Source organism: Saccostrea cucullata, unplaced genomic scaffold, assembly GCF_032062105.1.
Source record: "Saccostrea cucullata isolate Sc308-1 unplaced genomic scaffold, CSIRO_AGI_Scuc_v1 ctg1195, whole genome shotgun sequence".
In the NCBI taxonomy this organism is placed as follows: domain Eukaryota; kingdom Metazoa; phylum Mollusca; class Bivalvia; order Ostreida; family Ostreidae; genus Saccostrea; species Saccostrea cuccullata.
The window spans coordinates 13181-85269 of NW_026921563.1; the positions used below are offsets into that span (position 1 = coordinate 13181).

Sequence of the window (72089 nt, forward strand, 5' to 3'; positions counted from 1 at the left end):
AAGTTGAAAACCCTCTTTCTTTCACCACATGCTTCCAACTGATGTGTGGACACATATTTCATTGAATTAATTGATAAAATTTTAAGATTTGTATTATTCTTTTTACATACTATAGGGCGGACTAGTGGAATAGGTTGCGGACTAGTGGAAGCTAGAAGTCACTAGTCCGTGCGGACTAGTGCTAAAAAAAGTTAATTTCGAACCCTGCATTGGAATAGGGTCTGTGACCAATTTAATATAAAAAAAATCATGTCGGAATGGAAAGAAAAGGAATTATCTGTCACATCAACAAGCAAAATTTTATTTTCAATTTATTCTATCTTGATTTATTTTTTAACCAGTATCCAACAAGTATTCATTGTTTTACATAGTTGTACCTTGTTCTTAGGTTTCCATGAGTGAAATATATTAATAATGAAGGACATTAGGCTGTCTATAATATGCGTCCTGACATATTATGACTGATCTATGTAAATAGATTATTTTATTCTTTTCAATGTGAGTTAGATATAACGTTAAAGGTTGTTTTATTATTAAATATTTTATTTAGGGAACTGGTTGTCAGTTACCAAAGAATGGTGAGGAATGGCATGCCATTAGGAGAGGAGAACTTAAGCACATTCCACAGTACTCCCAGGAAATCAATGATTTACTGAAGGTAAATAAAAGTGTTAAACTTAAAGGCAGTCTATAGATAGAAGAATGAGAATTATCTGTGAAAAAGGATTTAGTATTTAAGGTTATTGATATCTTGAGTGTCAGATCTTTCTGTGTTTAATACTCATAAGAGTTTATTCACAAAGTCATATTTAAATTAAATGCTAGAACAATTTAAACTTGCTGAATTTTCTTAAAGTTTGAGTGACATGTTTATGGGAATTAATCACAAAAGGTGAAAATTATCTTTGGAATGGATTTCAACTTTTTGATTTTCTATAACTAGAGTATGGTACATCCAGACCCAAGCTGCCGACCCTCAGCAATGGCTATCACACATCACCCTGCACTCTGTCCACAGGCCAAAAGATCCCGCGCACAGTTACGCAAAGAACTGAATGAAGAAAAACTTAAAAATGAAGAGCTCTCAAGGTGAGAAAGTTATATCATCTGCCATTAAAAATGGGTCATCGATCTAAGATTGGAAATTATAACTTGAAGAATATTTCATCAATTTTGAACTATTAAAAAAAAAACCAAAAAAAAAACCTTTTGATTATGATAATATTTCATTGAATTAATTTGCTTCTGTAAGTGATCTTTTAAATTTATAATCTCATAACTGTCATTTTCTGTCTTTAGGAAACTTCAAGAGGCCACAAAGTGTATACCGCGACCTTTCCGCACATTCCGAATAGACAGTGTTCCGTCAGCCCTGGCTCGGAACAGCCGCCTCCTGGGAAAGAACATGAAGAGAAGCATGAGTCTCTCAGCGTTCTAACACGACAGTTAATTACTGCCTCGGACAGTGCAATAGTGTGAAATGGGAGTGGTGATTCAATGAACTGCATGCAGAATTTCTACAGCTTACTTTTCTTCCTATTCTTCTCGCTTTATTTAATAATTTGAAGAAAAAAAAACTTCATGGGATGGAAATTTGCTTCTCTTTCACTTGTTAATATGTAGAGTTAGTATAATGCATTTTTGTTCTTAGTCCGAAAAATCATTGGTAGTTTATTTAGTGTAATGTATCTGTAATACGAGTGCCAGTATTCTCACTATTAAATCATTTCTTAAATAGACTGCAAATGAGTATGTATTTGTGTTCTTTGTACCTCTAATGTCCTGTCCGTCAGCAAATCTGCAATTATGTAAGGAAGAATTTGGATTTTCTCTTCCTTTTCCTAACAATGTGATAATGTGTGTTTGTTTGTGTGGTTGTATGTGTGATTGAATTAACACCTCGCTACGAGGAGAAATAATTTGTATAGATATATAATTTGTCATTCATAGTGCATATCATTCAAATCATTTCCATAGTGAATGCTGAGGTAATTATAGATATATTTATACATAAAAACATAATTTGTTGAAAGATTTAATGTTCATTCTGCAGTTTAATTCATAAGCCTCTTGTTTCGTATATAGACATCCTTGCATTTTCTTTATTATACTTTTCACATTTTTCTTTTTCATCTTTTACATTGCTTGTATTTTCCTGGCTGCAAAATGAAATGCTTTTCAAACATAACATGGAATAGTTATTATTTCTAAATGGCATATGATTTATGATATGTATTATTTTGACTTCATTGTTAAATCTTATTGTTATTTCATGTACCAAAATTGTATTTTTTTTTTATAAATGTAACTAGCAGGTGCAGAAATTCTTTGGGTAATATTTTGGCATATATAAAGCATTAATTTTGTATTTATTCTTTTTTTTTAATGAAATTTTTTTTTTCTTGTTAGAAAAGTAAGGGTTGGTTGGGGGTAATTTATTTATAGCTCTGCTGGTTACATTTTTAAAACCCCATGAGATCCATATTTTTTGTATCCCTGTTCACAGCAAGGTGCTCACTGATTGTACATTTTATTAATAAAGTTTTATCTAATTAATGTTTTGTTTTCTTTAAAAGTGAACCGTTTTTGCATTATCTTTTGTGATGAGCTATAATCTTGTACTTCAAAAAGACTGAACGTTTTAATAACCCGGTAAAAAAAGAAATCCTCTAAGGTGCTCTGGATCACTGCTCAAGAGGCTGAGCAGATTTGTCAAAGAAATGAGGAAAAAATCTTGTCCCACAACTTTATAACTTTAAAAATGAATAATTAATCAATTATGAGTTTTAACCTTAAATATCACTGGTGTCTGAAAGTGAAGTCTTTGAATTTTTTTTTCTTTTGGAAAACCATGAAGCATGTCCGGTATATCAAGGACATTATACAGACCAGATATCAAGATTATTATTTCTGAAGTATCACTCAAGTTATCATGTTTTATTACCAAAATATTTTGACGCATAGCTGTTAAAGATACCCGTTTGTCTTTATAATAACTAAAGAGTTAAGTAAATGAGGGTTGTCCCAGGAAAAGGCGAACATTTTGAATATTTCATATTAAAGTACTTTCCCAAGTTATTCATCTTTGCACATTGTAGGGAAATTATATTACTATTTTGACTTAATATTAGTAGATTCTAGTGCTATATGAATTTTAAGGAAAAGACAAAGACTTCCTGATTAAATAAAAGAAATCGAGAAATTTGTAAGCATCATAAAAAATAGTGTTGATTAAGTCGTGTTTTTCCTTAGACAATCTCATATTTGTATCTCCACGTCAAATCCTGCTGATAAGAGTGACACTTACCTAATGGGAAGAAGAGAAAGTATCTCAAGTTCCTTGAGTAAGCACTTTTACACTATAACACCATTTTTCGAGTGTTTTAAATTATTTTATACAAGTTAAATTTTAGTGTTGATGCTAAGCATATATAACGAACTGTTTTGTATGTTGCTTTCACTTTATTGCTGCAATCAGATTTCTAGTAAGCATATCTGAGTACACATATTCATACACACTAATCATATTTTTATTGCTTTTTTTTTAATATTTCATTTATAATGTGTATCAAAGTAAACCGAAGAAAATTTTCTTATTTAATACAACCTTAGATAGTTTCATGCTTGGATATAATTTCATTCTACAGGTTTTGTATTGTTAATGTGCAACTTCACATACACATGGTATATTCAGTGTTCAATGATATTTGAACTAATTCATTTTAAAAATAGTGTAACCAACATCATATGATAATCATTATTGTAGTCATTACTCCACTTTGGTTTGATACATAATTATTTAAAGGGAAAATTACACGTAAGATCATTTTTCTTTTCGATGCAAACTACTGACAAATAATTTGATGTGCTAGGGTTACAGTATATCGGTATATCATTACTCTCTTTTCAACTCACAACTTTGCATAGCAACGTCTTAGCAATTGTCTGACCCAGTGTTGAATGCTGATTTTCTAGTCATATGTAAAACCATCAAGACAAAGTGATCGAGTGTGACAGATCGACAGAGAGTGTTTATAAATTTCATTGTAGCACCTGCCCAACTCCGATTTTCTTGGAATCCGTGACTGTCCTGCTCTCAATTTGTACAGTAAATAATGTGTACCGTTAGCTGGCTTACTGCTCGTTATTTACAGATTTTATGATGTCGAACTTTTTCCGAATAATCGAGATTACGAACATTAATCAAGCAAAAAAGTCCTTATAAACAACAGAAATCGGAAGCAGAACAGGAACAGGCCTCTAAAACCATCATAAGTATATACAGTGTATATAAAATGTATATGTTATCAAAGACCTATATATAATAAACAAATGCTAAGTATTTAAGTTTAATAATTTATTCGAGTTGGCAGGTATTGTCCACAGTGGTCTACACAACAGTGGGGCAGCCGGCAAACTGGCATACCCCCAACATCAACATAATTTGTGCCCTCCCTGACGGGAAAAGTAGCACGCTGGGTTGACCTCATTCGTGCTACGGACACATTTCAACACAAATTGTCTTTTAATTATATTATTTTGCTTTAGATTTACATTGTACATGATATAATTTTCAAAGTCAACATCACATATATCAACATCAACCATCACATATATCAACATCAACCACAAAAAGTCAACAAAATCAACAGTTCAATGGTTAAATTGAAGGTGACGATTTCGCCAATATGACCACTGTGAAGTATAGTTTACTGTCTTTCCCCGAACTCCTCGAAATCATGGATAATTCGCCAAGTTGACTCTTGTCACGCATGGTATTAGGCCAGAGATCATTCCTAGAATACGGAAATAGCAGGCAATTTTGGTCAGCATCGTAAGTCCCCTTCACCGAAATCTCTAATACCTGAAAAGACAAAAACAAAAAACCCACAGCAGAAAAAGATTCTCAATAACATTTCCACAACTTTAATAAATTGGGTATCGCTAAACCATATAAAACAATGTAAATGTAATTTAAACAAACAGAAGGAGAAAGGGTATATACTTAACACCTACCTCGAGGGTTGAGGTGGGAGGGTATTTCATAATACAAAAAAAAAAATAAATCGGATACTTTCATCACTCACCTTTCACTTTCATTGATGCATAGAAAAGGGGAGATAACCCGTAAACCTAGTGACTAAGTACCGACACTGTATGGATGGATAAATAAATTCCGACTTATCTCATTTATTACTAGTTTTTTCACAAATAGGAGGCGAATGATGACATATTATATTGAGGATAGAGCTTTGATAACGACGCATATTGTGAGATGAACTCAAATATGCGGTATTATCAAAGACCTACATATAATAAACAAATGCTAAGTATTTAAGTTTAATAATTTATTCGAGTTGGCAGGTATTGTCCACAGTGGTCTACACAACAGTGGGGCAGCCGGCAAACTGGCATACCCCCAACATCAACATAATTTGTGCCCTCCCTGACGGGAAAAGTAGCACGCTGGGTTGACCTCATTCGTGCTACGGACACATTTCAACACAAATTGTCTTTTAATTATATTATTTTGCTTTAGATTTACATTGTACATGATATAATTTTCAAAGTCAACATCACATATATCAACATCAACCATCACATATATCAACATCAACCACAAAAAGTCAACAAAATCAACAGTTCAATGGTTAAATTGAAGGTGACGATTTCGCCACATGGGCACCGTAGGTGCCCACCGCCACCTGGTGGGGGTAGGCAACTTCAATTTAACCACCCACCATGGACTCCTAGCCTACTCAAAACCCTCAGCAACCCATCCATCGTGGACATCACTCTCTCTCATTTCCAACCCACTGTGGATCTATGTTGCATTAAAATAATTCTGGTCTCCCTTCAAATTAATCGTGCCTAACCCCCCCCCCCCCCCCTGATTTTATATCTTTCAAAGTTCTATTGCTTTGGGTCTCTATTTCTATTATTAATATCCAGTTATATTACTGAGTCAGCAAGAAAGAAGTGACTGGACTAATGTACGAAAATAATGTAGGAAATATGTTTTATCTAGATTTACCCCCCCCCCTTTTCTTTAAATTTATTTGTTTATTCATTTGAATTTTATTTCTTATTTATTTATTTTTTAGGTGATTTTAAAAAAAAAATTGTTAATTACTTTCCTGCAAAGATTACAAGCAAGATGAATGAGCACCTATACTCTTTAACCCCCCCCCCCCTTCCCCTTTCAGCACGATTATGCTGTACCTGTATTGTTGACAATAATCTTAAAAGTGTTCACATTCCCAATTTGTTAACTGCAGAACATGTTTTGTGATACATGTATTTTAATGTATCTTGCCAGTTCTGAAGGAATGAGGTTATACAAGTACCACTAATTTTTGAAACCAAGCTCTTCCAATGACCATTTAAAATTGATTAAATCTTCTATATACTAATTACGTTGCAAACCATGAAACACAATATGGGACTTTGTATTTACCCCTAAGCATTTGTAAATGTTGATGGACTGCACCAGACATGTAAGGCACATATGACTAAGACCTTTATTCTAAATCCCTTCCCAGCTGATGCTCCATCAAAAAGGAATGATCTTACTTCATACTTTGTGAATTTTAAGGGGACCCCCCCCCCCCCCCCTGCAAAAATATGCTGTGGAATAGGTTATTAAAAATATAGACTTCAAAATTCTTTTTAAGGCTGTGAAAAATGGATATATGATATAGAGCATGAAAATCAATATGCTAAGTCAGTGGAAACCTACCCTTTATCTAATACCCTAAAATGCTGTAAGAAGTTTATCTAATCTTAGTACATGTGTACTACGAGACTTGAACTCCAACACACATGTGGATTTGTATTTGTATCCCCTAGCTAACCTGTATTTTACTCCAGCATGCTAGAGGTTTACGACGAGATACTTTTGACTTGGCTCCGAGGTATACAAGGAGCGTAAGGACATTAACCAAGGCTCTTACTTGCAGAAGTAACCTGTATTTGTACCCGATATGTAAACTACATGTACATATGCACCGACTAATGCATCTTAATCCCATATGAGATTAAGCGCATACTATTAAAAAGAAAATATTGTAGGCGATGGATCAGATTGTAACCTTGCCTGTGGCACAATGTGTGTCTAACACCCCCCCCCCTCCAAGAATTTGTATCTCCTATACTGTTAGGTAATCTCGCCTTAAGCGTTTTTTATTTTTTGTTTGTGTTTTTTTTTAATTTTATAATTACCGATAAATAAAGCCAGTTACCTAAACAATTTACCCTTTGTGAATTTAAAATCTGTGAATATAGAATTTTAACTGAAGCAACTCTTATCTGTGTGTAATAGCAAATCTTTTTATTTAACAACTTCGAGACACAGCAAAAACCAACACTGACAAAAAATTAAGCCCCATTTTAAACCTTATAAGTCTCATTATAACCCATTTTATTTTATTTATTGATTGATTTAAACTTATCCAAATGAGCCTGCATTGACTTTAGCACCTGAAGAACTCTGTAATTTGTCCTCATCCCTTTGTCAAACTGAATAACTTGTCACGAGTAAAATTGGTAAAAGTTCAGGGACTTTAAGTTGTATTTCCTATTTTAAGGTTCCCTAATGAGAAAGATAACTCAAAGGAATAAATGTTACCTAAAATTCTCTTCTTGTATAAATATTAATAAAGAAGTGACTAGACCCATATTTTTAGAACATTGTCAGGAAATAAAAGCCCATGCTGAAATTAATTTCTGTGTGAATAATTGACATCTGTGAAATAATCTATATAAAAAATTTAGTGATTAATCTGTGTGAATAATCAACATTTGTGAAATAATCTATATAATTTAGTAAAATAAGTTTACCTGATTTTTCATGTTATCATAAGATGGTACAAAACTTTTCATTTACTAAACACAAATATATAAAATACAAGGCCTTTGTGCAGTTAAGGGCTGAGAAGACATTAAATGTGTGTCTTTATTGTGTTATCATGATATCATCAAACCTACTCGATTAAGGTACAGGCCCTGTTAGAGAAATTCATAATTATGTTCATGTACATTGGATACGGCTTCCAAATGAACGAAAAGCCTGACCTTCTTTTATTTTCTTTATAATGTATAATTTTAACTAAACCAAAAAGTTTACACAGAAAATATAAGCGAAACATGCCTTTGACCCTATCTCACTTACATGTAATCTGAACCCTTTGATATATATAAACCAGCAAAATATTAGCTAGCCTTGCTAGATATCTACATGTAGTTAATTAAATTAAAATTTGGGGAATCCTGTCTATATCAACTAGTGAACCATTGAGGTCCTAAATTACTATGCACACATTGTTATTGTTCTGGTTGAGTCTGAAAATGTCCCCCTTGTCAAGCCCCCTAAGAGGAGAGATATCCGAATAGGTGAGGATGCTGCTGATCCTAATATAACTATTATGTAGATTTGACAATGTACAATTCAACTCGGGTGCATGGAACCTATGCCCCCTAGATTTTACAGCCTGAATTGTTCATTGTAATGCTTCTATCCAACTGAAATTTTTTACTCGAAATCTATTTAGTCATCATTCAATCATATTTACTTACCTTCAGTTTTGTCACAGCATGTGTACAACTGTAAATTTGTATAAACAAATACACCTCTTACTTGATGCTCAATTCATATACATAAAATGCATTATTGTAATATAACATTCAAAAGCACCACAACTTGTTCTGTATTTTACTTTGAACTATTTTATTTCACAATTGATTACTGCCTTTGTCGCAACTCCATAACCATATCTTTCATGCCTATCTTTGGACCCTTGTTAAAGCTGAATGGCCTTGATTGAAAATTCATATACTTTAATTAGAGTTCTGTTCCTTTGTCAATCTAGCTAAATAACATTTCTAAAGACATGATGCAATAGATTTATCAAACTTTTATTAATTCTCAATCAGTATTTTTTCTATCTATTCAGTTTTAAGGAAAAAGGTAGTATGGCGCAGCTATCACTATGGTAGCCCTGTCCTTGAAAATTTATTTTATTTATTTATTTATTTATCAAAATATCACAATATATTTTAAATAAACTGATAAAATGCAACAAACCCAAAGCTACAAAAGCATACTCATATTGTAAGAATTATTAATTATGGATATTCCAATTTGAATTTTCTAAACCCCTGAAAGATAGGCCAAGGGAACTAAGTATCTAAATATAGGCTACCATATGTATGGATGTTTGACCAATGACCTTAAATAACGTAGACCGAATAAAGTTGAAGTTCATAGCTATTTTTACATTAGCTCATTTTGTTTAAATAATATTTCACTAAGTACGCTTTTCTTCATTCAAAATCTGCTGATGAAGTTGGTTATTATTACCATATTGTTACCTCTTGTACCATGTGCCAAAGTTTAAAGTATGGACGGGTGGCAAATCGATCTGTTTCAATCCAATGAAATACTTGCCATCGAGCAAAATCAATGTTAATAATATAACCCATGTTAATTCTTTGACTGAAACTTAACTTTAAAAACTGGAATTATGATAAAATATTTCATAATACAAAAAAATAAATCGGATACTTTCATCACCCACCTTTCACTTTCATTGATGCATAGAAAAGGGGAGATAACCTGTAAACCTGGGGCTCGTAACATAAAGCTTGCTAAGTTTTTGACTTAAGTAGGGTCGTAAGTACGTTTTAGGCACAATCTTAGGACCTGTCTAAGTACTACTTAAGTATGTCTTAAACCGTAACATAAAGCAAACTTAGCTATGTCTTAGCTAAGTCAAACTTATGTTAAAGATATTTCATACGAGTCAACCTATGGTTTTTCATTTTATGTAGATATATTGTTAAAAGTGATCCAGTTAGGGTTTAAATTAAATATACATGTATATTAAAGTTGACGTCTTTACATATCGGATTTAGTTATGTTAGATTAGATCTCGTATTAAAATGATGATTCTGTTATAAATCATTCGGAATATTTGAAAACAAATACTAGTATACTGCACGGTCACACCGTTGCTATTCGTGGTTCATCGTGAATGTACGACTATTGTTTTATCGATCACTTGAGATGTTTTCAGTTTACTTTTTGTTACTCTTTTGTTTTGACAAATGTTCACTTGCTTCGTTATGCTCGCAAACATAACAAGATAATCGACCGTCTATCTACTTGAAATTGAAACTCTAAAAAGGTTCAAAACACCCCCACCCCCCCACCCCTTTTATGTATCAGGCATGTCAGTAGCAAAGACTGCATAAGTTTTATGATATACTCATTTGCAATTTAATCAAGGCTGCAAAAACAATTTCAGGGGATATTTTTCGTATGTCTCCACTTATCAACTCTCTCCCTCCCTCTCTCTCTCTCCCCCCCTCTCTGGAACTATAGTGAGCCCTGTCTAAATCCGCTCTTATCATGTTCTACATTTATTCTACTTTACATATACTTTTTATCACTGTTTTGGTCATCATCCTCTTTCTTTTCTCTTTTAAAAAAATTATTTCATCTCATATTTTCAAAGTGAACAGAATGATCCATGATTTATTACTGTGTTCAATTTTTTTCTACAACCTACGCCCCACCACCCCCCCCCCCCCCCCCCCCCCCGACGAAAAACTAAAATTCTTAAATCGGCATCAAATATAGATAATTGTTTTCTATAACGCATAATATGAATAGAGGACTGTTTTAACGTCGAAAGTCAACATTAAATAATTCCAAATATATGTAAAACAAAGTTAAGATATACTTAAGTCACCTCTATTGGCCGCCTAAGTTTTGCTAAGATTGTCAAATCTTAGCACGCTTCTAGTTACGGTCTTAAGTTTTAGACTGTACTTAAGTCCTACTTAAGCACGGTCTTAGACTTAAGTAGCCTTTATGTTACGACCCCCTAGTGACTAAGTACCGACACTGTATGGATGGATAAATAAATTCCGGCTTATCTCATTTATTAGTTTTTTCACAAATAGGAGGCGAATGATGACATATTATATTGAGGATAGAGCTTTGATAACGACGCATATTGTGAGATGAACTCAAATATGCGGTAATATATGTATTAAGATTATAGAATGGAGTCATAGTTTAATTTTAATGTTGATAACTAAATATCTTATGCCCTGTTTTGTGGTTATCACTCTTATCGCTCAGATTTCAGATAACAAAGAATTCATGTACATGTTTGTTTATCGTATCCATATCTTATCCAAATGATTATATAAACTTGTAAACTAACACACTTATAAATAACATTTTTTTTAACTGATAAAACTTTCATGTTCATTGTTGTCATTTACAAAGGTGAAGGCTGCATCTTTATCAATAAGCCTATCAATAACGCCTCTGATATATGTCTATAGTTATATATTAACCATGAAAATGAGTGAAACTTTTGTAGAAAATCTAAACAAATTATAGGGATTAAATTTTAGTTATTAGATATATATATTGACGACGTTTTGTCAATTAACAATGGTGATTTCCATTCTTATGTCGAAAGATAAACTAGTGTCCCGGTGAGCTTGAGATAAAAGATACCACAGAGTCTGACATATCTGTATCATATTTGGATATTTTACCTGAAAAAGACGTTAATGGTAATCTAACAATCTTGCTCTATAATACACGTAATGACTTGAAATTTTCAAACGTCAACTTCCCTTGCTTATGAAGCAATATACCTTCATCACCTGTATATAATGGAGTTTATATATCTTTGTTGATTCGATACGCAAGAGCATGCACTATGTATGAACAATTTCTAAAACGAGGTAAATTATCTACAAACAAGTTGATGAAACAAGAATACATGTATCAGCAAGTCTCGTTTAAAGTCATCATTTCGTAAGTACATGTATATGGTCGATACATTGACCTTGTCAGCAAATACAATTTTCACTGAGTCAAATGCTGACTGACGTTTTTCATACTAATTGTTAGTCCATTATTTATACATTGAATTGAGACGGAGTTTTCCGTTATTTCCCGATCATGACAAGGAGCACACGGCGGGTGTGACCGGTCGGCAGGGGATGCACACTTCTCCATGGCACCTGATCCCACCTCTGATGTTTTGGAGGTCCGCATTTGTTCTGCTCCTATTTGTATTGTTTTATGGACTTTTGATCTTAAATACTGTTTGTTATCTCCATATGTTTTTCATCAAGTACAAATAGAATTAAAACTTTTATGTACTAAAAAAAAAGAATTGAGGAATGATAACGGGACTTCATTTATTTGCTTTAAACCTACTAAAAAGAAACAAGGAACATTTGCCGTAATTGAGCAGCAATGTAAGTTCAAAGCACACTTGAAATATGGTGAAAACGAACAGTAATCGATCTCTAAAGTCTATTGCACATACAAAGTTGAACAGAGCAAACACAGACCTCTAAAATCTTTAGAGGTGGGATCAGGTGCCATAAATAACAAATGAATGCTTTTGAATGCCATATTTAATGTGTTCAGCAAGCTAAAACAGATAAAGATTGCGACATGATCCCCAGTAATGCATACAAATGTTGCCAGCCACTTATTTGAATAATGTTGAGTCCGGTATTCCAGTTTTACAGAGTCTTTTTCGTCTACAGCTGACATTCACAAGGCTTTCCCTGTAAAGATACAAAGAAACTTAAATCTAAATCGATTATTAGTTTGAAAAGAAAGTTTATTAGAAGGCAGAGGTAATAATCATGTATGGATAATGAATCTGATCTGATCTATATTTCGGTTCGAGATTTTCTAGGAGGTGTCGTGCTAAACATACCAACTATTTATGAAGCGTTTAAAACGAATTCAGTCGGAAAAGCTGATCACAAAAGATAACTGACATCTTTAAAAATGAATTTTATATCTGCTATATTAAAACAACACTACCTTGTGCTAGCAAAGCCAGTTGAATTCTTTGCCTTTTTGTCGGCGTACTTTAAATTTGATTTAGTTTTTTTTTATTATACATACAACCGTTCACATCGCGGAGCTACCTTTTTCATTTCACATATATATCTGTTGGGTTGGTTGCAGTTCCCTAGATGCCAGTGATAGTGATACGCTTGGAAGAACATGCCACACAGGTACTCCCCTGTTGCCGGACTCACGGGCTCACCCCCGTACCAATCGTACTTAGTACATGCCTGCTGGGTCAATCCCCACCCGTACGTCTCCTGACCAGGGTGAAGCAGTTCGTTCAGACCATGCCACGCCCCTCTGTCGACTGAAATTCAATTTAAAATTGAAATTAAAAAGGCAAACAAAACAACCCAAGAAACTAATAAATAATACGTTACCCCCAAAACGATGGATAGAAATAAAGATATAAGAAAGATTACCTCCCATGGCTATCAGTAGTTCCCGAAGGAATGAATTCTCATCAGCACTTTCTATACAAGCTAAATGGGCTTTCATACTTGCACATTGTATCTGGAACAGAACAGTTTATCAATTTTCGAAATGTTTAAATCCTTGAATCAAGTGTGATGAATAAAATGGAGAAAATGACGAGTGAGATAGAGTGAATTCAAGAGGAGATTTTCCCAATAAAGGGCATATTATTGTGTCCCAAATTGATATTTTAATCACAAACTAAATGTTAAGCTCCATTTTGATAATTTTCCGTCGGTAGCGATATCGCTAGAACTTGCTGAAGTACAAGGGTATCCGATGCATGGTGAATTCACCCTAATTATAATAAAAGAGAAAAATACCTTGATAAAAAAGAATATCTTTAATTTAACTTACCGCTGCGTTTACCCAGGGTTTTTCGTCACTACTTAACATATAGCAACTATTTTCGTAGCTAAACCATCCGTATGGGCACGCGTCAGGACCTCGGTGGGGGTCAGCATGTCCAAACATCTCGTACTCCCTCTTTTTTGGAGACACACCCATTGATGCCGCTGAGGCATACCCGGGGCCAGTAGGTGTTTCAGGACTTTGATGCTGTTGGTCGGAAATGTCAGGACCAGTTAATAAGGAATCTATGGAATGAATAAAATGTTTTTTCTTATTAATTGTAAGGCCATTATATACACACTGAATTTTCTATAGATTTTCTTTTCGTTCTTTCCCGATCATGACATAAAATACATGGCGAGAGTGACCGGTCGGAAGGGAATGCTCACTCCTACATGGTAACTAATTCCACCTCTCATGTTTTGGAGGTTCGAATTAGCTTTACCCGCGGTTGGTATTCTTTGAATGGACTTTAGCTTGAAAACTGTTCGACCTCTATATATTTATTGTAAAAAGAACGATCGATCGGTAACCATGCTTAAAAACGAACCGAAACAGTACAACTGTATAAACGTTTAAAATCATCAGAAATGGGACCAGGTGCAATCGAGGAGTAATAAGCCCGTATTTACTTTTATCATATTAGGGTAAACGGAGAAACCAGTAGCCAATTCTGTTTGAAGATAAGTCTTACAATTGGTATGTAAGACTTTCGTCAATATTCGACATAAGGAAGACCGTGTTTGTTAGCATTGCACAAAACGACCATAGAATTTGCGAAAGGTGATGAAACATAATTGCAAAAACACTTGTAGCATCAATTGATTCTAAAACTTATCAGTAATCTGTCTCTTTATAGATATTGTTCGCACGAAGAACATGCTCGGATAGCCTGAGATACTAGTATAAATACGCAGGCGATAATGGTAGATTGCTAAGCGAGAGATGTTGACGATAGAAAGATTGATTGATTGTGTATTGTTTAACTTCCCTCTTGAGAATTTTTCACTCATATGGAGACGTCACCGTATGCCGGTGTAACGTTGTATTTTGACCCGGGTTGAAAATTGACCCTGGGGTCAATTTTCAACGTTGATTACTGAGACCAAAGGTGTTGAATTTAGACCCTAATCCGTTGAAAACTGAGCCGGGTTGTAGAATTTTGATCATGAAACCGGTTCAAAATTCAACAGCATAAAAACACATACTTATGATTGAGTTTTCACTACTGTGACTTAATTCATAGGTATGAGGCCCCGTTTTGGTATTTACTGGAAAAAGTAATATCCCCTATTTGAATAAGTGATTTACCTGTTCCAATAGATGATATCACCTATTTGATTTGAATTTGTGATATCACCAATTCAAAAAGTGATATCACTTATTCGAATTAGTGATATCGCCTATTCGATTGGGTGATATCACCTTTTCCCGTCGGACAGCTGTAGGTTTTTTTTGCTTACAAATTAATTTATTTCACTTATATCATGTAAACAACAAGGAAATCGTAGAAAACGCATGAAAACTTGGTAGTCCGAATTTTCTTGGTTCCAGTTGTAATCTATATATTATAGGGATCATTCATTAATGACTGTTGTAAGAAAATCAAATAGGTAATATCACCTTTTCGAATAGGTGATACCACTTATTCAAATAGGTGATAGCACCTATTTAGCTCGAAAAGGTGATATCACCTTTTATTCTAAGCTCTCTGACTTGATCACATGATTAAGTATTTAACAGCATAAAGACTTGAGTTACTATTTATTGAATCTGACATGAAATGCATATTGACTTCATGTTTTTTTTTCCTGTGATCATATGCTATATTGCAGGAGTCCTTTTAGAAAATTTCATTAAAGTGAGTGACATTGATCCCCCCCCCCCCCCCCCGCCTGGTTTTCTCATAGAACAAGTGTTAAAATGGAGATGTTTTTTGTAAAAACAGAAATAGTATTGATTTCTCAATTAAAGATAATATAGAATATGACTTGATGTTTCTGAAAAAAAAAATTACTACAACTTGTATTAATATCTTTTTAATTTTCCGTAATTGATGAGACGTAACAATGCCTTGAAGTCTTTAATTAGGATCTACATGTACTTTATATTAAAACATATTGGATATCTTTGTCAAGAATTGATACGAGACATAATCAAATAATTAAATTAGCATTCTGAATAACTAAATCCTCTATAATTACTCCACCAATGTATAAAACGAAACACATTTATTTAATATTAAACAGCAACAGCTTAATTTATGCTGATCCCTAGTCTCTAAGTCTTGAAGAGAGAAAACTTGTGCCTTATTCCCAAAATTTTCAAATTTTGTTTTGTCAATCTATGTGATAATATGATTCATATTCGATAATAATGTGAAGCTTTACATTCCTATTTAATTGAGTTTACAACCAATAATTTGTTATATTTCCTAGAATGCAATCATGGCAATTATTGAAAAAGAAAAAAAACATCGCATAGGAGATCATAGAGATAAAATTATGTAATAAGATGAGAAGTTTATCGAATAGAAATCGTATTTTTTCGAATAGAAATAGATGCTAGTATGTTTTCGAACAACAACTTTAATGCATATAAACCAAATAATTATCGAATAAAAAAAAAATTTCGAATAGGAATGACAAAATTAGCGACTAGCAATCGATTGTTTTAAATATTAATGACATCGAATAGGAAATGCGTGTTTTCGAGAAAAAAAATATGTAAATTTTATGATATATGAATCATATTTTCACATTTCCTATAATTGGAATAGCAATTTATCGAATACAAATTACAAATAATGGAATAGAAATAACAAGTAATCAAATAGGAATCACATTCTATAGAATAAGAATGTTTTAGAATAAGAATAATCTCATTCTCAAGGTTATGGTCCGAAAGCGATCAAGCCGAGACAGATTACCGACAAATAAGGTAATTGTTACATGGATTTCAACAATTTATTTAAAGTCAGCATTACTTACATGCTATGGTCGCTATATTGCTCTTTTCACAAATCATTGGAATCATTTTGGTCGATGTGTTTCATTCTAATTTTTAGGCTATAAATTTTGTTATCTTTATACTGAATTTGACTAGATGGGATGTTCCACCCACCTGATCAATATATATAGGGCTACTTTCTAGATTGCAGATTTTTAAAGATTTTTGTTTTATGCCCTATCCGTTGTTTTGTAGTTATTTATGGATGCCATTGATTTTGGAAAGTATTGTCAAAAATAAAGTTGTCATGCTTGAATATAACTAAAACCGTGCACTGTTCAAAATGTACATGTATACACGGGGTGATACTGTTTGTTTATTTCTATTATTCTTGAAAAAGGAAAAAAATTGAAACCGAAATGTAAATGAAGTGATACTGATAAATCCCGTAAAACAACTTCCCAGCTAAAAAAATGTTCAAACTTTGAGGTGGGGTCAATATTCAACAGGGTCAATTTTCATCTTGTTGACGTCATCAGGTGTAAGAAAAAAAATATCAAGCTGTTGAAAAATGACCCAGGGTATAAATTCAACGACTTTTGGTCTCAATATTCAACGTTGAAAAATGACCCCGGTTAAATATTCAACGTTGAAAAATGACCCCCGGGTCAATTTTCAACTCGGGTCAATATTCAACGTTACACCGGTGAAGGGCTTCAAATTTAGACCTTATACTCGGCACTCAGGGCCATTGAGAAGTGAGGGTTCTTTATCGTGCCAGCGCCTACCGTGACACGGGACCTACGTTTTTAAGGTCATATCCGAAATACCCGTGACTTTCACTTCTAGTGCCGAGCGCTTGGCGAAGGAACAGTCACTTCCTTTGTTTACGTCTTAGGTACGACGCGGCGCCGCGAACGAGAATCGAACCCGGGCCTCCCGATCACGTAGAAAGATTGAAGCCTTCATGTTTATGATAAAACTATATTCTTAGTTTGCATCCGTGTCCTTCTCTATCATAATATCCAAACAGTAAGTGAGACTTATAAAGTTTTATAGCATTTTCATCATCTGTTTTTGTAGCCTTTCCTTTTCGTATTTTCAATTTTGTAATTTACCAATTTTCATAAGATATATACAGTATAATGGATTAATATGACATGCCGATATATTTCGATAAAAGGTACATGAAAATGGTCACGTTTTGTTTAATATTTCTTTCTTTCCTTTTTTATTGTACATTTGAGGGAAATAAAAATCCTGTCTCACGAGTAAACTAAATTCCATTTCAAACACAAAGCAATGTTTTTTTTTCTGTTTGTTACATTTTCAACCTTTCATTTTTTAAGCTAAAAACTCATTTCTCTAAATTGTCCACTGGGAATCTAAAATGTCTTGTATTGTGTTTTATGGTCTGTTTTAGACGGAATGAAGACATTTAAGACACGTCTTGAGACATGGATCTGTGCTTTACGGAATGATACTTCATAAAAACTGCCTTTGGGGAACGTGAAAATGACTTATATATTAGTTAATATATTTTATTGTATGATTTCTCCTTAATTGAAAAAAAAGTTATATACGATTTAGAAAAAGTACATTGTAACACTATGCATGTAACAATATCATATTTGTTTGTTTTCTTATGAATGCAAAATAACGGAAAATCTGTCGACAATTCAGTGTATAAATAATTGACTAACAATTAGTATGAAAAACGTCCGTCAGCATTTGACTCAATGGTAAAGTAATTTGCTGACAAGGTTATTGTATCGACCAAAGAACTTACGAAATGGTGACTTTAAACGAGACTGCTGATATACTTGTTTCATCAACTTTTTTGTCGATAATTTACCTCGTTTTAGAAATTTTACTTACGTAGAGCATGCTCTTACGTATCGATGATGAAGGTCAATCGTCAACTCCCTTCACTTATGCAGCAATATACCTTCATCACCTCCACGCGGAGTATATATATCTCCGTCGATTCGATACGCCATCGTACTGACTTCGTCAGCAAATACAATTTACCATTGAGTCAAATGCTGACTGACGTTTTTCATACTAATTGTTATTCCGTTATTTACAAATTGAGATGTTGACGGATTTTCCGTTATTTCCCGATCATGATCTAATTAAGGATCACTTTGCGAGTGTGGTCATCGACAGCAAATCCTCCTCCATGGCACCTGATCACACCTATGATGTTTCAGAGGTCGGTGTTTATTCTGCTCCTATTTTGTATTGTTTAATGGACTTCTGAGCTTGAATACTGTTCGCTATCTCCATTTATTTCATCATAGACACATGAGCAGGTGGATTTCAATGAACAAAAATGATATAATGGGCATCAAAAATGGGTACAGTCCTTGGCGTCAAGAATTTACAGCAACCAATGTACTGTTTGCCAAAATTCAGCAAATTATCACTGATGATATTTGATTGACTTTAAGACACATAGCAAATTTGATAGGCATCATTTTGGGGGCACTTCACACTGTTTTTAAGAAACATCTGACAATAAAAAAGCTTACTACTAAATGATCACCCTATGTTTTGAAAAATGAGTGAAAGCGATAGCGTGTAAGAATATCTGAACAATATATTTTTCTTAAAATTCAGAAATTTCAGTTATCCACGATTGTCTGATTTTCAAACAGATAGGAAACTTGAATTCATCGGTTTAAACCTTAAAAACAAATTTCAATAAGATGTATATGATAAAAACAGCAAAGATCTGAGAAGAGCAAAAAATTGCAAGAGCACTATGACAGTTTTATATGCCATTTTCTTAAATATTAGTGGTCTTGTTGTTGTTCAAATTCTTATTTGGGGAGGCAGTTCAATTCTGGAGGAGTATAGAAAGCAATTTTTTGCCAAAAAATCGGAAGGTTTTTGAGAAAAAGGAACCAGAATCAAGAATCCACTACATTTAATTTCTTCATGACTGCGTCCAAACTTACATGCCCTGAAGAGTAAAGAAGTTTTTGGAATAAAGAGAAGGTTAATATTTGTTTCACAAATAATATTCCCCAGATCTTTCACCCTTTGACTTGTTTCATTTTCCAAACTTGAAAAACACCTCTCAGAAAGAAGAAACAAGTCCAGGACATAATAGAATCTGCCACATTCCAATATACGAAGGGTCATACTCAATAATGTGTTCTAATGACAATCAGGAATTAGATAAAATTGTTACAGACATGTGTTTGAATTAAAATAGAGCACCGAGGACATAATTTATTGAACAGCCCTCATACCTCTAAACAAGGGCATTTGAAATGTTTTACTTTTAATATTATCCTTCAAAATAATGATAAGGGGAAATATAAATAAATACTCTGCCATTCAAAATCAAATGTCATTTCAAATACATACGTAATCCGGTTCCTAAGACTCCCCCGGAATAGTCCGCTCCAGCAGTCGCATCCGCTGAAAGGTCAAAGGAGTAGGGTTTGATAAAATATAAAGTGCAATTTTGAATATGACAAACATTTTTCAGTTTTTATACCCCCCCATCATCGATGATTCGGGGAGATATATTTTGATATGTTTTAAATATATGTAAATAGCTTCTATGTTATTACCCATTAAATAAGTAGTAAACTTATAGATGCGAAACATAAAAGGAATATTTTTCCTGTCCAAGATAGATAAAGGAAGTGTTCAGTAAAATTGAATATTTTCCGAATTTCATTTGTTTTTCCAGACTTGAATATTTCTTTGTCGAAATTAATAATTTTTTCAAGAACGAAACATAAAGTATAACAACAGTCATGAATATTAAGTGTATTTATATCATGTTGTAAATTTTGAATTTACTAGGTGGGGGTTAATACAAAATTTACAAAAAATTTGCATTTATATCTCCTTGGTAAATTCAAATTTAACAACATGATATTCAGATAATAAGCTTAAGAGGAACGTCCAAATAGAATTCAATAGGATATAAAATTATAAAAGTGTACCAACAAACTTGAGATTTTACAAACTTGATTTCTGCAATTTTATTTTTCTATATTTAATTATACATGTCTAATCAAATAAAAATTTATATTTGAGGACTTTATAAAACTCAAAAATACCTTACCTATTTTGGCTATCGATACCAGATACAAAACTGGAAGACAAATCATGTTGTACTCTTGCCTTTTAAAATAATCGACCCAACTTTTACTTTTATACTACTTCGCCCCCTTTCTGAATTAATCATTGCTTTATAATAATGCTACAGATGGTGTAGATAATTAAATTTCTATTTTTCAACTTTGAGATTATCTTTTCAATTTTATGATAATAAGCATATATAAGGAGATATTCATTGCAGGTTAATGATATAAAAATATGCAGCACACCAGTTAAGTTCCAAGAGATAACTTTCAATAATGTATAGAGTAATTTCTGCAGATCCTCTGCGATTTTACAATATTTTAATATTATCTGTCCCTTGTTTTTTATTCATTAATTAGATCATCTGAATGCTGATTTGTTCATCCATTAAAATATTTATATTATTTTAAACGACTTTGTGGATTCTGCAAGACATGTTATTGTATGCAATCGACAAACTCAAACTCAAATACCACCATTCCTAAATGGCGGAATTTGTCATCTCCCAATCCCCGTATAAATTAATTTATTTAAAAGCATGTATATTAATATCAATTTTAAAGAAAGAAACAAAAATTGATTTATAATAAAATGTGTTTCTTCCGTTTATTGCTTAAATTAAACTGAATTTTGTATATGTTTAATACATTATTTTTATGCAACACTACATTTGCAATACCTCTTTTAATTTATCATGCCTAATGTTTCATTGCAAAATTTTTTTCGATCCATTAACATTCTTTTAAAAAATACAAATTCCAATTCTATTTGGTTTAAGTAATTTTTCATAACTTTAAAAATATGAGTATCTAGTCAGTGTTCCGCCCATCGATCCAGTTAGAAAGTAAACATCGTGAGCAGTGCTTAATCATGAAACACTATAACAAACGAGAGAAGGGACAGGTACCGAGAATGGGTAAGCATCCCTTGAAAACTAGTCACATATACACACAGTGTACTGAATGAAGGATTTCAAAGGTAAAACTTAATATAAAAACATAATCATTGATGTGACACGATGAAACAGTGTGTTTGCGAAATAAAAACTAATAAAACTTATGGAGATAACGAACGGTATTCAAGATCAAAAGTCCCATAAAACAATACAGAACTGGAGCAGAACAAACACGGACCTCCAGAACATCAGCGGTGGGATCAGTTGCCATGGAGGAGTGAGCATTGCCTGCCGACCGGTCACATCCGCCGTGTGCTCCTTGTAATGATCGGGAAACAATGGAAAAATCCGTCGTCAATTCAGTGTATAAATAATGGACTAACAATAGTATGAAAAACATCAGTCAGCATTTGACTCAATGATAAACTGTATTTGCTGACACGGTCATTGTAACGGCCATAGAACTTACGAAATGATGACTTTAAACGAGACTGCTCATCCTCTTGTTTCATCAACGTATTTGTCAATAATTTACCTCGTCTTAGAAATTGTTTATACGTAGAGCATGCTCTTGCGTATCGAATCAAAAGAGATATATAAACTCTGCGTACAGATGATGAAGGAGTATGGGAAGTTGACGATAGAAAAGTTAAAGTTATCACGTTTAGCATAGAATTTGGTTGTTAGATTAACATTAAAGTCTTTTTCAAGTAAAATATCCAAATATGAAACATATGTGTCAGACGCTGTGGTATCTTTTATCTCAAGCTCACCGGGATATATCGTATCTACATAAGAATGGAAATTACCATTGTTAATTGACAATACGTCGTCAATCAATCTAAATGTCGAGTTGAAGGCCACAGCAAGTGTTTTCTTCTTTTCACACATAAGATTTTGGACAAATTCTGCTTCATACGAGGGTTGATCCAAAAGTAATGTCACTGTGTCTATATCTTTAATATTTTGCGTCATATTATCAAATATAATGCACCAAAAGATGCATAAACATAAATCTAATCAAAATTGAAAATTTCATTTAATAATGTTCAATTGAATTCATTTTATAGATGTTTAAAACATTAAATATAGGGGGTGTCGCCGCGTCACCTCTAAAACGTCACGTTTTAAAGTTGATATTGTTAGAATGAAAAAAGACAAACACATTTCAAAAAAGTATCTAAAAAATCGTCTTATCGTCCAATATTTATTTTATTCCAAGACAAAATTTACGACATTCTCTAATCTTTAGTTAAAAATTAAATGGCAGCATTGGTTTTTTTTTTCATCATAAACAGTATTGTTTATATCTGATGTATTGCAGAAAGGAAATGTCAAAATGGAATAAAACACCGAGACGAGTTGTAATGTATTTTTCCTTCAAAATCAGGAAATCACAAGTAGAAACAGTTATGATGGTAAATCAAACTCGCAGAGGAAAGAATGTCAACGAGAGACTTGTTCATAGATGGTTTAAGAGATTTTGGGCGGGTAATAGGTAAATAAATGATCATATGGGGACAGAAATACCGAAAGATAGGAGGTCGGGTGGAAATGTTCAATAGCGTCGACGTTGTCGTAAAAGAGATTAGTGGCACTTTGAGTGATATGAGACACTTTTAAGTTTGTCTTATGGTATTGTTCAAAGAATTTTGATGAAGGATTGAATTATAGATAAAGTGTATAATTGGTGCCAATTGTTCTTAAAGAAAATAAAATATGTGAATGTTTTGTGAATATCGAACATTTTTTTTAAATAAAACGATGGGAGGGCGTTTTTAAAAGTGTGTGACGGCGCATATCCGTTTTATGACGTTATTTAGGCGCGGCGACTACCATAATCGCACTTTGTGTTAAATTCGATATTTTGAAAAGTATAAATCATTTTGATTTGAATTTTTCAGGACTGATTTAAAATAAATATAGCTTCCATCATGTAAAATTTTGTTAATTTACGTCGACTAGGAGAAATTTTATCGAAGTTGTGACATTACTTTTGGATCAACCCTCGTATAAATACATAAATAGGTCTGCTAACAACGGAGCGCAATTGGTACCCTTTGGATTTGCAATAGATTGTTGGAAGACCTGATCTCCCAAAACACCATATATTTTGTTAATCAGAAACTTAAACATCTTTTAATGTTAACTTCAGAGTACATATGTGTACTATCAGAATGTTCTTTAACAAAATATTTTTGCAAATGACCAGTGACATGGTAAGTATACATTTACGAGTTCCATTTTTATTGATAACACAGCTGTCAATGATATCAAAAAGCCTGGACCTTAATTTATCGTGGGGAATAGTGTATATAAAGTTGAAAAGTCAAGTTTTAAAGCTATTGTCAAATAATTTGATCACAAATTATCCAAAAGTTCCTTAGAATGTTTAAAAAAGAAGACCATAGCGTTTGCATAATGCTGACCTCAACGACATCGTTGAAATCGTTTAGACATCAAAATATTTTTCAGTATATATTCTGTTTTGGTATAAAGTTTGCTTATGAGTAAGAAATACCACATGCAGTTGACTGAGGAAATTTTTTAGGATACCATGATCTCATTTTTCATGCAGTTTAGTTTTCAGATGATGTTTTCTAGTGAATATTCAGTAAAATATCAGAGTATGAATCCCAATCTTGCATACTGACTATGTATTGACTCTTATTTGAAGTTCGCTAGGAGTGAAGAGTTGTCATACGAATGATTTTTTTCTATTCACCAGGCTATTGTAGCCTAGTAGTAGTGCGTTCGTTTCATAATCGATAGTCCCTGCTTCAATTCTTTTTTGTAATTTTCATTTGGGTCAAAAATATTTGAAATGGACGTAAACAATATACAATCAAATAATAAAAGAAAAAATACAATCCAATCAATTTATTCTTAATTGAAACTATAAAGTTGAGATATCTAATTTTTAGAAATACATGAATTTTACTGAATGGCAATTTTATGACTACCCATTGATTTTACGTCTTTTGAGGTATTTAGTACTGGCATCTGCATGGTTTTCCCTAAAAGAAATAAAAAAGAAGAAATACATATATAAGAAAGTTTTTTCTCCATTTTTTGGTAGTTTCGGGGTTTCTTTCGGTTCGTTGAGATTTTTGTCTTTTTTAATCAATTGTCATGTTCTAAAATTGTATTTACTGGGTGAGAGTAAAAACAAAATTTAGAAAAAGGTTGTCACATTCTAAATTCTGCGTTTATCCCCACCCGGTAAAATTCAAAATTTACAAAATGACATCATCAAACACACACACACACAAATCTGAATGCAATACTGAAATATCAAAATAACTAGCAGACTTATGCACTGGCTTTCTTAAAATTAATATCTTATTGTACATGCACGTACATTTCAATACAGAATAATCTTTAATTGTCAAGTAAAGCTATAAGAATTATTAAATTCATAAGTCATACCAGTTTCATTTCGCAGACATAGTAGTTCCTCTGAGCACAGCTATCAACATGCCAGTGATACTGATAACTTTCCCAGAATGCACCACAATTCCAGTCTCCTTTGGCATGATAAACTGGTTCCTGTCCATACCAGTCAAACTTATGACACCTCTTCTTGCTAAATCCCCAGATCCATCGGTGTTTGTTTGGGAACAGACAATCGTTCAGACCAAACCAAGCTCCACCGGTTACTGTGAAATAGAATTTGATGTTTTGAATGAAAGATTATCAACCAACATAAGTTGGTTGTTCATATATATACATGTATCTTGTAGCTTCTTCTCAAAAGTAGAGAAACATAGAGGTTTTCAGAATTCGGACATACCTCTGTATTCAGCCAAATAACGACGAATGAAGGAGTTTTCATGAGCTGCATCCACGATAACGAGATACCCTCCTTGGCTAGCACATTTCATCTTAGAAAAGAAAGAATGTTTCTGTACATTGCCAATAAATATAAAACAATAAATAAAATTATGATGTTCTATATTGACCTAGGAATAATGTAGGTCACGGATAGATATTAATTGTTTGTGTATTACATTTTACCATACTGTTAGTTGTACACGTACTTGAATGAGCAAGGTTCACACAGCATTGTTTCTATTATGCTAAAAGTCATGTAATCTCTGAACCTATCCAAAATACTACCTCAGCTTGCCACCACGACAGCTTGTCTCGACTGAAGTAATAACAGCTTCCATGATACGGACTCCAACCATAAGGACATCCTCCAGCGCGCACCTTGGCTGCCGCGTAACCAAAACTGCTGTATTTTGGAGGAGCACCATACCCAGCATGATGTCCCCCGCCGCCATAGGCGCTGCCACCCCCAAATCCCCCAGCTTCATATGATGGAGGAACTGCACAAAGATAACAAGAGGCCCATGGGCCACAACGCTCTCCTTAGTAACTTTGGCCATGTTATTCTCTACCGGATTTCCCCTTTGTAATACCATCGTGACCCCGTCCAACCCCCTGGGTTCATAATTTGGAGAATGTAAAATTTACACTACCCCAGAATCCTTCCACATAAGTTTCAGCTTTTCTGGCCAAGTGATTCTTTAGAAGATTTCTCCTATATATTTCAGTGTTACTTTACTTAAACATATCTTATTGAGTAATACAACAAGGATTGGCAACAGAAGAAGATATCGCTAATAAACTTGGATTCCCTATTGTGGCCCTGCCCTACCCCCGGGGGTCATTAAACACTTTAGAATCTACAATACCCTAGGATGCTTCCACATAACATTTAGCTTTTCTGACCCAGTGGTTTCTTGAGAAGATTTCTAAAAGATTTATCGTACATATTTCAATGTTAAACTTGGATTCCCTATCGTGACCCCGCGCTACCCCTGGGGGTCATGTTTTTAACAATTAGAATCTAGACTACCCCAGGATGCTTCCACATAACTTTAAGCTTTTCTGGCTCAGTGGTTCTTAAGAAGATTTTTTTAATGACCCCACCCTATTTTTGTCTTGATTATCTCCCCTTTTAGGGCCCTTCATTTTAAGAATTTAAGCTTCCCTTCCCCCAATGTTGCTTTGTACTAAGTTTGGTTTAAATTGGCCCAGTAGTTCTTGTGAAGAATTTGAAAATGTGAAAAGTTTACAGGCGGACGGGCGGACAGACGGACGACGGACAACGGGTGATCAGAAAAGCCCACTTAAGCTTTCAGCTCAGGTGAGCTAAAAATACATTATATAGTTTACAATGGGGGTGTTAGTTGTGGTTTCAGTGACATTGCTTGAAACATGAAATATAGAAAGTGAGGATAAGGAATATTGATCCATAATAAATTTAATGAAAACACAAATTGTTGATATCAAATATAGAAGCCCAAGATCTTTGATCCATATCCTAAATGGACTAGTTTGCCTAAAATGTTTACCTAAAGAGTTCATTATTTTAAAGAGAAACATTGTTTTTCAAAAGCAATAAAACGTATTAATTGAAGTAATTTTTGCATATTCTTCATTCTATTATATTAACATGACACACCGATATGAGCAAAAAATAACTTTACTTATCATTTAATCAGATATATTGTGCGTTCCCAAAATGAAAAAAAAAATTGCAATTAATATACTTTATGACATAAAGTCGGCTATAAATTGCTGGGATAGTAAAATATTTTTTACTTGTTTTGTAGTTATCTGCTTAAAAACTCACGTTTAGGCCTTGTTACACATTTGCCGCCTTTGAAGATCAGTGGAGATTTACATCCACACTTTCCCTTCAGACATCGGAGATTACCACCACACACTCGTCCCTTGTACCCGATATAGCCGGTACATTTACCGCCATTTCCTAAAACTAACCGATAAAGACAGTACATTTACCGATAAAGCCAGTACATTTACCGCCGTTTCCTAAAACTAACCGATCAAGACAGTACATTTACCGATATAGCTGGTACATTTTCCGCCATTTCCTAAAACTAACCGATTAAGACAGTACATTTACTGCCATCACCTAAAACTAACCGATAAAGACAGTACATTTACTGACATAGCCGGTATATTTACCACCGTTTCCTAAAACTAACCGATAAAGACAGTACATTTACCGCCGTCACCTAGAACTGATAAAGACAGTACATTTACCGACATAGCCGGTACAGTTACCGCCATTTCCCAAAACTATAAACGATAAAGACAGTACATTTACCACCGTCACCTAAAACTAACCGATAAAACTACATTTACCGACAAAGCCGGCACTCAGAGATCCTCGGATGGCTCGTACCTAGCACATTACCTCGGACGTTAACGGTGATCTACCAACTTGATGATTCAGTCATGTGATCTTATTTGAATTTCATTCAAATGTTATACTATCGAAATCCGAGTTACTTTGTTGCACGCCCTACACAATGTTCTTGCTTTCAAAGACTACTAACTTTTAGTTGTAATTAACATGAGGAATTACAAAAATAAAGAAGCCTTTTCAAAGAACTTTAGGCAGAGAGAAATATGATATGAGTGACAAGGCAGTTTCCGGCGGAGAAATGTATTGACTTGATGCACATTATTCCACCTATCACATCCGAGGTTTGAATGGAGCCAGGCGGAGTCAGCCGAGGATTGCCGATTGCATAGCCGGTGCATTTACAACCGTTTCTTAAAACTAACCGATAAAGAAAATGCATTTACCTATATATCCGGTACATTTACACCGTTTCCTAAAAGTAACCAATAAAGACAATCATTTACCGACATAGCCAGTATATTTACCGCCGTTTCCTTAAACTAACCGATAAAGACAATCATTTACCGCTACTGCCGTACATTTACTGCCGTTTCCAAAGACTAACCGATAAAGACAGTACCTTCACCCACATAGCCGGAACATTTACCGCCGTCTCCTAAAACTAACCAATAAAGACAGTACTTTTACCGACATAGCCGGTATATTTACCATCGTTTCCCAAAACTAACAGATAAAGACAGTACATTTACCGATATAGCTAGTGCATTACCACAGTCTCCTAAAACTAACCGATAAAACCAGTACATTTACCGACATAGCCAGTACATTTACCTCCGTTTCCTTAACTAACCGGTATAGACAGTACATTTACCGATATATCCAGTACATTTACCGCCGTTTCCTAAAACTAACCGATATAGACAGTACATTTACCGATATAACCGGTGCGTTTGCCACTGTTCCCTAAAACTAAAGAAAATGCATTTACCTATATAGCCGGTATATTTACACCGTTTCCTAAAAGTAACCAATAAAGACAGTACATTTACCGACATAGCCAGTATATTTACCGCCGTTTCCTTAAACTAACAGATAAAGACAATCATTTACCGCTACTGCCGTACATTTACTGCCGTTTCCTAAGACTAACCGATAAAGGCAGTACCTTTACCCACATAGCCGGGACATTTACCATCGTTTCCTAAAACTAACTGATAAAGACAGTACATTTACCGATATAGCTAGTGCATTACCACCGTCTCCTAAAACTAACCGATAAAACCAGTACATTTACCGACATAGCCAGTACATTTACCGCCGTTTCCTAAACACTAACCGGTATAGACAGTACATTTACCGATATAGCCAGTACATATACCGCCGTTTCCTAAAACTAACCGATATAGACAGTACATTTACCGATATAACCGGTGCGTTTGCCACTGTTCCCTAAAACTAACCAATTAAACCAGTACATCTACTATCGTCTCAAAAACTAACCGATAAGGACATTAAATATCCCGATATAGCCAGTACATTTACTGTCGTTTCCTTAAACTAACCGATAAAGACAGTATAATTATCGACATAGCCGGTACATTTACCGCCGTTTCCTAAAACTAACCGGTAAAGACGGTACATTTACTGATATAGCCAGTATATGTACCAACATTTTTTAAAACTAACAGATAAAACAAGTACATTAACTAACGATCCTAAAGCTAATAGATAAAATAAAACACCTTTCTTAAACTACAACCGATAGAGCTGGTTCATTTACCAAAAACTAACCGATAAGACCACTACATTTAATACCATTACCTAAATATATTCGTTATTTCATATCAGTGGTTTGGGTTTTTTTTCATAAACGTTGCATAAATCTATTTGTATGAATGATATTAATTATATGTAAAAAAAAAAAAAAGATATTCTTAACTTGCAAGATAATTCTTCCTTATTCTATACTATGAAATGAATTTGAACACTCGACATTGCAATGTAATAAAAAAGATATTCACACTTGTGACAAATTTTTCCATTCCAGAAATATCCAGGGGAACAGACACACTTCTTTTTACACCGCAGGGTCGCTCCACACACGTGACCTTTGTAGGCGGCCAAGGCACACTCCTTTCCATATGATAGATCTACCAATTTCCATAATATAAAAGTATATAACAATACAATAAAAAAGTATATTTTATGTGCACAAATGCAATATCTTACCGTGCAATGATACAAAAAATTGAAATAGTTCTGGAGAAATAAATCAAATTAACTGCCTTATAAGAACATACGTGCTACACAGGCTTCTCCATTCCAGAACTGAGTGTTTTTACACGAAGATGGCCCTTCGTTAAAACCTTGAAATAAATAATATTATGTTAATGTAACAATGTTTTTCTTAAACTTGTTTGAAATATTTATTTAATATTTGTATTTCTAAAATAAAATTAAAGTCTAATGCAAGAAAATTAACTTTTAATCTTAACTTTCACTTCAGTATATAAAAATCAGAAGATATTTTACCTCCCTCAAAGCCAAAGTCGTACTGAGCACCTATGAAATAAAGTGTAACAAACAATTTATAATTGGTTAAAATATCTCTTTTCAAAACAAGAGGTACTGTGAGCACTGAGCTCACTCAATGATTACTCCTCGCGTCCCATATGATTATAATGGCAAACATCAAAAAGTAAAATAGGAGGTGCACACTGGAATCAAAAATTATTATTGTAACACTTTATTTACTGGTATAGGAGGAGTTGGGGATAAGAGATGGAACTCTTCAATACTATAGAAAGAATGGCAGTGTCCATGTTTCACTACGGGAAACCCAAAATACGCGTCTGGTCATAAAGTAAAATAGAAGGTGAATAATGCCACTATGTTACAAAGATTCTGTGAAAGTTTCATTAAATCTCATTTAGTGGTATAAGATGAGTTGCGGATAAGAGATGGGTACCCCAAAGCGTAACAGACAGACGGACGGACCTACTCGTACAGCTGAATGGGCATCCCGATCACTATATACCCTCTTACTTTTCAGTTTTCAAACATGGTATAATAATTTATTGACATTTATGGCATAAAATATTAAATGATGGATTGTCACTTTACACATTGCTGACATGTTACAAAAAATTTAATTAATGAAATGTTACTTTGTTAATTAAATGGATTCCTTTTGCTAGTAATTGTTGTTATGGATAATATTTGAATTGCTACACTGGATTAACACTTACAGCTCAGTCCCACGATCACAAGCCCTATGAACAGAACGGTATACATCGTATATAATTCTGATAATTTCTAAACTTGTACAATGAATATATATGAGCATATCTACACACTTCATTTCATAAATCTGCATGTAAGTTATGTTTTAAAATGCTGACACCTTCAGTTGATTGTTGTTCTTTATTATATTGACATCTGTTTCTTTACTTTTGTTTCGACAAGTGAAGCTGACAAGGCCCGCGAAACTGGTGTCACAGAGATGTTTGTATCCTCCCAATATTGATCCAAAGATGCAAAAATTCGCTTGGTCTTAATGTACATCAATCTTTCAGCACTTTTACAGCTTTAATAGAGAAGGGGATAAAATGTCGCTGGGAAATGATGGTGAACTGATCTCTGTAAGCACTATAACCATTAAATAATTATAGAAATGTTTAATGCATTTTTGACTGCTTCCAAGTAGACTTGCATACTATTGATTCTATTATATATTGTTTAACGTCCCTCTCGAGAATTTTTCACTCATAGACTCGCATACTAATGATATAACATAGTTAGAAGCTAATTCCGCATATCAGCCCAGCCCAATAACAGTATTTAAATTATGCCACTATCAGTCAAATCTTTTTAATATTTTGATCAAATTATAAATAAAATAGGTTGCACGAATAAACAATATCCTAAATGTTAATCATCAAGTTGTAACTTTGACAGTATTGATAGGGAATATCTTTGCAAGACACTTTTTTTTTATTACTGATGTATATTAAATTCATAGTGTCAAAAAATATTCAAGAAGTGATCCAAATCAGAAATGTATGTAGGAAACTCCAAAGAACTTTTGAAAAAAAAAAACCCATAAAATTCTCAAAAAAAAAAAAACAACAAACAAACAAACAAACAAAAAACGAACATACTAGTAACTTACCACCAAAACATACGACCTTACTACGCTTTACGATCATCATACAGAATTTATTTAATAAAGGGCTTTTTGTGCATTGATGATAACCGTTTTCTCAAAAGAAACGGAATATTTCGTTAATTCTTATATATTGTAATTGGTCATCTACAAATCGACCCTAAAATCATTCTTATACTTATTAGAAGTACAATAATCTGCAACTGATATTAAAGAATGCCGGGGTTCATTATTGTGACAATATCAGTATATAGTCTATGATCTTATGAGGAGCAGGTTTTCTATCAAACTGCTGGAATTTTAATTATTTTATATTTTTAATTCTTAGTCGACTGGAGTTTAAATTCCACTAAAGCAGAATTAAATTTAAAAAAATTCTACACGAGAAGATTTAAACTGTAGCTGTGGCCTTTTACTAAACACTTAGATATATCGACGATGTATTATCAATTAACATTAGTTACTTTATTCAAATGACTCTAAAATGTCCTGCTGAACTCAAAATGAAATACACACTCAAAATATGCCATACATCTTTGTTATATAGACTTTTTGCGGACTTAAGACGATATAAATCACAAATTAATAACTATCATGTAGGACAAAAGAGATGGCTTCAGCTTTTCCATTGTCAAGTTTCTATTTTCCAGTTTCACTTGCATGTAGTAGTTATATCTTCCATTGATTCGATGACAAGGATATATGTAGACATTACAATCAAATTTAAGCTGAGGCAAGAGACTGGCAATTAAGTTAATGATATAAGGATTTCAACAACCCCATTGAAAGTCTCATATCATTTGTGAGGCCATTGCTTTTATGCTAAATTTGAATGCAAAGCAACCATCTACCCGTAGAGCTCCTGTTGGGAGTGACCGGTCTACAGGGGATACTTACTCCCCCTACGCACCTGATTCCACCTTTGATGATTTCATATTCCTTGTTTTTTTTTCACTTTGACGATTGATAAGTCTACTGCATTTATAAGATTGATCTCTGTTTATTGTCTTCATCTATTACACTGATTTTTTTTTAATTTGTCAGTTAGTTTCTAATTTTAATATGATTATTAATTTACACAAAGTTGAAGATAGACAGAGTTGAGGCAGTAATGGATATCCTTTTATTATGAATTTTTCCTGTTCCCTCTGTCTTTGTCTTTGTTCCTGTTGCTCTCCCTCTTTTAATCTCTCTTATTTTACCTACCTTACAACATATTTAGAACTCTGATATGTGAAAACATGCAAATGGCAAAAATCCATTTCTAGGTTTTTGATACAATATATGCAACACTACAAAACAATTTCTTTCGAAAAAAAAAACAAAGCTCTTCTAACCTTATAACACTCTAAATAACACTTCAAAAAAGAAAGCCAAATAGGCATAATTTACTCTGTTTTTGTTGGCAATATTCGTTACACACCATACATATGAATGGTATTTCAGAATATTGATGGTAGCTTAAATCCATCTTTATATTTTGAGAAAGGCCACAGGGAAATCATTATTTGTTGTAAATCACTTGGAAAAATATATGTTCCAGTGCTTATGTTAAAGAGTTATGTTAATTTACACAAAGAAAGGAGACTTTATCTCTTTTAAGAATCAATAATAATTACCTTTGCATTCTTCATTATTCTGATTTAAAATAAATAGATGCCCAATAATTTGTCTGTTGGCTCATACTTTCCATGTAAACCCTTATATTTTTTAAAAATTGCGGTTTATAAATTAAACTATCATATTTCTGCTTACTAAAAGTACTTTACTTTATTTCTGCTTTCAATTTTGAATGTTAGAAAATGAGATCTAGAAAATTTGTTGTTTACTACATGTGTACATGTATTGGCATGATACTATTTTCTTAGAATATATAGTGCCCATTCATACTTTACATGTAAACCTTTATAATTTGCCAAGATATATTTTTTTAAAATGCGGTTTGCATTATGAACATAAATATGAACATAAAAATCTTTTTGGATTTATCTTTAAATCTTTTAAAATATTTGATTATGCACATGATGAAAATTTTAATTTTGAAAAAAGACCTCAGCAGTTTTGCTTATTTACATTACACCAAGATGCCTCAGTTCAAGTTTTCTACCATATATATAATCAAGAAACAGTTTCTGTTAACAGGTAATTTTTGTAAAGCAATAAGATTTGAAGGATTTTACTCCAACCACTGTATAAGCATTTTCTATCAAACTGGGAGATCATTTCTGATGATTTTTTTAAATGCAACGATTACTCTTTTGTGTGCAGGTTTCGAACTCGGAAGGATTTTACTCCAGCCATCCCTTAAAACAGCGACAGACACTTGCTAAAACAACGCGGGCCATGGAAAAACATAAAATAGAGGTGGGAATTTCAGCGAAATTTTGTGCTAAATGCGGAAAAAGTGGATATTTAAATAAGCAAAAAGCCCAAGGTTGTGTGTAAGAAAATGCATGCTTCTCATTCATTTTTTGTGTCCCTTGGATTCTATATATGTTCTATGGATCGATCAATGTGAAATGAATCTAATATATAGCATTAATGAACGGTGAATTTAGGAAATTTATGATCGAAGCCACGGATGAGTCTTCAATAATGAATGTGAGACATTCAATTCACTGTGGATTATTTGTGACATTTTCTTGTGAAATGTTAACATTTAATGATAATTTTGTATTATATGATTGTCTTTTAAGCTGTAATTGTTCTCATTTAAATGTTACCTGTACCTGTCCAATAAAAAACTTTTTTACAGGTAACTTGGACGGGGTGCAGGATAATAACAAATTTATTGAACCAGGTTTAACACAAGGTGACGTCACAAAAATGTTTTAACGTTAATTATCATGTTATAAATGCATTAACATTATAAACAATATTTTTCACATAATGTATCAACATTATTGTTTAAATTAGTATATTTTCTTTTAATTTTGTTAAATTTAAAAATTCACCAAACCTTTGCACTTTAGATTATACCCTTTTCAAACAATTCCTTCATATACTAGTAATAAAAGTAGTTCCACAGTCCACTTTTCCATATATTTTATACCAAATAATTGACAAGAAAAGAAAAATGATCACGCTGTTCAGAAAACTTCCTGGAAACTTATGGCCTGTCAGACCTTCAATATATAGGAACAGGAAATTTTCTTGGCAACAGTACGGTAATAAAAAAGAAAAGAAATCTCATATCTCACTAATGATCTCAGTGCGAGTTGTTCTTCTGATTAAAGACATTTGTTTCTGCAAGGCTAAAGCCACTGAGACAATACAAAAATGGAATTATTTTTTATATATAGAGTAAATAGAATTTAATAAGTTCATAAGAGCATGTTCTGTAGTATCGAATAAGTCAACTTGGGAGATTTAAACATCATACATGTATGCTGGTGAAAGTAGTACATAAATAAGGAAATTTGACGATTGTAAACTTGAAGTCATTACCTTTTTCATACAATCTAGTTATTAGTAACCCTTTGTCGACTATAGATAGTGAAACAAGATATGGCAAACGCCGTGGTTTCTTTTATTTCAAGTTCACTAAGATAATCTAATCAACAAACGAATGAAAGTAACTATAATTGTTTATTGACAATACGCCACCGATGTATTGAATTTTGAATTGATGGATTTCCACTAGAACTAAAAGAGCCCACATCGTGAAAAAATTTCTTCAGGTTTGCTTTTTGTACAGTTTTAATTTTTTTTCCATGTTGGCACTCTACTGCTGTATATTTTCATGAACAGTCATTTAAAAAAAACGACAAGAACTATGATCGGTCTTTAAATTTTTTTTTCAAATAGTTCAATTTTGTGACAGGGCAAAATACACGGACCCACAACAATTCGCTAGGTGGAATTAGGTGCCCTAGAGGAGGAAGCATTCCAAGTTTGCCAATAACACAACGCAGAACGATTTAAACCTGTATCTCGTATTTTCATAAGTAAGAAACTAGCACAATTTATAACTTCTCTTAATATATATTGTTTAGCATCAGAAAAACGGCACATCCATGAGCAAAGTAATGTCAGATAATGATATATACTGGACTGTTAAAGAAATACAGTGTATATATTTGCATTGATTAAACCATTGGGAAGTGTTTTGATGAAAAATTGACCAAGCTTGAAAGTAAAAAAAAAAAACCCCAATATAAATCAATCTGCAAATGGAGCGTAAAAACTCCCGACACTTCAGGGGTAGGATCGGGTGCCTAGAATGAAACATATGGAGATAACGAACAGTATCCAAGATCAAAAGTCCATAAAACAATACAAAATTGGAGCAAAGCAAACACAGGCCTCCACAACATCAGAGGTGGGATCAGGTGTCATGGAGGAATGAGCATTCCCTGCCGACCGGTCACACCCGCCGTGTGCTCCTTGCTATGATCAAAGGAAGCATTTTCTATTGATCACATTCCACCATATTATTATCAAAAACAAGCTATAGTTGCCAACAAACTCATTATAATGACCACAGAATTTAGAAAATGCTCACGTTAGACAAGTTTGTTGACATACCTGTAAAATCAACTTATCTATCAATAACCTCTTCGGTTTAAAATTTGATCTTACTCGAAACATGCATATTTCAAGTTCAAAGGAATATATCGAATATACATATGTGTTAATTGTTAATATGTACTAGTCAATATCATCAATAACATTTTTCAAGTTTTATTTGTATGGTCCAAAAATTTGCTTATTCACAGGATCTTATCTTCATCTGTTCATGAAAGATAAGATTGTTGCACTTTTTTCGATTTGAAAACCTTATGAATAGTTGTAAAATCATCTTTAAAAACTAATGCCTCATTAATTTGGAGTACATATGAAGAAACAAAGCAGTTCTTCTCAACGAGGCGTCATTGTAGTTAACTATCTGGAAAGGTACACGTATATGTATAGGTATGCGTGCATGCGAGGTAGTATACTAGTATATATAGGTGTGTGTATTTCTGTGTATCTGTTTAAAATCAAACAACAACCATTTATAAAAACAGACACATTTATAACAAATATATGTACATGGACTAATATTGACATCTGCAAGGTTTGCCCTGAAAAAGAAAAGGGAAAATCACAAAATTATACATATATTGCAATACAAAAAATAAATAAACCTCCAGCGAAGAAAAAAGCATTACAATGTATGTAAAATTGGATTTTTGAAACTTTCAAAAATCTTTTCAATGTATCAGTGATAATGAAGTAAAATGTCAAACAATACCAGTTTCATTTCGCAGACATAGTAATTCCTCTGGGCACAGCTATCAACATGCCAGTGATACTGATAACTTTCCCAGAATGCACCACAATTCCAGTCTCCTTTGGCGTGATAAACTGGTTCCTGACCGTACCAGTCAAACTTATGACACCTCTTCTTGCTAAATCCCCAGATCCATCGGTGTTTGTTTGGGAACAGACAATCGTTCAGACCGAACCAAGCTCCACCAGTTACTGTAAATGTTGGAAGAAAATTACAATTTTGAAGTTTTTCCTAATAATACATTCGAGGTTTAAGTTATTGTATGATTTTCAAAAAACTTTTTATTTATTCTTCACAAGATTTGAAATCTTTCTTTCCTTTAGCGCAAGATTGATGGACAATTGTGTAAAATGAATACAATTTTTAAAGACAAAGCGATCTTAATCTTTTAGAAATTTAGACTCACCTCTGTATTCAGCCAAATAGCGTCGGATGAAAGAATTTTCATGAGCTGCATCCACGATAACAAGATAACCTCCCTGACTGGCACATTTCATCTGTGGAAAAAAAGAGCTGGTTTCAAAATTTGTACTGTTGCACCAGGAATTAGATAACGGAGGTACGCTATCTCGTATTTTGTATTCAGAATTTCTAAATAAAACAAGAGGTCCATGGGCCACATCGCTCACGTGAGCACATGGGTTAGTTAAAAAATACAAATCATCTAAGTCTTGAAAAGTTTACCTATTCACTCCATTACTTTTATACAAACATAAACAACAACAACATGCTATGCATGACAGCCAGCCGTGCGTGCGCTGGACGCCGTATTTTATTGACAGTCTCCACTAAACATTACATCAATGTATATCAAACAGGACATTGTGTATGAAGAAACAAAACATCAAATTTCCCTAAAACTGCTGCATCTATTATAATCCTATTATATATTGTGTAAAAAAAATTGTGTGAAAAGCATCAGCGCCGGCCAGGAAAAACTAGAGATAAATTTTATTTTTAAAAAACACCTCTAGAAACCTGTGTCCGTTGCCAAGTGCCGCTGGATGCAAAAATTGTTGCGACGGAACTCACAACCTACCTAAAAGGCTCATGTGAGCTAAAAAGGAGTAATGATGTGAAAGAAATGTATAATTGGTATGGATTAAAATTGAAATCCAAATCAATAAAATTTTACCTCAGCTTGCCACCATGACAGCTTGTCTCGACTGAAGTAATAACAGCTTCCATGATACGGACTCCAACCATAAGGACATCCTCCAGCGCGCACCTTGGCTGCCGCGTAACCAAAACTGCTGTATTTTGGAGCAGCACCATACCCAGCATGATGTCCCCCGCCGCCATAGGCGCTGCCACCGCCAAATCCCCCACCTTCATATGATGGAGGAACTGCACAAAGATAAAATTACATAATCAAGTTAGCCATGATGAAGGCATCTTCGCTAGCCAAGGGTTTCCAGTCCGAAATCTACTCTATTTCGGATCGAAAACCCTTGGCTAGCGAAGATGTGATGAAGGTTTTAGGAGGGGTTTCTGTGACATTGCTTTTAACATTAAATGTAGAAGATGAAGATACGAAACCTTGATCCAAAGAAGAACACAAAATGTTGATCTCAAATATAGAAGCCGAAGTCAACAACACACATTGCTAACTCGACAATAATGAAACTTTCGAAAAAGTAATGTGAAGATAAGGAACATATGAGAATTCAATTAAACATAAATCTCGAAATACTACAAGGTATATGAAGTATTGCTTTTTATTATCATTATTTTGTTTATTAAAAGGTAAATTATCGCTAACAATTAATGCTTGTCTTTTTTGTTGTTGTTGTAATTGGAACAACAAAGAACAGTTGCGTTTTTCATAAGGCTAATATTTCTCAGAACATAAAGTATATTGTATTATTTGAAATCTTGCAATATATGTTGACTGTGTAAAGAAAAATAAATTATATCAAGAAAAGATAATTACATCAGAACTTTTGACAAAACCGCTACAACTCAATAACTCATAAAAATGTTTCTGATGTAAAATGATAATTTCTTTGGAAATCTCATGAATATTGTAATTTTGATTTCCTATTTATGATTGTTTTATAGTTTTTATGACACACGAGCACATAAAGGTTTCGGAAAAGATCCATTTGCAATAATGTTCTGCATAATATTTCAGAATTTCGCTGAGGAGATTTGTAAACGCTGAATCCTTACATCTAGAAAACAGATAACTGTAATAAGGAATGAATTTATGGTTTTATATTTGAAAATATATCGTTGTATTTGTTTGGAAAGTCTTGCTGTTTGATCTCATCTATATGTAGTATTAAGTATATAAAAAATAATTTAACTTAATTGTTTTGGTTTTCATGAGCTTAAAAGCTCAAATGAGCATAAAAATTTTGTGAAGGTTTTTACACAATACATGACGCTACAAAATAAGTTATAATTGATCTAATTTGATCACCGAACCAGTTCTCGAAGGCAAAACGGAAATCGATTCAGAAATATATTGCTTATTTGATTTTTTAAAAAGAAAATGGGGAAAGCTATCAAATTCAATATACAATTTTGTCAAGGTGCTTGTATTGATTAATATGCTAATAATGTTAAAAAAAACAAAAACAAAAAAACAAAACAAAAAACAAAACCACAAAAAAAAAATTATTACATTTCTCAACCAGTTAAAACAGAAATAAATCATAATATATTTATTCTTTTTCATCAGTGAAGATTTAAATATATTCATTATCAGACTATCACTTCCAAGGAGTTAGTAAAAGGCATACATACGAAAATTGCTATTTCTACAGTATGACAAACTGAGCATACACTCAAAAAATTGTTTCGGGGCAGATATTACTCACGTTTAGGCCTTGTTACACATTTGCCGCCTTTGAAGATCAGTGGAGATTTACATCCACATTTTCCCTTCAGACATCGGAGATTACCACCACACACTCGTCCCTTGTACCCGATATAGCCGGTACATTTACCGCCGTTTCCTAAAACTAACCGATCAAGACAGTACAATTACCGATATAGCTGGTACATTTACCATCATTTCCTTAAACTAACCGATAAAGCCAGTACATTTACTGATAAAGCCAGTACATTTACCGCCGTTTCCTAAAACTAACCGATCAAAAAAGAACATCTACCGATATAGCTTGTACATTTACCGCCATTTCCATTTCCGATAAAAACATTTACCGATAAAGCCAGTACATTTACCGCCGTTTCCTAAAACTAGTCGATCAAGACAGTACATTTACCGATATAGCTTGTACATTTACCATCATTTCCCTAAACTAACCGATAAAGCCAGTACATAAACCGATAAAGAACTAATTGATAAAGACAGTATATTTACATTTACCTAAAACTATAGACAGTAAATTACCGATATAGCTGGACACCTCATTTCCTAAAACTAACCGATAAAGACATTTACTGTACATACACTAAAACAACATCAAAAAAGAACATCTACCGATATAGCTTTTACATTTACCGCCATTTCCTAAAACTAAACTAACCGATAAATAGCCGATAAAGTACATTTACCGACATCTCCTAAAACTAACCGATAAAGACAGTACATTTACCGCTAAAATCAATATATTAACCGCAGTTTCTTAAAACTAACCGATAAAGACATTAAATTTATTGATGTCTCCTAGAACTAATTGATGAAGACAGTACATTTACCGATAAAGCCAGTACATTTACCACCGTTTCCTAAAACTAACCGATCAAGACAGTGCATATACCACCATAGCCGGTACAGTTACCACCGTTTCCTAAAACTAACCGATATAGCCAGTACATTTACCGACATCTCCTAAAACTAACCAAGAAAGACAGTACAGTAAAACTGACCGATAAAACAAATACATTAATCTATAACTCTCCGATATAAACCCGTAGATTTACGTAAAACTAACCTATATAACCGCAGATTTTCCGAAAATTGATAGTATATTAACCTAAAATTAACCGATTTAAGCAGTTGATTTACCTAAAACTAACCGACATGACCCGTAGATTTACTAAAACTAACTGACATAACCCGTAGATTTACCTAAAACTAACCGATATAACCCGGAAATTTACTAAAACTAACAGATATCGATATAACCCGTAGATTTATCCAAAAATTAGCGATATAACCAGAAGAAATACCACGGTTTCCTAGCATTAATTATTATTTTTTCATAAAGCACTTGCACTCAAAATACGGACAGATGATTTTAAATTTTAAGATAAAGTATTAAAAAATGCGAGGAATAAGTATAACAATACATATTGGACAAGATCTATTTTTCCGACTCTACATATCATCTAGTTGATATTTCACAGTGATTAAATTATGTTACTTGATTTTCCAAACAAAACTTAAGGAATTATCTTTGTAGAAATTGTGAGTCAATATTTACACTTGTGACAAATTTTTCCATTCCAGAAATATCCGGGGGAACAGACACAGTTCTTTTTACACCGCAGGGTTGCTCCACACACGTGACCTTTGTAGGCGGCCAAGGCACACGCCTTTCCATATGATAGATCTATCAATTTACATAAAGCAAAAAATGTAACAAAAAGAAAAACATCTTTTTCAATGAGAAAATAAATGGTACCACATGCATGCATATGGCAATGCAATTAAAAGGGTTGTTTACTTTAATGCTATAACCTTGCGGTTATATTAAAAAAGTTTCGAAATTATTCTTAATCAAGTTAACTGTTTAAAAAGAACATACGTGCTACACAGGCTTCTCCATTCCAGAACTGAGTGTTTTTACACGAAGATGGTCCTTCGTTAAAACCTGACCGAAAATATGAATTTTTTAATAAACAAACAATTCTTGTAATGAAATGTAATATGCGAACCTCTAGATATTGATGGAAGAATAGAGAAAGAGAGAGAAAGAGTGAGGGAGAGGCATATGCCTATTTTTAAGATTTATTGACCTCCAAATCCTTCGTCGTAGCCGCCGAACTGCGCACCTGAAAAAATAAAATGAAATATGCAAATCTAACACCGATTATAGTTAAATTGTTTTGGATCCTGACCCTTAATGCAAGCCAGAAACGCACTGGTTGTTATTTGTAACTAAAAGTTATAAAGAATTAAATTGGTATAATGTATGAATCAGATTTCAATTGATCTTCACACGGTTTAGTTATATTGTATATATAATATTTATAAAGTTAATACTAGAGTGCATAAACAAAACTCGCTTTGCTCACTTACTGGCGAAGCCCACAGCCACAAGACCTATAAGAAGGATAGGCTTCATCATCATTACCGTGGTTCTCCTCGTATTAGAATTGTGTGTTTATATATACCCACCTACATGCTTCATTTGCTTAATCTACATGTACCTTCCAGAAAAAATGCTAAAATTGCAGTTGTGATTAGTTGTATTACAGATTTACATGGAAATGAATCCTTTAGGATCCACAAAACCCGTGTCAGAGAAGAAGTTGTCCAACCCTGTATTGATTAGATCTTACTGTGTTCAGAGTTCGTCGAAAGACATGTCACATGTACAAAAGATTTTTAAGGCGTTTCTGCAACAAAACACTATGACAAAAGCAAATCAAATGTGTGAGTATTCTGCTGCAAAATAAAAGGATAATATCTTACAAAAAATGCGACTATTAGCATTTTTGTTGGTTCTTTCTCTAGCAATCATTGAAGGTAATTATGTTGAATCAAATTATAATAAAGGACGACATTTTCAACAGTAAAATTAATAACGTGTAATCTTAAAGATCAGGAGAATTTATTTTTATTATTAAAAAAAATGTTTGCAAACAGAGTGTAGAGAGACTGCAGCCTTGAAATCTTCCAAAACTAAAAATCCAACAAATGTAAAGACAACTGCTGCACCTGTGAAAAGTACCCCTGAACATACTGCAAGTGTACCGGTAGTTCAAAAGAAGAAAGGGGTATCAAAACCAACAATTCCAACATCTGCCAAAGACAGAAAGCCAAAATCCGCCAAAGGCAAAACACGTGGAAAGAAGTTTGTTTCCAAACCAAAACAGTCAACATCTAAAAATGGTACACAAATCAAGTCAGGAAAGCCACGAAAGAAAAGTGAAATTCATGTCATCGGAATTCATGCGGACACCTCAGATCTAAATAAGAACAATACTCAAAGTAAATCAAAGACCAATGTCACATACACAAAAGCAGAAGACAATATGCCCAAGGATTACACCATTGTCGGAGAGTACAAGATATTTAAATATGAAGACGATCACATCAAGAAGGATGATTGTCCACCCTATTGGCACAAGTATGACGGGAACTGCTATCTCTTCAGCAGAGATCGCCTAAATTGGTATCTTGCATCAGTAAGTAACAGAACCATTAATCATTATAACCTTTCACAGACGGAGACACTAATTCCCAAGTCCATTAGCCTTTGCGTACGCATAGCCGAATTTCTCTAAGTTACACATCATTAATTTGTGTCTGCTTAAATAAGTATGTTTGCGTAAATTGTCATATACAAGACCAATTTTTAAAACTTTTTTTGCTCATAATTGACATTAGTTGCAATATCAGTGGCATATGCATGAATTCCAATTTGACGTAATTTTTAAAAATCAGGCGTGATGTCAAGAAGTCGTTTTTTAACTTGTCATATCTTACATTGAGTTCCTTAGATAGAATACTAGTATGTTAACATATCTTTACATTTTTAATAATTGATATTCTTTCGAACTGGTTGTTATATAAGCCATATATATAAGAGAGAGAGAGAGAGAGAGAGAGAGAGAGAGAGAGAGAGAGAGAGAGATTACTGACTTTTATATTTCAGATGAAATGTTTCAATCTTGGTGGCTTTCTGGCAACAGTGGAAAGTTCTCCTGAAAACACCTACATTATAAACCAACTCAATGCATACAAGAGTACGTATTACCTCAGGTATACCATTGTATACTATACTTTCAAAGTTATCACAGAGAAAACAAAAAGAAATGGAAATACATATATGTATTAATTTCAATTACACGATGTATTATAGTTACAAGAGGAGCATGGATGGGACTAAACACCGTTCTGTACCCACAAAAACATAAGTGGTATTGGGGATTTTCCGGAAAACGAAATTTTGGCTTTGACTGGTATGGGTTCGAGCCAGTTTATAAGAAGAAAGGCGATTATTTGTGTGCAATCTTCTGGAAAACATATCATTTTCATTGGCACGTGGGAAGCTGTTCCCAGAAAAACTATTACATATGCAAAATTAAACTGGTAAGTGATTTGAAAATTATCTTGAAAACACCACACATTTTGATTTTATTTTGTAATATGAAAAGGTGAAAAATTAATATAATTAGAGACATTATATACTAGTACTTGATTTTAGTCCTAGAAAAAAACATAAATGGAAACTAAAACTAAACTTTATGATAAATAAGACAAACCAGCACTAATTTTGATTCAAAGCAAACAGAGAGGCTAATCTTTGCAGCAAAATAATGATGGAATCATCATTGTCTGGGGGACCAATGTTTATGGCTTTTGGCAAAGGTATATTACATGTACGACATATATACAAACATTTGTTTTATTATTCATTAAAAGTTAAAAAACGAAATATAACTTGTTATCAACAAAAATTACGTTTACAGTCAGGAAATTTTTGCTACATTTTCCAGGAACATTATCCTTTTTGAAATAAAAGTTGACGTTAGATCGGATTTTCAGCAATTTTTTGAATTTCTGTCAAATTTATTCGTTTACTTAATTAAAACAACAGCACAAGCTTGCCTTTCTAAAATTTTTACACACAAGGTGCATCTGATACTAGTGTAGTAAATATATAAATTTGTTACACAGGCAAAGCTTGTGCTCTATGTTTTCTGAAAGAAAATGTGCTGTAAAATTGATTTAAATTTGCAAAAAAAAAATTGTTTTAACTCACTAGCTCGAGCAAATTGTAGCTATAATCATCAATATGTTTAATAACTTAATTGTACTATGAGAAATGTTTTCCTTTGATATTTGATAATTATTTAAATAAAATATCTAAAAGTTAAAGAAATTTTCAAGTTTAGATAAAAACTGTGAAAAATCAGCGTTGACCTGAAAGTGTTGATTATATTCTGACATAATTCTATGAACTATGCAAAGCGTTGTTATTTTCTTATTGAGGTTTTAAATATCTCTTTATTAATCATTTCAGATTTGCATGAAATTAATATATATCTAACCTAATTACCATAATTAATCTTAAATATCTTCAGTGAAAGTAGACAAAATGTTTTGTTCAAAACAGAGAGTTTGATGTTGAACACTTGTATTCGGAATAGTTCTGCATTCACGTATACCACAGGCACCTGGCCTGACTTATTTTTCTTTTGATAAAATAAATATACCCCTACCTAATAATACAATAAGTAACGTCAGGTGCCTGTGAGGTATACGCATTGCGAACTCAGCGTTCAAAAAAAGAACACGATATTGAACTCTATTTTTTTTTTTTTAGACTTTACGCAATGTTAATTAAAAACTGTTTATTAGCTATATGATAAAGCTTTATAAAGACTTTTTAAATGATTTATTAGAATTGTTTCAAAAATAACATGTTTTTTTTGTTTTCAGAAGGAGCCTTGCTCATGCACATTCTGAAAATTGGAAAATACTAAGATTTCAGATCAATGGATGTTCTTTATTTTTTTTTCAATTTAAGCATCAGGTGAACACTCCTTTGTTGTATTGTATTGTATTGTGTCTTGTGAATCTCCAAGTTGTTTCACTGCATGATAATAAAAAAAATTGTTAGCAAAATTATATGATAATGAAAGTAGGGCAATACATGAAAATTGCTAGATGAGATCACACGATAATTGTTCATGGCTGTTTAAAATGGATTACATATGACAATTTTTTTAATCAAATGTAATCTAATTGCTGAGAAGGACGTTAATTATATTTCATTCCTTTAAACTATTACAAGTGTTTCCGTGCATGGATCTGACATGAATTTTCATTGATTTGCATAATATTTCAAAGTCATTACCACTATCATACTTTAAGCGACCGCAAAAAAAAATTATCCATCTAAAATGCCACCGTCTCAAGCCACGGTCAAGAGTCCGCACGTATAGGTCTCATCAGAATGAGAGAGGATCGTAAATTTTGGCCGTGGTTTGCGACGATGCTTAAATGTAAGAAAGTTTGATCTATCATTTGGGGAAAATAATTCCGTTCTTCAACCGTTCAGCAGTACATGTACTTGTACTAGTGTTTCAGGTAAGAAAATATTTGAATACACTCGGAGTCACTGGGGAAAAAGTAATAATTATAATGTGTTTATTTTTTTTCTTTGCTTTTTGGCTTCTTTATTTCAAAAGTTGTGTGAGAATGAGTAAAAATGAAAACATGAAAAAAGTTAATTTTAACTGATCAATCTAAAAAATCTACGAACAATACTAATCTGTTAACTGGACAAAAACAAGGACCAACGAGACTATCAGAGGTGGTATTAGGTGCCAAGAAGGAGTGAGCGTCCCCTGTTGACCAGTCACACCCGCCGTTAGCCTTATGTATTGGTCGAGTAGATGGAATATACCGTAGTCAAATTTAATATACTTGTAAAACAAAGACCTAAGAATTTATATGAAACAAATCAGCTAAAATAGGATTCAATGACAAGATACCAAGATTACCAACAAACTTCACTAATGGAATTCAAATTGGCAGTAATTGCGCTCTTTTATTGGATGACCATTTCTTTTATCCATATAAAGCAGAATGTTTTCAAACATTTCTACATCAGAAGAGGTAAATACTTGCGGTGGCATTTAATTCAACATTCACATATATTGACAATGTTTTATAAATTAAGATTGAAATAGTATTATTATACCTCATTATAAATATTCTAAACAACGCGTTATCTGATTGGTTCTAAGTTATCACGTGATCGGGCCATAAAACTTCATATTTCCCGGCCGTCGACACGCTTTTCATCATATTCCACTTCTTCGGAACACCTAGTGTATTTTCCCGCAATATAGTTCTCGTTCGTTGAACGAAAACTCCCGAGAGAAATATCCTGGTTTACGTCACAAAACTGATGATAATGTGTTGAACAAAGGGTTTCAAAGTAACTTTACGTAAAAATTGAAAGTGACTTTGAGAGCGGTGCCGAATTTGAAAGTTTATGTTTATTTCAAAGGTTTTGCTTGTTTCGGTATAATAAACAATTCATTGCATGATAGTGAGGGAAACATGAAGACTTATTCAGCCAAGAAATATCATATGATTTTTCTTGGCTGAATAAGTCTTCATATTTCCCTCACTATCATGCAATAAATGTATAATATTTTCATTCACTATTATTTATTGTTATATTAACTAATTTAATCATTTGCAGAATGAAAAATAATAACATTATTGAAAAAATATAATTTTATGCACTTTTTTGACCATTGTAATTAGTTTTTTTTATCAAAATGCTATAATTATGATTGCAAGACTTTTTGACAGTACTATAAATCACTATAACTTGATATCAGAAAAATGCATGAATACTATAATATACATCAAACTATAATCGATTACAGCTGATAACTATTACTTATTAAAATCACTCATCCCTAGTCGGTTCGCTTGTTTGTTGTACGTGCATAACATTGGGAATTGCGTAAAAATGGTACCTGTTCAATACATAGAACTCACTGATCGACAAGAAATGCTTTCTCTGTTTGTGCTCCTGCTGATCTATACCTGACTTTGATATACATGTATAATAATTAAATGAAGAAGTATCTTAAAACATTATTTACTAAAATATTATTAAAAGGAACAAAAAAATCAAAGCACAAATTGAACCAATTTAGAAAATGATGTACATATTAACCCGTTTTAACTTCCTGTAAGATTGTCATTTAATTTTTAAGGAAATCAGAAAAAAATAAATCAGTGAGTGCTTTATCATCATTAAACACACTAAATCATTAAAAAGACATTACAGTTTTCGAAGAAACCTCGTTCCTATGTTGAAGGGGGAATACGAAAGGTAGCGAAGAATCCTTAAATACTGATTGATGTATTTAGAGCCTCTGGTATTTATCTTATCAATATTAAACATTTATTTCATTTGATAAATGATGATGAAATGAACGCATGGCAAAACCCTGTGGCTTCACATTAAACAAGGAAAAGTCCCTTAGAAGGAATACAAATGTCTACTATTTATTCAAATAATGTGTTCATTACAACGAAAAAATAAAGACGTTACCGAATAATGTTGAACGATCATTGTATTGGTGATTGAATCCCCAGGGGAAAACGTTTCTTTCTGTGAAACAATATATTAATTCATTCAATACCATTTCTCTGAATCTAAATCTTTTTCGCTAGCAAATTCAGCTCTTTTTTTTCAAAACAAAACTAGAGCTTAATGTCACATAAATAACCTTGGCAACCAAAAAAATGTGTTTTCTACAAATCAATAGAGAAGGTTCTTTTTGAAATATTTTTCTAGACTTGATAAAGTACAGATTGTTTTTATAATCAGATACTAGTAATAATCTTAATAAATTTTGCCTTAAAAGATGATTATTTTAATAAAATGACACTTGATGGGAACTTCATTGCTTTTGACTTGCAGAGTATAACGCAATTTTTGATGCTTAAACTTCCTTATTGAATTAATGCATATTTTGTAACGGAGAAAAAAAACAATATATTGACTAGAATGACGAATTTAGAGCTTTTTATTTTCATTTTGATGAGTTATCGCTGTAAATAAAATTAAAAGAATGCTCTCATTAGTTGAGACAGAAATAATTAATGCAAAACTAATACTGAATTCACTGATGTAATGTGTAAATGCAGAGTGTCATATTACAAATTCAATTGCTACAAATATGCCCGAGTTTGAAGAATAGATTAAATATATACAGATAACGGACAGAATTTAAGCTTAAAAGTCCATTATAATAATCATTCTATTCGATTAAATCACATGACACAATATGTAAGTGATGAAAAATAAAAGGTGTAGAATGTATGAAGGTACAATTTTTTCAAGAATATGTACTATTCCCTATACCAAGAAAATAAATCTATAGATATTCCGGAAACCCATCTTAATCATAGCTTGAAGAGCCATTGACGGTATAATTGCATACGTGTAATTTTAGGATAGTTTAAATTACCCCGCTTGATGTCACTTTTAAAATATAATCAACTGGAGGGCACTTTTTAACGAACATCAATCCTATTGTCTACATTTAATGATAGGAATTTAACTTATAAGGAATGAATTTAATAACTATACAAGTTATACTGGTATAACATAGGTTTGACCAGTTTTCGAATTTTTTTCTGATCCGCTTTGCAGTTTATAAAGCGTAAACTGTTTTAAACCAGATTGTACAGTTAACTCGGGTAGCTATTAATTCATTCTGTACGTGAAACAAAATCAAACTTAAACTTTATACTTTATTCTTATCTTTAAATGACATGTCTACTGTCATTTAATATTGTTGAATGTTTGAATCCGAGAAATAGATGCATGCCAAATATGCAATAATTATATTTTTGTAGTTGAATTAAAACATTTATGTATTTGGTGGACATCAAAGTATTGCATTTGCTTTGGTTAGAATTAAATATAGCCCAATATTGCCTGCTGTTCAATCCATGTTCATTGTATACTAGTACTTTTGTATATTTTAAATGAATAAATATATGAATAAAATACTTCTCAAACTTAAACATAGCATGTATTTGCTTTTCAAAGCACACAGAAATGTTCCCATACATTTTTTTATTCTCTAAACTTCATTTATGGGGACAAAAGACAAGGACAAACTGATGAAGATCATTGTCTACTGATTTTTCACATTTTCTCCTGATGATGGCAAGGCTTGACCGACCTAAGGTGATGCTCACTCCTCTATGGCACCTGATCCCACCTCTGGCGGTTTTGGATGTCCCTCTATTTTAAAAAAAGTACAACCATTATCAGAACAATTTGCAGAGTTTGTTATAACTTTTAAATTTCAGTCAGCTAATTTCTCACTGCACAATGTGCATTAAGTTAATTATTGTCAACTTTGATCATGAAAACGTCACTGAGATTACTTTCTAGACAAATTTCCTTCAAATTTTGTTTCCTTTTAAATGCTAAGAATAGATTTCTTAGCCTGTGTTTCCATGGATTAAAAGCACTTATTTTGGAATTACAGCTTTAATAATGTCTTAAAAGCCATTTCTGGAAACTCAGTGCTGTAATCAAATGTAAATTGCATTCGTTTTATTTCTTTAGATTTTTTTTAATTAGCAGCGGCTCGGTCACTGTGCTATGCCTTCCTTTTCATTTTAGCATTTTGAGAAATAATCCATAGCTAGACTAGGCTTATAAATGGTGGGTGTTTTGGTATTGTGTCTAGACCTCTTGTGCTAGTGGGTGTAAATATATCTTTTGGAAAACTACAGGTCTTTCGTTAGTGATAAGATTTGTCATATTTTGTATGCAGTAGGTTGTATATTATAGTTATGAATAGTCCTTTTAATCTAGTGAATGGGTCCATTATGTAAATAAAACTTTACATTACTTACTTAGACAATTGATAGGTTCTTTAAAAAACTAAATTGCACAGACAGGGTAATTTTGGTATATCATCCAATACAGATCATCTTGTACCTAGGACCCCATATTCGTGAGATATAATCGTTCTTAAAGTTTTAAGAATAACCCTACTTCATATTCAAACTAAAACTCTTTAAAAATTTAGGAAAAATGGGTAAATTCCTACAGCATAGATAATAAAGTCATAAACATATTCTTATGAAAATTTATAATCATACTATAAATGACTGCAACATCCAGTTATACAATATAAACATTTTATATACTAGTATTTAATCATCTTCGCAAATTCAGTAATTTTGATATACATTTGAGCTTGACCTCCTTAAAAATATTTACATCAATCATTTATTCAGCAGCAGTTTTGATCATCTTTTAATCTTATTAGGTCACCTGAATAAACTCAGGTGACCTATTGCTATCCGTTTTCGTCTGTCGTCGTGCGGTGTGCGTCATGCGTCGTGTGTTAACATTTGAACATTTTCAGTTTCTTCTCTGCAACCGCTCAACCAATTTCAACCAATTTTGGCATAAAGTTTCTATGGGTAAAGGGAAACAAACATTGTGAATTTCATGGTCCCTGCCCCCCTGGGGCCTGAGGGATGGGGCCAAAACCACTAAAATTAGTGCAATCTTTAAAAATCTTCTTCTTTAATCCTGGACATCAAGCAGAGAAACTGTTGGTATGACTGTAATAAGCATTGAGTCCTCTACCAAAATTGTGAAATTCATGGCCCCAGGGTCAGGGGTTCTAGTGCTAGGGCGGGGCTATATAGCTTATATAGTGAAAATGCATTATTTCTTTGAAAATCTTCTTCTTTTCTCCTGGGTATTAAAATAAACTAACTAAGTACATAGTTATGATGAGAAAGAGTGCCTCTTCCAAAATTGTGAATTTTATGGCCCCAGGTCAGGGGTTCGGGCTCTATAGATTATATAGTGAAAACACATTAATTCTTTGAAAGTCTTCTTTTCAGCTCCTAGGTACCAGTATTAAATAAACTAAGTATATAGTTATGATGAGCAGGTGTGCCTCTTCCAAAATTGTGAATTTTATGGCCCCAGGGTCAGGGGTTCTCGTGTTAGGGCAGGGCTTTTTTGATTATATAGTGAAAATGCATTAATTCTTTGAAAATCTTCATCTCTGCTCCTGGGTATTAAAAAAACTAATTAAGTATATAGTTATGATGAGCAAGAGTGCCTATTCCAAAATTGCGAATTTTATGGCCCCAGGGTCAGGGGTTATGGTGTTAGGGTGGGGCTCTATTGATTATATAGGGAAATTGCATAAATTCTTTGAAAATTTTCTTCTCTGCATCTGAGTATTAAAATACTAACCATGTACATAGTTACATGTATAATGAGCAAGAGTGCCTCTTCCAAAATTGTGGATTTTATGTCCCCAGGGTCGGGGTCCTGGTGTTAAGGCGGGGCTCTATTGATTATATAGTGAATATACATTAAATCTTTGAAAATTTTCTTTTCTGCTCCTGGGTATTAAGCAGATGAACTACCTGTATAGTTATGATTAATAAGGGTCCTTCTTCCAGAATTGTGAATTTCAAGCCTCCAGGGTCAAGGGTACCATAAGGAGGGGGAACTCCTCTTATACTGAAATTGAATAAATTGTTTAAAATCTTCTTCTTGGTATTAATCAAACATTTTCGATAAGCAAGGGTGCCTTTTCAAAAATTGTGTAATGTGTGGACTTAGGCTCATGGATTTATAGTTACGATGAGCAATGGTGCCTCTTTAAAAATTGTTAATGCCATAGCATCTAGTTTAAAATACGAACCAAATTCAATCACTGGAAAGTTGTTGCATGATGCTCAGGTGACCTATATAAGGCCCATGGGCCTCTTGTCTTAATAGGTATCCCATTATGTGACACAATTACAGTACACACAATGCTACACCAGTCATTGAAAACCATATTTTCTTTGAAGATACATGTAGCCCCCCCCCCCTCCAAAAACACTTAATTAGAAGAAAAGAAACAGACTTTTTTAATTTTCGGGAATTAACAAAGGAAATCTGACAATCACTAAAAAATAATTAAAAAAAACAAAACAGGGATCGAGCTTCGTGGAATTCACAAACAATGCAAACATGTGACTTCAGAACTTTCGACCCTTGAGATTTCAAATGTTTAAGTATCCACGTCTGATTTTCACCTTTTCTCGTATATATTTTTGCACAGTTCTCTTGAATTTTCACCTTCACTGCTGTTAATATTTTTGATTTTAAAAAAGTTTTTATTCAAATTAGTGAAATGCATTTAACAGGTGGCATAAATGCCTATGATCGTTCTCTCCATAGGTCAAGGCATAATTACATGCACATTTAAACATTGAATGAAAGGTATGTTATCAATTGGTACATATTTGGAATGAATCCAGAGAGTCAGAGAGAGGGAAAGAGATAATATTTTTGTGAGGGGTATAAGAGAGACATAACTTTTTTTCTGAGGCAGCAGAGCTTTCCACTTTGTTTACTCAATAAAGAAAGGACATAAATATTATATCAAAAAGGACCTTCATTGTCTTCATGCTATCATATTCCATCACTCGATACATGCGAACAACTATCCACTATCATACAAAAACGGACTTCAAACAGCAACAAGGAGTGATTCTATATTAATTTGACAAAGAATATACGTTAGCTGTTATAAGGATTCAAGTTTCAAATATGATTACAGAAGCTGCTGCTGAGAATCAGATTTTATGTCACCGCGTGGTTATTGACGTCCATTATTTCAACTTTGTCAATGAAATATGAAAATAACGAACAGTTTTCAAGCCACAAAGTTCATTAAAATACCAATCAGGAGCAGACCAAACGCGAGTCTCTAAAATATCAGAGGTGGATCAGGTTCAATGTAGGAGTGAGCATCCCCTTCCGACCGGTCATATCCGCTCGTGCCCCTTGTCATAATCGGGAAACAACGGAAAAACGGTAGTTAATAGCTATGAATAATAGCCTAACAATTAGCAAGAAAAGATTCAGTTAGGCTTGACTTTATGATTTCCCAAAATGATGACTTCAAACTATACAGTTAATGTTTCATCAACTTGATTGTCATTATCTTTTAGAAATTGTTTGCATGTATACCTTGTTCTTGCATATCGAATTAACAGATTTACGGATATGCAACTTTTATGCAGGTGATAAGAAAATATTGCTATATAAGTAGGGGAAGTTGACGATAAAAAGGAAACCATTGGGACCATACATTGAAAACCATTTGAACTTTATTTTATTTCATTTTTTTTTAATTTACAAACAAATTTGCTTATATGAATATTAAAATGATAATTGAAGTTAGAGCTTTTGACAAGAAAAAAGAATGAGGATTTTTCACTGTCGCCATAATGATCCCTCAGCTTGAGCAACACATGACATAGGTAATTTGAAATTGATATGGTACATAAGTAAAGGGCAGATATCAAGATTATACGTCCTTATGTCATGTTTAACCAGTCTCACTGCTTGTACTGTAAGGGGCATTTGTAAGATATGATTCGTGACAGAAAAGCAACATTTCTGTCACTTGTTTCTTACAAGTGTTTATTAGTCTAACACTTTGACAGATTCGCACATGCTTAGAACGTATCGTAGCAAAATTAGCTTGAAATCGATTTACAACATGTACATAAAACCTCTAGAACCTACACTGCTACTATCAGGAATGACAATCCTTCACTGCTAGGAGGATACTACAATGCTGTGGTGTTTCTAATTGGAGTGTTTTAAAAAATAAAAGTAAGTATGCTAAGAAATATTTTAAAGCTATTTATCTATTAATAATTCATCATTAAGCTAAAATTATAACTTATTACATATAAACAAAAACATTTAAAATTTGTTTTCTGTATTTTTTTTTTTTAAAGATATTGATTTTTCTTTCTCATGAGTTTAATCAAATTTCATGAAAATTTAATAATCATGTTCATGAATAAGTTTTTTTTCGTGTTAAAAACACACACACACAAAAAAAAATAAAAAAGGTAAAATTATATTGTTGTGAAAAGCAACCCTATAAAATACCATGATAGCTTAAGTTAAATAATCCAAATTTAAAATTTGATTTGCTTTGACCTTATCACATACTTTTATGCTATCTCCTCAACATCAAATTTCATGAAAATTAAACTAATAATCATGTTCATGAATAGTACTCGAAACTACAATTTACACCTTTGTTCTAATACTCCAGACTGTTAAAACTTAGAGGGTTTTTACATCATACAAAAAAGTTTTTAGAACATTTTGAGTAACTAAGGTTTCCTGATAAATTGATCATCATATATATGTAAATACTTAACGAAAAATAAAGTTAGTGTTTAGATTATGATATTTTAAAAGTGACGTTATTAAGGATGTTTTTTTTTCTTTTTAAATTTAATCTCTACGGAATGGATAATCAGTTTTACATCCGTAAATTCGTAAACTCATTTATAATATAATTTAATATAACTAGTAAGTTTGCAAAAGAAAAAAAAACTGTCTAGAATTTTGCCACGTTTACTGAAAAACATTTCTTACAGAACTGTTCGAACAATACATTTTTAACATCTTTTTAAATCTCTAACAGCTTCATAAAATGCTTCCATGAAAAAAATTAAAGTTGATTTACTGATAATTCATATTTTTTTCTGTGAAAAAGTAACCAAGTTCCCATTGTTACTCTTTAATTTATTGATTTTACATGGTCTTTTAAGGATAGAGATGGTTCATTTATTTATTCCAGTGTTTATAATGCATTTCTTGAAAATTGGTATATTCTACCTCAAATAAAAAAGAAAGATATTCTGTCTCTGACTCAGAAACAGTAAAAATGACCCAATGTCACTCATTTCCTCAAGGTAATGTTTAATGTTCTCTATGAACCTTCACCAGAAATCTTGGCTTGCTTTGTCATGCTCTCATATTGTCGCTCTCCTTGTGTCCAATTCCTTGGTTGTCTTGGTTAACTTCACAGCTTTGGCGATACGATCTTGGCTTCCTGTCTTGCTTAACGAAAATGACAACTGTTAGTGATATGAAAATCATTCATCCATTTTGAATAATCTCCCTAGCTCAGTGCCCGGAAGACTGATATGAACCAAGTCAGAAGTATCATATCGTCCTTGGAATTAGAAATCTCACAGACCACGGCAATTACCCTCTTATCACTTGTTTTACTTGTACAATGAATAAATTAAACGCATGGTTGAACGAGAAATTCATTTTTAAATTGCAATTTCTACTCCATTTATTTGAAATTTTAAGTAAAAAAAAACAAAAAAAAACCATACATTTTAACATACATACTTTTAAAAACATACAGTACAGACTTTTACATGACATTGATGATTGAATAAAAAAAGGTTTGTATCTATCAATAGTGTATATTGGCAAGAAAGGTCTTAAGTCGATCTTAAGTCGAAAAATTGGTATTTAAAACTAAAATGACAAATTACTAACTATATTAGATGTAAATACATGTAATCTATTAAACTTAAGAAAATATTCACTAAGCGTAATGAGATAGGGACCGTCATATTTCTAAGTACATGTACATACCGATACAAAGACTAACATGTTCTTAGGACATAATGGGATTTGGACCAACGTTTTTCTAATAACATAATGGAATAAAGATCAACATATTTTCAAAAAACACATATTGAGATAAGAATCAACATATTGTTAAGTACATAGAGGAATGAGGACAAACATACTGAGTATTCCCAAGAGCATGATTCGATTAGAACCCTTTTAAGCTTGCCTTTTGACATCAGAGTACTACATTACGAAATAAGCAAACATCTGCAACTTCCCCGAGTACTTGCTTCAGTCTTAGAACATGTTACGAGATATATGGCAATAGTCAAAAGAATACCATAAATGTATTTCTTCATTAAGATTTCTATTGAATTAATATCGTCTTAAGGAAATGTTTTGAAGAGAAATCAAACCACATCAAATACTATCTGAAAAACAAAAATACACGTTTTTAAATTTAATTGTTTATTCAGAAATTGGTCGTAAAACCCCTTTTTTGTCCAAAACACGATGATTTGAAAATAGAAAAGAAAACGCATTTTAGGTGAGGAAATTCGAAAAACCTTTATGAGAATTTTCTTCTCGTAGTTGATGTTAACTCTCTCATAGTCAATTAACTGCGATATTTGACTCAATTATTTGATGATTTTATTGTGTTTTGATTTTGTAAGACTCCAAGCTCTATCCTTACTGTTTCTGGTACTTCCGGACTAAATGAAGGCTTCTTATTTTCAATTAAATAAATTTCTATTTGCATTATATGTCATTTTTCAAGCTAATTGTAATAACTTACACAAGGTAATATATTTTATGGACAGAGAGGTTATAAATAGTCCTTGTGTTTGTGTTTTGATACGTATTTACAGCATTCAAATTCGACCTTTTCTTAAAACATTTAAAGACATGCAATTAAAGGGTGTTACCTATCAAAGTTTTGACTTTTGCAGTTTTATGAAAAACAAAATGGCCCTTTTTTAAAATGATTTTTGATTAAAATAAAAGGTCAGAATATTAAATGTGAGTAGGTAGACATAATAATAAGATAAGTAAGAGTAAATTAATGTGATAAAGTTTAAAAATTGTTTGGTGAAAATGAACTTTCACTGTTATTTTTCATTTTTGATAAAAAAAAAATCCCAAAAACAATATTTGAAAGAAATGTATTCTGTTTAAGGATTTCGGAATTAAAAGTCAGAGCATTAAGATCCTGCAATTTTAAAAGTAATATTGATATTGTCTTACCATTTTGCCTTTGGTTAACCTTTTCCAATATAGGTAGATAAAAGGATTGTATTTTGTACACATTTTCGTGCTATTTATAGTTCATTGAGAGTTCACATTTTAAAGGAACACTCCTTTACATGTTCTCGGTTAAAGATATTATAGTTAATGGATTAGTTTGCTTCAGAAGCAAGTAATCCTTTTCTATTTATTTAATTCTTTTTAAAGTTTACTTTTTTATAAAATAAAAAGTAAGTCTTAATTTTATATATTCAAAAATGCCAAAAAGGAGAGCATATAGAAGTCGATTAAAAGTTAGTAATTTACATTTTAAATATTAATCTTATATGTCATACAAAATGATAGAAAGAGAAACGTTTAAAATCACCAGTTCGTAAATTCTTTGGTCGATACAATGACCTTTTCAACAAATTAAATTAATCTCATTGAGTCAAGTGCTGACTGACATTTTTCTTACTAATTGTAAGGCCATTATTTATACACTGAATTTACAACGGATTTTCCCGTTATTTCCTAATCACGACAAGGGACACACGCGGATTTAACGGTCGCTCACTCCTAGATGGCACCTGATCCCACCTCTGATATTTTGGAGGTCCGTGTTTTCCCTTCTCCTATTTTGCATTGTTTTATGGACTTTTGATCTTGAATACTATTCGTTATCTTCATGTTTCACCAAATTCTGAATGTAGGATTTGTGATAAGTATCTTTATACTTAGGGTATAGGTAGCAATTCTTTGTAACGTTATAACTCTTTTACAAAAAAGAAAGAAATTCCTATGACAAACTGTAGAATTTCTTGTACAGAATTTTAATTGAATAGATTTTAAAAAAAAATTAACGGTATATGTTTAATTTTATATGTAATATTTATATATTTTTACAAAAGATGGACACAGATCTAAATGACTGATGGCATTTCTTATAATATCTTTTAATATTTTGATGCTTTACGTTCATTTGTATTCACAGTAAAGAGAACAGAAATTCTTTGTCTTTATTTTGCAAAAACTTTATTTTATCTAGTAAATATTTCTTTCGTTTTAATGAATCCTGTTTTTACAAAAAATATTGTCTGTTGGTTGTAAATAAAAAACAAGTTGTGCGTTGAGGGAAGTATGGATTTTTTTGTAAAGTTCATAACACCTAAAAAAATTCCTCAACGAGATTTAGCCAACCCTTATCAGAGGTGGAACGAGAATCCAATTAAATGAACAATGGGTGGAAATGGGCAGTATAATAATTCTCATGAAAACCAATTATAGTCTCCTCTATATCTTTCTCATGATGTTCCTCTCTGTGTACAAAAGTGGAATATTTTGTTTCAGACCTTAATAGAAAATATTGATTTGTATCTAATATAGTTACATGTAATGTATCGTTATGAGATAATAACTCTATTGCTTGTCCAATGAGCACAAAAAGAATGTTCTATCTGGTATTAAGGGTCACTTGTTTGCCCTGATTTGATTTGGCTGCATGCTTAAGTGAATAATCCAGCTCTAGTCTGTATGATAATATGTATGCCATCCAATTACCCTTTGTTTAGCCAGAAATGAATATCCTTTTTCTATATCAATGCTTTTTTTCTTTCACTTTCTCAAGCCAGGTCCAGTGTCCGTTCATTATTTTCTGTCCTGTTAATACACCTGTATTAATAGAGAATAGTACCCTTTGGTCGTGGTTCGTGACGAGAGACTTCCTCAATTACAACCAAGTCAGTTATTAATGAAATATGTAAAACCTAATTATAACTACTCTACATAATTAATATAAGGAGAGCACGAACAAACATAAGCAGATTTATTAAGCAATTAATTTGGCATGCATCGGGATCTACCCCAAATCCAAGATAATAATATGAAAACATATAGGTGAGCACTTTTTAGTTAGTGTTTAGAGGAGCTTCCTTAAGATTTGTTTTTAAAACAATGAAGCCCTCGTATGGCATCTCATGGCGAAGTCTTAATTTTCTAATGTGCTAGTTAAACTTTAAGATTACCTGATAACGTATTAAACCATAAAATGAACAGCAGAAAAAGAAGATCATCATATACATTTTTACAATATTATATATAAGGAAGAGTGATATCCCTTGGTTTAGCAATCTCTCAGTAAATCAAATACTCACTGACTTTCCCGCTATTTCCCGATCATGATAAGGAGCACACGGCGAGTGTGACCGTATGGATGGGGATGCCCACTTCTCCATGGGACCTGATTCCATCTCTAATGTTTTTTTTAGAGGTCAATGTTTTGCTTCAAAATTTGTATTGTTAAATTGACCTTTGAGCTTATCTCCACGTATTTCATTTGAAAACCTTAATCTTTAAAATTAAGTTGCCATATACAAACTACTGCCAGCTATAAAAATTAAGTAGCAAAATAATTGAATTACGGCTATAAAATAAAAAAGAAATGCAGAGCTGTATAACTGGGATAGTTGAGAATTATTTTTTATCCAATTAACAATCTCTGTGTTTAAACCACAGTTCCTTGGTTTGCTTTAATTCGAATGACATAGATTAAAGCATGGAATATTAAGGTATGAAACTTCTTACCCAGGGTCCTCACCTTTGCCAATGAAAAACTTTCATTAACCTATATTTTTTACACGAAATAAATTTGATCCCCTGGTCCTTCACATGTACAAAGAGTGTTTGAATTGTGGCGAAGAGCTTCGAAGTATTTGTGCAATTAGTTCATATTTCCTTTTTATTTTTATTTTTACACCAGTTCATGAAACATATGGAGATAACGAATAGTATTAAAGATCAAGGGTCCAAAAACAATACAAAATAGGAGCAGAGCAAACACGAACCTCCAAAGCATCAGAAGTGGGATCACATGTCATGGAGGAGTGAGCATCCTCTGCCGACCAGTGCTCTTTGTCACGGTCGCTCCAAGGTCAAGCTCAAAAGGGTCCTATTTGTTGGTACCAAAAAGGCTTTATCACAAGAAATATGCCTGTGAAATATGAAAGTCCTTAATCCAAATATTTGAAAGGAATGATTAAGGTTAACGTCTTAGCTATTTGCAAATGTGGGTGAAAGTCCAAGGTCAAGAAAAAGGGTCTTTAAAAGGATAGGAAAGTTATAACCTCAACAATCAAAAGCAAATGTCATTTAGATACTTGTTCTAAGAACACTGCATATATGATGTAAATGAGGAACTCCAGCTTTCTTATAATTTCAGTCGTGACGTTAACATACGTTCTATCAACGAAAGAAAACATTTTATTGTTTAAATATTTTAAAAATGTATATGCTGGCAAATATAACACTTCCATATTATTAAATACGTCCTATCAGACTACTTAAATATTATAAATAGGATGTACCAGAAGTATGTTTTTAGTCGTATTAGGAAAAATATAAATGGAGGCATTATCTAAGATGATCAAAGGAAACTTAAAAGAAAATATACATGTACGGATTATGGATGTCTGGCAGAACATAACACAGTAATGTTCTCGGGTTTTCTTACATTAACAAAACTCACACCTCATAAAGAACAGGAAATCGATAAGTGAATTAAATCCATGTCATTGAGATTGTCAAAGTGTAAAAAAGTCAGGGAATATTATTTAGAAAAAAAAGTGGTATGAGTAAATGAATATGTAAAGGGTGCATTTTAAGATGTCTTAGAATTTCCATATAGATAATTAATAAACAGTTGTTATTTTTTTATTCTACAAAGGCATATTTGTATATGGTACAACTATAAAGAGGAGAAAACTCATAAAATAATCTGCAAATGTAATAATGCCCAAACATAGAATCAAACATATGTCATTGACTTTAAAATAAACAATGGGGTTGGGCAAAAGTTCATTCGCCTAACAATGTTTACAATACATTAAATAAACCTTGGATGTGCTACTTAAGGAATGAATTTAATAGCTACCCATAAAATGGGTAGCTATTAAATTCATTGCTTATAATTTAATTTTCATTCATTTGATGTAAGAAAAAAAAGAATATATGACAAAATTTGAATGTAACGTATTGATACGTTTTTGACGAAAGTCATTGTGACGTAGGCAACCCATTTTATACGATATGAAGTAAATTTTTTATCCAATCAAATACAGCGTTACAACCAGAATTAAATTATATAGGAATATATTATAATAAACTAAGATGTTACGGTACAAACAGCAGAAAATATTGAGATATTGCCTCAAACTGGCTGAACATTTCAGTATCAGTTTTTTGTTTAAATTACACGGAAATTAAAATTCATCCATAAATATCTGGGGCGAGAATTAAAATGTCCTCATCACCAACCATCCAAGGCTTCAAATTGCCTTTGCACCAATTATCATCTCATTGCATCGTCGTTCCATAAACGATTTCCTGGCTTTTTACTATGATGACGTCAGTATTATTATATCAGTACAAAAATATTCATTTAATGAATTGCAAGTTGTTAGAATCGCAATGTGAGTATCTCTACACTTATGTCTTTAAAAACTGAATATGGTGTTATAAAACTGCATTATGGGATGGGTGGGGGTTATAGTATTATATATGTTTTATTCTAGCAATTGTAGCACATGTAGAAGATTCCTTCTCTTTAAGATAAAATTCTCCTTAATTTATTATAATTATTGAAGGAGAATAAGAGTGTTTTTTCACAAGTGATAAATATGTGCTAACAATATAAAATTGGCACTGTGTCACAATCATCTTTAAAATCTAAATTTAACACACAGCAAGCGTATATACATGAACAACCTCGCAATAAACTAATAGCCTTTTTACAGATATCATACACAACAGCTTTTTCAATAAAAACAGAACACTGAAATTTTCATATGTTGTAAATGGTCATCAACAAAATTACTTTTTCTGTATCATTCTAATTCTGCATACAAGTACTTTGAATTTGATATTAAAAAATGCTGCAGGTTATCATTGACAGCATCTGTCATGTGTTTTGAGATTAGATCTTGGAATTTAATTGGGCACTAATTATGCTAGCTCTTGTATTAGTTGATCTCTGTTGTTTAAAGGAGTTTAATCCAAAACATGCAAGTGTGAAGAAGAAAGATTTGACACATGGATATTTCGAACACGTTTATTCACTGAATATTTTTTTCATTCGCACGTCATCATATACCACATTGAACCCGAAATAACAGACACAAGAGAGTCTGCCACATCTGTTCCATACTTGTTTAAACACCATAGCCGTCAAAGCTTACATGTAACTAACATTTTACTATAAACAATGACTGCAACTTTTCCATTTTCAATATTCCTCATTTATGTGTTACGTTATCACATGCGCATGCGATTTATGTTTCCCAATAAAATCTATTACTCAACCAGATTTCTTCCGATTTATGATCAATTTTTAATGCTGGGTAGGCGTCTGACAGTTAAAGGGCTGTCAAGATTTCAAGAATTTTTACCTTGTTTAACGTAAACATTTCCTTTAGTGTTTGTGGTCATTGTAATTGAATTTAAGCAAAATAACGGTAAATCTATCATTGAATTTTATTTTGACTGACGCATTTCACACCTCTGTTTTTGCAAAGTTTGATCAGGAAATATTTCATATGCCTGATCAAAATACATCTGCAGGACTCACGGTGGTCAGAAATAGAACAGGAGACGCTTTCTCCACTTAAACACCCGATTCCATTTGCGAAAATTCTATTGGTTCTTGTTTGTGTTCTGTTAACAGTATTGCTTGTAGGTTAGACCCATCACTGCTTGCTGTCTAACGTTTTTCATTTCCAGTGCTTTAGAGAAAAGGTGATAATAATACTTACAAGTAAGTCATTTTGACCCAACAATATTTCACAATAATTTTAACCATTTAGACACTTCTTGTATGCTACACAAAGAAGGTGATTGAAATGGGAGACAAATTATAACAATTACAAAATATTATGTGACAAATGACCTTATATCTACAATCGATTTAAACAATGAGAGGTGTTTACAAAGACACAACGCATTCTTATATTCCGAGGAAATTTCAGATTCTATGCCGAGATTGACAAGTGGACGTTGCGGATAAGAATGCAAGCTTTCTATGTTAATATCCGTAAAACTAACCCTCTTCAGCTTCATTTATCTTCAATATCTAGAAACCCATCTTCTCATCTGGCATTTCTTATTACCCCTCTCTTCTTTTTTTATCACCTTTGTGTACAAATAATGGACACTCTTTTCCAAATCAATGTGTTTTACAAATGATTCCAGATTCTAGAATGTCCAGAAACGTATAATTGATTACACAGAAAAATTGGAACTTTTACCGGCGAACCAAGAAAAAAATAGCAGACAAACAAGAGGGAAAATTCAGACCAAAATAATATTATTAACTATAAGTATTGGGTTATACACCCAGTTCTAAAATATAAAGTAATTAATTTGTGTCAAATCAAAGGAGAACATTTTCACCTGAATAACATTAAAACATTCAAAATGACTCCACCATATAGATGGCATCAATTGTTTATTCCCCCGAAACTATAGAAAGATTTCAATAATACCGTAGAAGCAGAATTTTTCGCGAGGTTTTAAGGCTGTTGCGGTCGCTAAAATTGAATATCGCTAAAAATGAATTGCGCTTTATTTGTAAAATCTTCTTGTGTGAATATCTTAAAACCGCTAAAATTGCAGTTCCTTAAAAAGTAAATACTAGTTCTTTAGGACAAATTTACGTGTTAAGTATCATTCTAATTCTGCATCCAATTACTTTGAATTTGATATTTAAAAATGCTGTAGGTCATCATTGACAGCATCTGTAATTTGTTGTGATTAGATCTTGGAATTTAATTGGGCACTAATTATGCTAGCTCTTGTATTAGTTGATCTCTTTTGTTTGAAGGAGTTTAAGTCCAAAACATCCAAGTGTGAAGAAGAAAAATTTGACACATGGATATTTCGAACACGTTTATTCATTGAACTTTTTTTCATTCGCACGTCATCATATACCCCATTGAACCCGAAATAACAGACACCAGAGAGTCTGCCATATCTATTCCATATTTGTTTAAACACCATAGCCGTCAAAGCTTACATGTAACTAACAATTACATATAAATTTTACTATAAACAATGACTGCGACTTTTCCATTTTCAATTTTCCTCATTTATGTGTAACGTTATCACATGCGCATGCAATTTATGTTTCCCAATATAGTCTATACTCAACCAGATTTCTTCCGATTCATGATCAATTTTTTAATGCTGGGTAGGCGTCTGACAGCTAAAGGGCTGTCAAGATTTCAAGAATTTTTACCTTGTTTAATGTAAACATTTCCTTTAGTGTTTGTGGTCATTATAATCGAATTTAAGCAAAATACCGGTAAATCTATCATTGCATTGTATTTTGACTGACGCATTTCACACCTCTGTTTTTGCAAAGTTTAATCAGGAAATATTTCATATGCCTAATCAAAATACATCTGCAGGACTCACGGTGGTCAGAAATAGAACAGGAGACGCTTTCTCCACTTAAACACCCGATTCCATTTGCGAAAATTCTATTGGTTCTTGTTTGTGTTCTGTTAACAGTATTGCTTGTAGGTTAGACCCATCACTGCTTGCTGTCTAACGTTTTTCATTTCCAGTGCTTTAGAGAAAAGGTGATAATAATACTTACAAGTAAGTCATTTTGACCCAACAATATTTCACAATAATTTTAACCATTTAGACACTTCTTGTATGCTACACAAAGAAGGTGATTGAAATGGGAGATAAATTATAACAATTACAAAATATTATGTGACAAATGACCTTATATCTACAATCGATTTAACAATGAGAGGTGTTTACTAAGACACAACGCGTTCATATATTCCGAGGAAATTTCAGTAGTAATTAGTTGTGGATGCTCAGATTCTATGCCGAGATTGACAAGTGGACTTTGCGGATAAGAATGCAGGCTTTCTATGTTAATATCCGTAAAACTAACCCTCTTCAGCTTCATTTATCTTCAATAGCTAGAAACCCATCTTCTCATCTGGCATTTCTTATTACCCCTCTCTTCTTTTTTTTATCATCTTTGTGTACAAATAATGGACACTCTTTTCCAAATCAATGTGTTTTACAAATGATTGCAGATTCTGGAATGTCCAGAAACCTATGTTTGATTACGCGGAAAAATTTGAACTTTTACCGGCGAACCAAGAAGAAAACTGCAGATAAACAAGAGGGAAAAAATCAGACATAAATAATGTTATTAACTATAAGTATTAGATTATACACCGAGTTCTACAAGATAAAGTATTAATTTGTGTCAAATCAAAGGAGAAGATTTTCACCTCAATAACATTAAAACATTAAAATGACTCGTAGAAATAGATGACATCAGTTATTTATTCCCCCGACATTTTTGAAAAATGAACTCAATAAAATCGTATATTAAGCATTTTCATCAGCGAGGATTTAATTTTGGCTTTATCAGCAAGGGTTTTGGGATCGCTAAAATTGAATATCGCTAAAATTAATTGCGTTTTATTTGTAAAAGCTTCTTGAGTGAACATCTTAAAATCATTAAATTACATTTCCCTAAAAGAAATTTAAGGACAAATCGTTAAATTTGGTTAGCGCTAAAAGTTCCACTCATATGGTTTATTAGTTATTACGTAGCTCACTGTGGGGAGAATGCAATATATGGAGTTAAAGAAAAGTATTTAAGCTCAAAAGCCGAGAAAACAATACAAAATAGGAGCAGAGCAAACATGAACCTCAAAAACATCAGAGGTGGGATCAGGTGCAATAGAGGAGTGAGCATCCCCTGTCGACTAGTCACTCATGCCGTGTGGTACTTGTCATGATCTGGAAATAACAGAAATTTCCGTCGTTAATTCAGAGTGTAAATAAATAATGGACTAACAATTAGTATCATAAAAGTCAGTCAGGCAGCATTTGACACAATGATAAATTGTATTTGCTGACAAGGTCATTGTATCGACCATAGAACTTACGAAATTATGACTTTAAACGAGACTATTGATATTCTTGTTTCACCAGCTTATTTGTCAATAATTTAACTCGATTCAGACATTGTACATACGTAGAGCATGCTCTTGCACATAGAAACAACTGAGAGATATAAACTCCGTATGCAGGTGATGACGGTATATTGCTGCATACGTAAGGGAAGTTGACGATTGAAAAGTTAAAGTCGTCATGCTTATCATACAGCTTGGTTGTTATCAAAACTTAAGTAAGAAGAAATAAACACACTTGTGGTGTTTAGGGATACTTTATAAGCCAAAGTACGATTAAAGAATATATATACAATGGTTGGAAAGATTTTACAGAGAAATGCTCTGATTCTTTGATCTCTCCTGAAACTAATATCCTCATCTTAAAAAAGTGCTACAGTTTTAGTACATGTATTTTGCAATAATTTTACTTAATTATGACCGGGTATAGTTTGTTAAGATTTTAAGTTTCTTGACAAAGAATAATCCAAAGATTTCACAACAATTAAAAGTGTCATTTAACAAGAAAAACAAGCACATAATAACGTTCGAAATTTAGCTTTAACTTTCAATTCTGTAGGAAAACAGATATGCGTTAGAACAGAAAAATAAATTTAAGAATAAGTATAAGACCTGAGTTCATTTTATCCATAGATGGCTCTGGCCATATTCCAATTAAATGACCCAAGCCCCGTAGTTCAATTTCAAATATCAATTTATTAAAGACATTACTTCCATTTCCTACAATAACATTCTCCTCGGAGACTTCAGGAAAAGCAGGATAGGTTTTGCAAATAAAATTGGTGTTTTGAGCACCTTCAGCTAAGAAATAATGTTAAATCCCATCCTCTGAAAATACATCTCGTGGATTATAATCTTTTGAAAAAGTTTTTCATTATAAAATAAAAAAAATTCAGATCAGAAGTTAGGATTCATGTGAAGTACTGTAGAGTGTAAGGATTTGACCGTTTTAGGAGAATGGAGATTGACGCAACTCATGGCGACATAATACATGGACTAGAGGAAATTGAGTTCTTTCATTAGATATGTAGTCATCAAATGTCCTAGTTAAATTCAATATGTATTTTCAAAAAGCTGAGCTGTTTTAATTTTTCCTTGATTCACAGGGCCAAAAAAGGCCAAAAGTGAACTTTTTTTATTAACTTCAACGGTGCCATGGTTATAGTTACAAGAGATGAAAGAAATTGTGCTGGAATAAAAACACAATGTGATGCTTTCAAATATACCCAACAAGAAAGACATCATTATATAATAAGCATATATAGTATACAAATTATTCAGGAAAAATGTCTTCGACTCAAATACTTGACACACATATTTGCGTTGAAAGATTTATAAGCATATCCATATTATACATGGCTTTAATATAGAATCATTTCTCTCCATCTTTTCCAATTTTTGTTTCCTTTCACGCAGCTTTTTGATTAAAATGCATTGGATTCAAACCTCAGCCACTGTATATGTTAGTCAATTATAAACAGGTTGTACCAGGTAACACCTTTCCTTTCTTTTCCAAAATGCTCGGGACTTTGAAGTGAATTTTGCAAGTCCTTCACGACATGCATTGACGGCAAAAAGCCCTTATTCTCAATGGTTGCATCGAGTTCAGAGTAAATGCCTAAATTTAAAATCTTTTACTGGTATATGGTGACATTTCCATTTGGGCTTTTTGAATCAAAATAACAGAGCCTAACATGCTATTATAACGCTTTAGCGTAATTGTAAGAGATGTTTTGAAAAGATTATTCTAATCTTAATGTTTTTAATTGTTCAAAGTATGTATAGGATATCAAACATTCATTTTCAAAGTTCTTACATGTCGACAACCATAATATTTAGTATTAAACTGAGAGATATCTATAGAAATTTTTGTCTCGCAAATTTAAATTGCAAGATGTTTTGTACACCTAAATAGGAATATTCAGTCATGACACCTCTTTGCTGGCTCGTGCATCAAAAACACCGTAAAGTAACGTTTAGGCGGCAATAGCATGCACTGATATAGGCTTTTAACGGGAAACAATTGCTCATCGCTTCGGAGTCCTTTTGTCGACAATCACGTGGTAGATACAGTAAAACACGATTATAGCGAACACTCTCATAATGAATTGACCTCTATATCGGAGTACTTTTTATTCCGCGTGACTTAAAAATAAGTTGTAAACTTAACGGCTTAAAAGAAATACGCCTATTACGAGACAAAATCATCCGTCCTTGGCACGTCGATATAATAGTGTTTTACTGTCTATATGTTCAGTGCAATAGGCATGGATGTGGTCAAGAACGACGAGACGTCACGATTTTTTCAACAACGTCGTTTACATGACAGATTTAACGCAGCTTTTTATAATTAGACCGAATTAGACTTACGGATGCCATAAAGACCAGGGCATCCTGCCACTGAAAGAAAACATGTCGAGAACCTTTGAATCCTTTCTGAAGGTCGCCTTTTAGATGGGCGATTTGGGCCAAAATAATGTCTCAAACAAGTGGCACTTAACAGGAGATTGTGTTCAGTGATAAATCTTGATTCAGTTAGTGCATGTGTTATGCTGATAGAGGACAAAATATTTACCGAAAACAGGCTTTAAAGTTCAACAGTGTGCTAACCCATGATTTTCAGTCATTCTTCATTTTAGTATGTATAACTCTCTGACGTTACAGCTGTGAATTGCAAGGCCTCAAACTGCACGTAAGACTCCTGGCTGTGAATGTCAACCAAATAAACCCTTTATGCCATTTCCTGTACTGTACGCCTAATCAAAACCCAATAGAATTTTTTGAGATAGCTGAGAAAACGTCTAGAAAGACGTCTAGACAATGTCACATGAGATGGACCACAAGTGACCCAAGCACTTCCAGATGATCACGATTCGAACATCATTACAAAAATACATATACATGTAAGTTCTGTTTACATGCATGCCCTAGTGTAAAAGGAAAACATACCCGATAAGAAAACAAGATAAGAAATTTTGATTTCAATTTTGAAATGTAAAATTTATATACTAAAATATTAGGGATGTCAATTTTACTCGGACAGCTTAGTCGAATAGTCGGATGCTTTAGTCGAACGATAGTCGAATATTCCTTTAATTTTAATTATTTTTTCGTACCAGTTTCACTGTTTGTCTTTTACAGACAAGTTTACAATATTCAACCTACGCTATCCCCATTATACTAGTACAACGAATTTCTAGTGCAATAAAAACTGTACATCAATATGTATCCAATGTATTTATTTTAAAAATTAATATATTAGTTGCACGTTTTATCTAAATGCAGGATATCAAATGCCCATATTTGTTCTTTCTTTACATAACAGTAGTACATGTACCCCATAATTGAAGCCAATTATTAAGTGTCCGTCAATGATCTTTGACAGGTAAACAATTAAAGCTCGTCTCTTATAGAAACAAAGAGAAAGCGAGAGCTTGGGATAAATTTAAATTATGAAATTTTGTGCAAACAATCAATGATTGTATGACATTAATATCAGAAAAAGAAAACACGGTTTAAATACTCTCATATTAACTGACCCCGATTTACATGTATTTACGATTTTGTAATAGCTGTTTACTAGAAATTAATATTCTTTCTGAATAGACATGTTTGCCGAACATACATCGACGTACAAATAATTTCCTATGAACAGTTATACCATACCCTTAATTTTACATATGAAAATATTGATCTGTAAATAAATGAAACGGGCAAATATAAAATTGCCTTGAAACACATTTTTAACGAATAACCGACTAAAGAAATTTTAGTCGATAGTCGGTATGATCGAACGATAGTCGAGTACTCGAATATTCGTTGACATCCCTATAATATATATTAGAAAAATTGAAATGTTGCATTAAACATTTAGAGTAAAATTCAAAATAATCTCCTAATAATGTTCTTTTCTTTGTGCAATACAACTAACTTGCTATGCGCGGTTTCGAATCCCACTGGGAGACGTATGGGCCGTTTCTTCGGATAGGACCATATCAACAGGAGCTCTGTGGCTCAGTAGGTGCTAGGACGATAATGATCTTTCAGTGCTCTAAGTGCTAGGTGGTGGTATTTCTATAAATGAGTGAAAAATTCTCGAAAGGAGCGTTAAACAACAAATGAATAAGTAAAGCACATCCACCGATGTTTTTCAAACAAATTGTAAGAGTATTATTTACATACTGATTTGTGTAAGGATTTCTGTGTACGATCGTGAAAAGCGATAGATAGCGGGTGTGATTGGTCGGCAGGGAATGTTAAGTCTCCTTGGGACCTGATCTCAACTTGTTTTGGGATTTCGTGTTTGCACTGCTCCCAATCAGAATCTTTTCAATAGAAATTTGAGCTCGAATACTGTTCTGCTATTTACAAGATTTGGTTAATAATGTTAGCTATAGTGAATTATATTTAACACAGTATACAAAGAGTTCTATTGATCAGCTTTGTACTCATCATATTCATAAATTACATATGAACTACAAATTGAATGCCTTGCCGACCGTCAAGGAATTTAAGATGACGGATTTTCAATTGATCCTCTATTAAATCAAAAGGAGGATTGTCAATCGAAACAGTAGCTTCTAATTGTTAAATGCCACGTTATTGTCCTATATTGAAAACTAAGTACAATAAACATGGTTATATTATGAGTAATTTCTCTCTGGCTGACAATCTAGAGATATTAATTTCGAATTTTTGCATTATTAAGTTTCAGTCAAATTGGATATCGTTTTATGTTGATGGTATTGTAGTAGTAATTACACAAAAGTGTGTTCTGAAAACAGTTTAGAGCGAGTTTTTGAAACAGAGTTTTCTTTGTTTGCTGTTGACCATGAAAATTCTTGTATTCACATATTTTAACGTTAATAGCTAAAACGTTATTATGGGCAACTGTAGGTTATAATGTTTGTCTATAAAAAATGGTAAAAAACTAATTTTAATATTAATAAGACGTTTTGGAAGATTTCGTTTGGAGGTCTATGTTTGCTCTTCTCCAATTTTGTATTGTACAATCGACTTTTGAGCTTGAATACTGTTCATTTTCTCCATATATTACACATTTCAAAACCTAAATTGATTTTAATTAAAGATTTCGTCTAGAGGTACACCCTCTCTTTGAGAAAATATATATATATATATATATATATATATATATATATATATATATATATATATATATAAAAAAAAACGGAATGGATCTATATATATTAATATACGTATGTTTGAATATTTTCTGTTTTAAATATCTATTCAATTGTAAGCATTTTTTTTACTGGATAAAATATAAGACTCTAACATTTGAGCTTTGCTAAAAATAAATATTCGTGAAATAGAGTAATCTAAACGTTCAATGGTGCCTCGAGTATAGAACTTTGTTTATTTATTTTATTTATTAGATAGAAATCATTTTGTACTAAAAATGT

At 32.7% G+C, this 72089-nt stretch overlaps 5 protein-coding genes across 5 annotated transcripts in view; 2 read left to right on the top strand and 3 right to left on the bottom strand.

Annotated features, from left to right (window-relative positions):
• LOC134260333 (wee1-like protein kinase 1-A) overlaps window positions 1–2556 on the top strand; it is a 6820-nt gene extending 4264 nt beyond the window's left edge. The window contains exons 8-10 of the mRNA XM_062742898.1: window positions 551–658; window positions 944–1089; window positions 1300–2556. Of these exons, the coding sequence (XP_062598882.1) occupies window positions 551–658; window positions 944–1089; window positions 1300–1438 (393 nt within the window). The 3' untranslated portion in view covers window positions 1439–2556. The remainder of the gene's footprint in view (window positions 1–550; window positions 659–943; window positions 1090–1299) is intronic.
• Window positions 2557–12435: 9879 nt separating this feature from the next.
• On the bottom strand, window positions 12436–20823 carry LOC134260324 (perlucin-like protein). Its single transcript, XM_062742889.1, has 6 exons — window positions 20766–20823; window positions 20054–20107; window positions 13733–13971; window positions 13324–13414; window positions 12979–13208; window positions 12436–12606 (listed from the first exon to the last, which is right to left on the bottom strand). Exons 1-6 carry the CDS (start codon window positions 20809–20811, stop codon window positions 12580–12582), a joined length of 687 nt encoding a protein of 228 aa, XP_062598873.1. The 5' UTR covers window positions 20812–20823; the 3' UTR covers window positions 12436–12579.
• A 3791-nt stretch (window positions 20824–24614) lies between these two features.
• On the bottom strand, window positions 24615–30451 carry LOC134260323 (C-type mannose receptor 2-like; the record flags this gene model as incomplete). The annotated part of the gene is made up of 8 exons (XM_062742888.1): window positions 24615–24697; window positions 25110–25339; window positions 25474–25564; window positions 25800–26011; window positions 27325–27468; window positions 29886–30014; window positions 30165–30230; window positions 30397–30451. Coding segments are annotated over 8 exons (954 nt in total), but the record flags the coding sequence as incomplete, so codon positions are not given.
• Window positions 30452–37038: 6587 nt separating this feature from the next.
• On the bottom strand, window positions 37039–39428 carry LOC134260330 (perlucin-like protein). The gene is made up of 5 exons (XM_062742895.1): window positions 39380–39428; window positions 38440–38651; window positions 37711–37801; window positions 37266–37495; window positions 37039–37095 (listed from the first exon to the last, which is right to left on the bottom strand). The coding sequence occupies exons 1-5, from the start codon at window positions 39426–39428 to the stop codon at window positions 37069–37071; spliced, it is 609 nt and encodes a 202-aa protein (XP_062598879.1). The 3' UTR covers window positions 37039–37068.
• Window positions 39429–42920: 3492 nt separating this feature from the next.
• LOC134260331 (CD209 antigen-like) lies at window positions 42921–45925 on the top strand. The gene is made up of 5 exons (XM_062742896.1): window positions 42921–42969; window positions 43090–43631; window positions 44102–44192; window positions 44309–44538; window positions 45892–45925. The coding sequence occupies exons 1-5, from the start codon at window positions 42921–42923 to the stop codon at window positions 45916–45918; spliced, it is 939 nt and encodes a 312-aa protein (XP_062598880.1). The 3' UTR covers window positions 45919–45925.
• Window positions 45926–72089: the final 26164 nt, after the last annotated feature.

Excerpts from the sequence above, each read along its gene's own strand:
- LOC134260324 (XM_062742889.1), bottom strand. The coding sequence starts at position 20,811 with ATGATTTGTCTTCCAGTTTTGTATCTGGTATCGATAGCCAAAATAG. Across the intron at positions 13,972-20,053 it reads AGTCTTAGGAACCGGATTAC|ATTCCTTATTAACTGGTCCT; the intron begins GTATGTATTTGA and ends TTCATTCCATAG. Across the intron at positions 13,209-13,323 it reads ACTACTGATAGCCATGGGAG|TCGACAGAGGGGCGTGGCAT; the intron begins GTAATCTTTCTT and ends ATTGAATTTCAG.
- LOC134260330 (XM_062742895.1), bottom strand. The coding sequence starts at position 39,428 with ATGCAGAACATTATTGCAAATGGATCTTTTCCGAAACCTTTATGTGCT. Across the intron at positions 37,802-38,439 it reads TGTCATGGTGGCAAGCTGAG|ATGAAATGTGCCAGTCAGGG; the intron begins GTAAAATTTTAT and ends TTTTTTCCACAG. Across the intron at positions 37,496-37,710 it reads CTATTTGGCTGAATACAGAG|TAACTGGTGGAGCTTGGTTC; the intron begins GTGAGTCTAAAT and ends CAACATTTACAG.
- LOC134260331 (XM_062742896.1), top strand. The coding sequence starts at position 42,921 with ATGCGACTATTAGCATTTTTGTTGGTTCTTTCTCTAGCAATCATTGAA. Across the intron at positions 43,632-44,101 it reads TAAATTGGTATCTTGCATCA|ATGAAATGTTTCAATCTTGG; the intron begins GTAAGTAACAGA and ends TTTATATTTCAG. Across the intron at positions 44,539-45,891 it reads ACATATGCAAAATTAAACTG|AAGGAGCCTTGCTCATGCAC; the intron begins GTAAGTGATTTG and ends TTTTGTTTTCAG.